The sequence below is a fragment of the Bubalus kerabau genome, chromosome 1, assembly GCF_029407905.1.
Source record: "Bubalus kerabau isolate K-KA32 ecotype Philippines breed swamp buffalo chromosome 1, PCC_UOA_SB_1v2, whole genome shotgun sequence".
NCBI classification, from domain to species: Eukaryota; Metazoa; Chordata; class Mammalia; order Artiodactyla; family Bovidae; genus Bubalus; species Bubalus kerabau.
The window spans coordinates 274,019,594-274,091,682 of record NC_073624.1 but is presented as its reverse complement, the minus strand read 5'-3'; the positions used below and the strand labels follow the sequence as shown (position 1 = coordinate 274,091,682).

The 72,089-nt window shown below is 35.6% G+C and overlaps 1 long non-coding RNA gene across 2 annotated transcripts; it reads left to right on the top strand.

The window, feature by feature from the left end:
• Positions 1-21,712: 21,712 nt before the first annotated feature.
• Positions 21,713-54,898, top strand: LOC129640633 (uncharacterized). 2 transcript variants are annotated; one of them, XR_008708908.1, is made up of 3 exons: positions 21,733-22,442; positions 46,622-46,679; positions 53,898-54,898. It is a non-coding gene; the product is annotated as an uncharacterized LOC129640633 (long non-coding RNA). The 2 variants fall into 2 exon arrangements; XR_008708907.1 differs by lacking the exon at positions 46,622-46,679 and having other exon boundaries at positions 21,713-22,442.
• Positions 54,899-72,089: the final 17,191 nt, after the last annotated feature.

The following is a 72,089-nucleotide window of genomic DNA, read 5'->3' as shown; positions in this document are numbered from 1 at the left end:
TTTAAATTAAAAAAAATATATATATATATACACAAGCAGCTCCTGCAGATCAATTCCAGAAAAATAAATGACCCAATCAAAAAAAGGGCCAGAGAACTAAACAGACATTTCTCCAAAGAAGACATACAGATGGCTAACAAACACATGAAAAGGTGCTCAACATCACTCATTATCAGAGAAATGCAAATCAAAACCACAGTAAGGTACCATTTCATGCCAGTCAGAATGGCTGCTATCCAAAAGTCTACAAGCAATAAATGCTAGAGACGGTGTGGAGAAAAGGCAACCCTCTTACACTGTTGGTGGGAATGCAAACTAGTACAGCCACTATGGAAAACAGTGTGGAGATTCCTTAAAAAACTGGAAATAGAACTGCCATATGACCCAGCAATTTCACTGCTGGGCATATACACCAAGGAAACCAGAATTGAAAGAGACACATATTCCCATCTCTTTAAGAATTTTCCAGTTTGTTGTGATCACAGAGTCAAAGGCTTTGGTACAGTCAATAGGCAGAAGTAGATGTTTTTCTGGAACTCTCTTCCTTTTTCGATGATCTAATGGATGTTTTCCATTTGATCTCAGGTTCCTCTGCCTTTTCTAAATCCAGCTTGAACATTTGGAAGTTCTCAGTTCATGTACAATTGAAGCCTGGTTTGGTGAATTTTGAGCATTACTTTGCTAGCATGTGAGATGAGTGCAATTGTGCAGTAGTTTGAACATTCTTTGGCATTGCCTTTCTTTGGGATTGGAATGAAAAGTGACCTTTTCCAGTCCTGTGGCCACTGATGAGCTTTCCAAATTTGCTGGCATATTGAGTGTAGCACTTTAACAGCATCATCTTACAATGAAGTATACTTAGAGACAAAAATTCTTCTTTCTACTTTCTTGCCTGTTTACCTTCTAAATATAGTGCTCCATCTTTCCTTGGGAGGTAGAAAGTCTACAAGGAATCAGGAAGATTTGTATTGGAATTTCTAGCTTCCCTTACAGCTTAGTTGGTAAAGAATCTGCCTGCAATACAGGAGACCCCTGTTCAATTCCTGGGTAGGGAAGATCTGCTGGAGAAGGAATAGGCTACCCACTCCAGTATTTGGGGGCTTCCCTTGTGGCTCATCTGGTAAAGAATCCACCTGTAATATGGGAGACCTCGGTTCAATCCCTGGGTTTGGAAGATCCTCAAGAAGGGAAACGCTACTGGATCCAATACTCTGGCCTGGAGAATTCCACGGACTGTATAGTCTATGGGTCACAAAGAGTCAGACACAGCTGAGCGACTTTCACTTTCATTTTCACTTTCTAGTTTCAAAGTTATTTACATTTCCATCTTATTATCTTCTTTAATAAGAATTTCAATAGGAAGTGAAAGAATCTATAACCAAAGTCTTTTGCAATATTTGATTTATTTTATTGTGCTAAAAGCATGTGAAAGGGTAACTCTATATCAGAGATTAAATAAGCTAATAAATGACAGAAAACTAAAAACAAATTTTAAAGTGTAGTTTTAACATTCAGTTATTTTGTGATAATTCAGACAGAAGATATATTTTAGAAATTATTATATCTTAATGACTAATAATTTTAATTAAAATATAAATAATTCTATACTTTAGGATTATTATTTTAAATAAAAATGCTATAATAAACATGTGTAGCTGCTATTATTTCTATATAGCCAAAAAATACACAACTCCACAGGTTATATATGTCTCAATGTTGATAATTTTTTAAAACTATCAATTAAATTAAATTAAATTACTGGTTTTAAAATTTTATAATTTAACTTTTAATAATGTAATTAAGATAAATATGAAGTTTTCCCAAATAATATGTATTTGAATTTTCTAAATTATCTACTGCCCACCTAGCAGCTCAAATGATAAAGTCTGCCTGCAATGGAGGAGGCTCGGATTCCATCCCTGGGTTGGGAAGATCTCCTGGAGAAGGAAATGGCTACCCACTCCAATATTCTTGCCTGAAGAATTCCATGGACGGAAGAGCCTGGCCGATTACAGTCCATGGGGTCACAAAGAGTTGGACACGACTGAGTGACTAACTCTTTCACTTTCACTTGCACTACTCTATTCACATTAAAATATGATTCTGTTAGAACATATATCTTTAATTCACATTTGTGAAATCTTGAAATGTTTCCAAATTTCTCCATATATTGCATACAACATTATTAAGAAGCTATGATACATAGTGAAATTTATTCATTTAATAGATGTTTATTGAGTGAGTGGTAAGTTGCTTCAGTTGTGTCTGAAGCTTTGTTACCCTATGGACTGTCACCCACCAGGCTCCTCTGTCCATGGGATTCTCCAGGCAAGAATACTGGAGTGGGTTGCCATTTCCTCCTCCAGGGGATATTCCAGATTCAGGGATCCGTAGCCTTCATTATGCATACTATCTTTTATCAATATTTTAAATTCAAATAGTGCTGGTTCTTTGAATTCAAAAATGTCTAATTTATCATTTATGTATTATTTTACAGTATGTACACATACTAATTTGAGCTATTTTAAAATTAGTCTGCGGCAGTAAGTTTCTATTATCAGTAACTAGAATATATTTAGAAAAATGGAACCGTTATTAACTAAAACTCAGGAGACACTTTCCACTCAATAGCTGTGACTGATTTTTCACTAAGTATTCAGAAATTCTATTTTCATAATCTTGTGGGCCATGTTTTTCTCTTTTAAAGTATGCAAGTTTTAGAGTAAGTAATCTCTGAAGTAACTGAATGTCCTAATACTTTTTGCCTGCATGAATTATTTGGAGTCAAAGCCAGCAGAGATCACTGTGAATATCTTATCCCCCTTTTTAACTGTCTTTTTATTTGATCAGATAAAATGTACATTTTCTAGCTTCAGAAATGTAACCAAATCAATGTCTACCATCTCCACAGATGTTTCTAGACAAAAAAATCACAGAGTGTAGTAAAATACAACTCTTTTTCTGTCATCTTAAGTAGTAGAGAGGAAAAGAAGACAACCAGAGATTCTTGAAGAACAAGATATAAAGGGATGTTACCATTTCAAGCAGGATTATTTCTTCAAGGAGTCAGAGAAATCGACTAGAAGCAGAAAGCCTAGAAAACAGGCCTCCTGACTTTTAGTTAGATATCGATCCACTTTGTAGTATATCAATTTACTGAGTATAAATATTTTGTACAGGTTAAATTTAAACATGATTACTCAAGCTTTCTTCCTGTTATGCTAGTGTGAAGTCTCAATGATAGTTAATTTGTTTTAAATGTTTACAGAGTCTTGTTTCTTCCAGTGAGGCTCAGACAAGTCCCACGGGCTCTATAGTCCATGGGGTCACAAAGAGTCAGACACGATTGAGCGACTTCCACACTTTCAGACAAGTCACCTGAGTACTTTGGGTTGATGCTTTCAAGAATTAAGGAATAGAGACAGAAAAGATGAAGTGATTTTGATAGAGAGAAAATGCTAAGTAAATATTTTTAACTATTAATAATAAATGATTATCAATATCAAAACATTCCAGAATTGACTTAATTGAAAATTTATTTGCGTTGCAGAATAGCATATGTCAGAGCTTTATTCAAACCTAGGTCTTCAAATTCAAGAACCTATATTCCTAACATTGCATTAAGTTGGTTTTATGGGCTTTCCAGGTGGCACAGTGATAAAATAATCCATCTGCCAGTGCAGGAGATACAGGAGATGTGGGTTTAATCCCTGGGTTGAGAAGGTCCACTGGAGAAGGAAATGGCAACCCACTCCAATATTCTTGCCTGGAAAAATTCCATGCACAGAGGAACCTGGTGGGCTCCATGGAGTTGCAAAGAGTCAGACAGTACTGTCTGTTCAGTACTGTTTGTTCAGACAGTGACTGAACAAACAAGCACAAAGTGGTTTCAGTGATAGGTATCCCACATAATATTAGTCATTTTTATTATGATTTTCATGAACATCATGACTGTTAGATATTCCAGAAATAGTTTACAGTAGGCTCTGATTCCTAGCCTCTTTCCTTGCGTATCTCCATGAATATCTACTTTGCATAAAATTTTTCATTGATTGGACTACAGATGGAGGATTCTTTTTGTCCCTGTCTTATTCCTTGGAATTTCTATTTTATTTCCTTTTTATTCTTCACATGATAAATGTACTGCATGTTCAACTAGTGACTTAACAAAAACTGTGGCCTTCAATACCAGTGATCCAGAAAATAAGTCTTACTTAAGAAATAGCTATCAATTTATTTCCTGGCTTTTTATTGAAAAAATAATAAAAAAAAACTTTTCTTCTTGTTAGTTTTTCCCTTTTACTGAATTCTATAACACATGTAGTAGAAATTGGTTTTTCTTTTATATACATCACATTCTACCATTAAAGTATGAATTATTTTGATAATTTCTATTACTGTTTTCTGGCTCACAGACTTGCTGTTGTTCATATCTGACACTTAACTGACTAATAAAAATCAACACAATGGAGTCAGATTGTTGTTCGAATTTTCACTCCACTTACATATTAGAAAGCTAACATTATACACCTTATTGAACTTAAGCCCTGGCTTCCTCATCTATAAAATGATAATAATGATACTTTGCTTACAATGGCTTAAAAACAATTTTTCAGATTAATGAAAAAATGAAATTTTGGTCATTTTTGACAGGGAATGTTTTATAATTTTTTTTAATATTAATAATAAATGATTATCAAAACATAAATTTCAAAATTAATTTAATTGAAAGTTTATTTATATTGCTGGATGTTTTGGCAAATTTATGAAGTATTATCTATCTGTGGGAAAATAAGGAATCTTCTTTAATCTCTACATATGTCATTATTGCAATAGCAGCAGTTTTGGTGAAGCTTTTCTTGACTCTAATTTGCTCTGAAAGATTCATGTGTTGTTGTTTATTTTTTAAGTTCCTGTGAAAAATTATGCAACTGCAATTGAAAATTCAACTGATCATATGTCATTTTATATTTAGTTCCAGAGGAGGACAAAATAATGGGGATGACTAAGGAGTTGGCTATTGAAATGTCTGACCATAAACAAATGTGAAAATATAACAAAAGAAATGACTGCATTAAAGTGCATGAATAAGCATGGCAGCAAACTTGAAACAGTCTCCAATTTCATTACTTCACTTAGCTAACTAGAAGCCATTTTTAGAGATGAAAATTTTAGCTTCCAAGAAAACCTAAACATTTGTTGCAAAAAAAGAACACTGGCTCAAGGCAAGATTGTACCTTCAACCTCAAAAGTGGTATCAGTTCAGTTCAGTTGCTCAGTCGTGTCCAACTCTTTGTGACCCCATGAATTGCAGCACACCAGGCCTCCCTGTCCATTACCAACTCCCGGAGTTCACCCAGACTCACATCTATTGAGTCAGTGATGCCATCCAGCCATCTCATCCTCTGTCGTCCCCTTCTCCTCCTGCCCCCAATCCCTCCCAGCATCAGAGTCTTTGCCAATGAGTCAACTCTTCGCATGAGGTGGCCAAAGTACTGGCATTTCAGCTTTAGCATCATTCCTTCCAAAGAACACCCAGGACTGATCTCCTTTAGAATGGACTGGTTGGATCTCCTTGCAGTCCAAGGGACTCTCAAGAGTCTTCTCCAACACCACAGTTCAAAAGCATCAATTCTTCGGCGCTCAGCCTTCTTCACAGTCCAACCCTCACATCCATACATGACCACAGGAAAAACCATAGCCTTGACTAGACGAACCTTTGTTGGCAAAGTAATGTCTCTGCTTTTGAATATGCTATCTAGGTCGGTCATAACTTTCCTTCTAAGGAGTAAGCGTCTTTTAATTTCATGGCTGCAGTCACCATCTGCAGTGATTTTGGAGACCCCAAAAATAAAGTCTGACACTGTTTCCACTGTTTTCCCATCTATTTTCCATGAAGTGATGGGACCAGATGCCATGATCTTCGTTTTCTGAATGTTGAGCTTTAAGCCAACTTTTTCACTCTCCATTTTCACTTTCATCAAGAGGCTTTTTAGTTCCTCTTCACTTTCTGCCATAAGGGTGGTGTCATCTGCATATCTGAGGTTATTGATATTTCTCCGGGCAATCTTGATTCCAGCTTGTGTTTCTTCCAGTCCAGCTGGTATGCTGGTATAGGATGCCACTAATCTTGGGGCTTCCCTGGTGGCTCAGATGGTAAAGAATCTGCCCCAGTTTCAATCCCTGGTTTGGGAAGATCCTTTGGAGAAGGAAATGGCTACCCACTCCAGTATTCTTACCTGGAAAATCCCATGGACAAAGGAGTGTGGTGGGCTACAGTCCATGGGGTCACAGAGTTGGATATGGCTGAAGTGCCCTACCATACATGAATGCATTGGAGAAGGAAATGACAACCCACTCCAGTATTCTTGCCTGGAGAATTCCAAGGACAGAGGAGCCTGGTGGGCTGCCATCTATGGGGTCGCACAGAGTCGGACACGACTGAAGTGACTTCGCAGCAGGAGTGGTAGCAGCAGAAGTGACTTAGCACACACACCACTAGTCCAAAATTGTATGTAGAAAAATGATTGATATGATCTTTACTGTAGCTAACACATTCTGCTTTGTAATATCATAGTTATTTTTGTACATGTATTATTTTTATAATTACTTAGGATGGTATTTTAAATACATTAATCCTTATTAGAAATAGCTCTATAGAATCAGACATGACTGAACAACTGACTGCCTGACTGATATTCTCCTCATTCTCATAAAAATATGTTAATAGAAAGGAGCAAACTACTGAACAAGACCTACCTTTGGGAGAAAAAGAGTAAGACTTGAAATAAATGTCATTATTATTTGCCAGAATAACTGTAGGTTCAGATATGTATATTGGATGCTGGAATATTTAATTCATTTATATTTGTATTTTCACTGTCTTATAATAAGTTTTTCATTTGACGTAAATGTCTCAATATTATTTTTCCTTGCTTAGAATTAATCGATGGTTTTATTTGTAATGTTTCCCTCTGTGTTTTCAAATTGATTTTAGTGGATAATTTAGAGATTATATGTGCATCTTTTCATTACAGCAGCTACACAGATTTTGAGAGTGATAAATGTGTAATGCAAGTACTTTTTTTCTTTGCTTTGCATGGGTTCTACTCACTTCTTTCGTTCCACTCTTGTCATGCATTGTAACTTGATATTTGAGGCTGTATAAAACACACTATTAATATTTTAAACAGCATTCATTTATATTCACCCATGTTGTATCTAAGCTTTACAATGCTTTTCAATCCTTTATGCACTTCCATAATTTTATCTGGAATTATTCTACCTCTGCTCAAGTTTGTGCTTAAATTTTCTTTCAACACTTTAAAGATGCCAACAGCTGTTTTCTGACTTCTCTCATATTATTCCACCAATGAAAGTATTTTCTGACTGTTTTCAAAGCTTTTCTCTCTGTCTTTGGTTCTTGGCCATTATTCCAAAGTGACACATGCTTGATGTTACAAGATGAATACATAAATATAAGATCCATTCAATGTGTAAATTGGGTCACTGGATATGAATGTAGCAGAATACAAAAAGCTTTGTAATATTTTTTCACATTCCATACTATGACTATTATTATAAACTGCCACTTGTCTATTTTCTGTGTTTATTAAGGGAAAATTCCTTCATTTATCTGGAAAGATTATCCTCATCCAATGCTCCTCCATTTTCTTACAACATAATTTTTCGAGCCCAGGTTTTCTTCATATACTTCTACCAAACTACAAATTGATTTTGGAAGTAGATATGATAATCCAGGTATCTTCTAATAAACAAGATATGAAAGATATTTACAAAAATGTGAAGCAAATAATTATACTATTACTTATATTTTGTTTTGGAAAAAATATTAATGGTTGGTAAATATATCTTCTGTTACTTTAACATAATGAATATATCAGTGTTTTTACATGAATGTATATTTTTTCTACCAAGAATTCTACTGTCATGCTTTCCTTAATTTCTTTGTAAATATGAGTCATATTCTGTGGATGCTTTTACCATTTTAGTCTTTATCATTTCTTTTAAATAATTTGATTATGATGCACTTTGTTTAATTCTTATCCCATTTAATATATCTTTGAGTTTCTTGGTTCTAGGGACTTACAATTTCCTTTTTTCTTTTGTCCAAAAACATGTTTTAAATAAATAAAACAGCTTTTATATTTCAAAATTGTTTTTTCCAGGTTTTTATAACCCTTCTTTCCATAGGGACTTCAATTATGTGTGTATTATATCACTAAAAACTCAATTGGTGCTCTCTCTTTCTCTCTTTTTTTTTTAAATTTCATCTCAGGCTTAAACTGGATAGTTTCTATTGTTTTTTTTTTTTTTTTTCCTCACTATCTCTCTCCAAACTTGTTCTTAATTCTCTTTAAAAATGTCAGATGTAGTTTCCACTTCTAAATGTTTGATTTGGGTCTTTCCTATGCCTTCTGTGTACTTAATATATTCAACCTTTCCTTTAGCTTTCTGAAATTATAGAAGGAGCTTATAATAACTGTTAGATTATTCTTACCTACTAGTTGTATGTGCTGTGTAACATGTGATTTTAATTGAGTTATTTTTCTCATTATGAGTCAGCATTTTTTCTGTTGCCTTAGAGGCTGACAATTTTTGATTAGATATCAGATATTTCAATTTACATTCTTGGGGGCTAAATGCTTTTGTATTCTTATAAATATTCTGATTTTTGTTCTGGGGAGCTGAACGGTTTATAACACTATAATTCTTAAACTTTTTTTGTGTTTTAAGTTTCTTAGGTAGGACCAAATCAACATTTTTTCTAGGAATGTTTTCTCCCACTGTTGAGGCATAATCTTCTCAATACACTCACAGTTCTCTATGAATTATGGAGTCCTCACCCAGGGTTTTTGGGAACAGGAACTATTTATGATTCTGTGTGAGACCTGCAATTGTTCCCTCTAATCCTTCAGGCAATTCTTTACTCAGTGATGTCCAGTTTTCCCAAATATGCTCTCTTACCTGTCTGATGCCATGAGGGAGACTCTTCCTGAGAAGCTGAGAGTTCTCCTTTTGTGCAGGTCTCTTCTCTTTGATACTTTGTCCTGTGGACTGGGGCCACCTCCATCTCCTGGACTCACAGCTACATCTCCTTAAGTCTTGAGAGCATAGAGATTCACTTGAGTTCCCTCACCTTGTACAGGTAGCTGGAAACTTTTTAAACCTAAAGATGACTTTAGGACTCTCCTTGATAGTTTTTGTTTTTTCACCCTGAGATCACTTTACTTTATTTTAATGTTCAATCTGTCAACTAAAAAAGATGTACCAATTTGAGAGTTGCAAGCTAAGTATTATTTGGGGGAAAACGAGGACTGCAGCCTGGAAGGCAGCATCTCATATAGTTCTGAGAGACTGTTCCAAAGCTGCAGTGGGGGAAGGTCAATATACATGGTTTTGCTGAAGGGCGAGTTCGGTACCATGAGGCATGTATTTACAAAAGGTTTTTTGTTAGTTATGAGGATCTGATGGCACCATGAAGGGATTTAGTGCTTCTCTAGATATGAGGCTGTATATTGTCACCCTGCTTATTTAACTTACATGCAGAGTACATCATGAGAAATGCTGGACTGGATGAAGCACAAGCTGGAATCAAGATTGTTGGAAGAAATATCAATAACCTCAGATATGTAGATGACACCACACTTATGGCAGAAAGTGAAAAAGAACTAAAGAGCTTCTTGATGAAAGTGAAAGAGGAGAGTGAAAATGTTGGATTAAAAGTCAACATTCAGAAAACTAAGATCATGGCATCTGGTCCCATCACTTCATGGGAAATAGATGGGGAAACAATGGAAACAGTGACAGATTTTATTTTTGGGGCTCCAAAATCACTGCAGGTGGTGACTGCAGCCATGAAATTAAAAGACGCTTACTCCTTGGAAGGAAAGTTATGACCAACCTAGACAGCATATTAAAAAACAGAGATATTACTTTGCCAACAAAGGTCCGTCTAGTCAAAGATATGGTTTTCCCAGTAGTCATGTATGGATGGGAGAGTTGGACAATAAAGTAAGCTGAGCGCTGAAGAATTGATGCTTTTAAACTGTGTTGTTGGAGAAGACTCTTGAGAATCCCTTGGACTGCAAGGAGATCCAACAAGTCCATCCTAAAGGAAATCAGTCCTGAATATTCATTGGAAGGACTGATGCTGAAGCTGAAACTCCAATACTTTGGCCACCTGATGGGAAGAACTGACTCACTGGAAAAGACCCTGATGCTGGGAAAGATTGAAGGCGGGAGGAGAAGGGGAAGAAGAGGATGCAATGGTTGGACGGCATCACCGACTCACTGGACATGGGTCTGAGTGAGCTCCGGGAGTTGGTGATGGACAGGGAGGCCTGGCCTGCTGCAGTCCATGGGGTCACAAGGAGTAGGACACGACTGAGTCCCTGAACTGAATTGAACTGAACTGAATATATGAGAAGATGCAAGGATTGATATCATAAGACCTGTTCCTAAAAACTTGCATCTACCAGAAGACCTGTCCCACCAGCTTCCCTGGAGCAGAATGCCTCCTCCAGCCTGAGCTCCCTCAGGCGCTGCTGAAGGGCACCAGCTCTAGCACATGCGGCTCGATCTCTGAAGAGGCAGACGGCAAACGCCTTTGTGGTTCAGTCGTTGGCGAGGCTCTTGCTAGGTGCCAATTTGTAGTTGACAAATGTGTTGAAAATCATTATTTCATATACGTATGATTTATTTTTAACATTTGTCAGGCAGGGGGGTAAATCTGGTACCATTACTTTATCTTTACCAAAAAGAGAAATCCAAAAACCTTTTGCTTCTCTGTCTAGAATGTTAGAATATATGTTATAGCTATAAACTCAAAATTTTTGAGCAAAACTGCAATTTAAAATAAAAGTTAAACTATAGGATATTTCCTCAATATATGACTATTTCATTTTGCAATGAATTATTAAAATTTCTTAAATTATATCTCTATTTGTGAGAGGAACATGGGAATAGAATAGATTACCTTTGTTTCAATGAAGTTTCATTGAAGATACATTTACCATCATATTAGTGTAATTTCATGTAAAACAATGAACAAACCTGGTGACAGTCTATGCTCCATTTACTATATATATTGCTTTTTATGAGGCAATTTTAGTTTTTCTCTTGCTACTTATAATAAATGTATGATCATTATGTAAATTTTTTTGTAAAGCAGTTTTCATTTGCTCTCTTGCAGCTATGAGAAGAAAATTAAGAAAAAAGATTTTAAAAAATACCTGATATGTATTTACTCTTAGGCTGTTGGTCTTTATTAATCTCTTGAAATGTGAAAATAGAAGGGTTTCTGGAAGATTAGCATACAATTTCAGTATTTTGAGTTAATAAATAATCTGAAAATCAAGTCACTTTCATCACTCACAGTAGATACAGTAACAATCTCCTTGAACATTAATTACAGTGTATTTACTTCTTTTATATTCTACAAAAATTAAGGCTAAATTCATTAAAAAGAAGGTTTTTATATATAGCTTAAACTTATGTGCTATCACTATTCTAGTTTTATACATTTAAAGCAATTTTTAGTGAGATGACAACAAATGGTCTTGATTATAAACAGCAGTTGTGACTAATTTTATAGCAAAGACTACATCTAATGGGGAAAAAATAATCCTTTTAGAATATTCTTTAAGCAATTAGCTTTATCATTCAAAATGGTTTAAAACAATCTCTGGTGTTTAAAAATGTATGTAAAACATATTCCATGAATATCTGACTTAAAAGCAACAATTTTTGAAAAAATATATGAGAGGGTAAATAAAAGACTAATACATTATTAGTTTAAGAAAGATAATTTACACCCTCTGTATTTTACTTGTCTGTTGCCATGATATGTGGGAATTAGAGTATAAAGTAGTTGAATAAAATAATATAAATAATTGTCTTATTGAAAAGATAATTATATTATTAAGATAATATAATTGACTATCAATATAATAATGTTATTATATCATTATAGCAATAATGATAGTATATTATCCTATCATTGTTTATAATAAGATAATATAAATAATGAATCAAACCCAGGATCAGCCCTAGGATAAACAGGAAGGGCACAGCAAGTGATGATGCAAGGTATCAGTGATTCCCTTTCCTTTTGGAATAACATATTTTAAAGGACAGAGTCCAGCTGATGCAAATAGACAGCAAATATATCACGCTTCCAAATCTTTCCTCCTTCTCTGGCCATTGCCTATTACTTTTTATTGAAAGAGAGTAAAAGTCACTCAGTCATGTCCGACTCTTTGCAACCACATGGACTATACAGTCTATGGAATTGTCCAGGCCAGAATACTGGAGTGGGTAGCCTTTCCCTTCTCCAGGGGATCTTCCCAACTCAGGGATGGAACCCAGGTCTCCCACATTGCAGGCAGCTTCTTTACCAGCTGAGCCACAAAGGAAGCCCAAGAATATTGAGGTGGGTAGCCTATCCCTTCTCCAGGGGATCTTCCTGACCCAGGAATCAAACTAGGATCTCCTGCATTGCAGGTGGATTCTTTACCAACTAAGCTATCAGGGAACATTTTATTGAACAATGTATTATTGTCTTATTGTTTGAAGTACTTCTTAAATACATCTCTGTATTACTTTAATGATCTATTGTATCAATAACACTTGTCTGTATCAATCTATGCAATGATAATTGATTAAAGTAGGTAAGTAAATTTTCAGTAGAATTATATCTCCATAACATTCTCTTTAAAAAATCTACAGTGGTCATTTTCTAGCATCTTGAATATTATCTTCTATATAGGAACTTCAATTTTTTAAAGTTATTGTTAATTTTTAAATCATCTGAGTCTACCTTCATGATTTATCACAACTTAAATTTCCTGGTTTCTGAAACACCCCTGCTCACTTGAAAAAGTGAATGCATTCCTTTATATAGTCTTATTTCTACAGTGTAGATTTAATGCTTCTTCTATTTCAAATTCACCACTTCAAACAAACCCAGTTCACACCTTGTAAAGTCCTGTATATTTGTTAAACTTCAAGAATTTGACAAACTAGGCCATCTAAAGAAAAGTAATGAGAACTATATATGTCATGAGTGTAATATACAGAGGAAATACATAGGACGGGCCTATAGGTCAAAAGAAGATTTTTAAGAAGAATATAATCTCTAATTTGAGACTCAATGTATGAGTGAGAGAGAGAAAAAAAAACAAAAAAGATCTATGCTCTAAGCAGTGGTACAAGCACCTTGATGTGAAAACATGTATGTTCGAGCATCTGTAGTATTTCATTGTAGTTGAAACACAAAACAAAGGCAAGAACAGGGAGAGATGACTGTGGACACAGAAGAGGAAACATGTCAATAAGGACTTTTGTGACTCACTGAGAAGTTTGTTTACAGGCACAGTACTCTACCAGACCCTTAGAATGTTGGTTAATCAAATAACTAAAGGCAGAGTTACGTTTTCCTTTAGCCAAACCCTGGAGAAGGGAATGGCTACCCACTCCAGTATCCCTGCCTGGAGAAGTCTGGAGACTTTCCTGGACAGACAAGTCTTGGTGGGCTATATATAATCCATGGGGTCACAAAGAGTAGGACACAACTGAGAAACTAACACTTTTCACTTTTTAGCCAAAGACAAACGTTCTATGTCCTTTGACTTATTTGGACCCATTTTCCAATGGTTATATTCCATTCACAGGAAAACATGCAATTGTTTCTTTAAGAGTTATTAAAATGAAATTATTTTGTCTTTTTACATATCACAGGAACATTAAACTTAAAGCTTTATTGCTGCCCTGAGTATATATGTGGACATCGGTTGCTTAAGTATGATTATTTAGGCCTTCTGAAATTACTAGGAGAACAGGTTTAAACTAACTATAGAAGGTTCAATTCAGTTCAGTCGCTCAGTCGTGTCCAACTCTTTGCGACCCCATGAATCGCAGAATGCCAGGCCTCCCTGTCATCCCCAACTCCCAGAGTTTACTCAAACTCATGTCCATCGAGTTGGTGATGCCATCCAACTATATCATCTTCTGTCGTCCCCTTCTCCTCCTGCCCCCAATCTCTCCCAGCATCAGGGTCTTTTCCAATGAGTCAACTCTTTGCATGAGGTGGCCAAAGTATTGAAGTTTCAGTGATAGAAGGTTAGGATAACAGTTAATAAAATCAAATTTTGTCACAAATATTGGGTATTAATTAGAATTTGGAAAATGTCTCTACTATTGGTCACCTTGTCCTAACACTATGTATCTGTGATTTTGTCAATGCTAACATTTTAAAGAATCGATTCACTGGATTAAATGTGTTTTTAACCTGTGGACCATGGCAGGGATTAGTCAGACTTAGGTACGGAAGTATGGAAAGTAGTGATATTGGTAAGACTTTGTTATAGTAGATGATGATGGCCTATCAACTAATTTATTGCCCCTGGGGAAAGAAGATCACTAAACTGATATGAGACATAGGAAATATTAAAATCTTCTGGATGATAAACTCATTAATACAATGTGATCTAGTGAATATTGCAGCATTATGTTATGAGAGAAAAATATTGGTAAATCTATCAGGAAAGACAACAAGGTTTTAGTCATGAGCAATGCAGTTGAGTAGAACCTTGTAAATTATTAGGCAGTCTAGAAGGGACAGTAAGGAGTTGAGGAATACCTAGACATTGAAACTGAGTAGCCAATAGGATATCCAAGGGCAGAAGGTCAACAAGCAAGGAAATAACAAATTTGCCAGACATTACTAACTTGAGATATAAATTTGAAAAAAAAAAGGTCATCATTTAAAGTCAAGTCTGTGTTATAAAGAAGGATACCACTCATAATTATGTGCATGGAAAAATTTCCAGGATTTTATATTAAGTGATAAATGAGGTTGGAGAATAGTTCAATATGTTTCTATTGACATAAAGCTAGGGTTACACCTGAATTACCTGTATCTATATTATACTAGATATTAAAGAAGAAAAAATATGGAATTGTTAGCAATTATTTACCCTGGGATTTTTTTTAATAGAACAGCTTTCTTTATATTTAAGAATTTTATATGATTCTTTTTACTTTAAAATTAAAAGGATATAATTTACTTCAGAAAAAAATGTTTATTTGAAAAAGGAAGGCACAAATTTTTAAGTATACTGTAAGTTTGAGAAGTAGGTAAATACATTATGAAAGTAAAGGAGAAAAATATGGATTGTAACTGTTTTATTTCAAAGAAATTTTACAGTAGTCATTAAAGTAGGCTTAAAGACAACACTTTTGTCTTCTGTATTGTCCTTCACTTACCATCCTTTCTTCTTTCCATTTCTATTTGCATCCTCAACAGTATCTCCAAAGCCATGCTCCTAGTGAAGATGATGAACAAAGAGGAACATTCAGATCACACACTATTAGAATCACTGATCATTATTGAATAAGTTGATGCTACTTTTTCCATGTTTCATTTATAATAGTTTTAGAGAATATAGTTACAACTCACCCTCTATCTTGTAAAGAATTTATCTTTCAGTGAATATAAAATTTAGATACAAATCATATCTTTTTTTTCTGAAAATACTGCTTTTAATGCTGAGTTTTCTGAACATGGGTATTAGATGGCATCATAATCTTAACATATTTATAGTCTAAAATTGGTTTGTCAATCTATTTTGGTTGCAACAGGCTAAAAGTGTGTTAACATAAGCTGATGTTTGGCTACTTAATTCTCAATCTATTAGCTTTATCATTGCAAAATAGAGATAAAGAGAATAGTATACAATTAGGAACATAAAGAGAACAAATTTTGTATTACTTTATTCTCTTTTCTAACATTTTTCAGTCTATTGTAAGAAGTTCGTAAGAAGTTTTCCAGGAACTGTATTCCTTGTCTTAAAGTCAGTACTCCAAAGAAAGTCTTTCTCTTTAAAAAATTCCTACCATTAAATGAGCAATTTTATATGATTGGTATCAACTTGATTTTTTTCCACATCTACAAAGTGGCTACTGTCAACCTTTCAACGTTTACTGAAAATAGCCCTTCATCAGAACACCCAGATTCATACACAATACTATTTCACCATTAAGTTTGAAGACTTGATTCATGCGCCTGTGCAACTCTGAAATTTCCTACTATTTCCCAACCTTTTAGTGATTTAGAAGAAAGTGAATAAAGTAGAAAAGCAACTAGAAAGTCATACTCCAAGTGAATACTTTTATTTCTTTTAAGAGATGAGAATTCCACCACATTAAGAGAAACCTTTCTCCTTAGCTTTGTGAAGATAGCAGAGAACACATAAAATTAAAGAATATTACAGGATTGCTAAAAAAAAATTATTGTAGGATGATTTTTAATGATCTTAAGAAAATGAAAATGTATAAGTGTGTAGATCTCCCTTCCAGTAGCTATGTCTAGAATATTTCTCTTTGGAAAACATAAAAATGTCCTTAGAGAAGGGCTCATCTTTATGAATAACACTTTTAAACTTCCCAACAAGCTTGAGATCAAGGTTGGCACAACCTATTATTAAAATATGCAGAAGGTTTGGATACAGATTAAACTATATAGAAAATAATTGAAATAAATCATTTAAAAATAATAGTTGGAATAGGAGAAAAAAATATAATAAATCTTAAAGTATACATGTTTAATGCCAAAGGATCTTTAAATATAAAAGTCTACAACAAGAAAAAAGCAATCTTGATCCAAGTCTTTGATTATTTACTAGAATTTCTAAATAAAGAAAACAAAGATGTTCTAAACTTATTTTTTCTTATTTTGGAATTATTATAGTGTATTTATTCTAGATTTTTTAAAGGATCTATGTAATAATAAAATATTATCAGAACCACTGATTTCAAATTCAACTTATTTGAATTTGGCAATTTAAATATCATATATTTCTTTGTTTCTTAAAATGTAATTTTTTAGATTGAAAATATAGCAGTATAGAATGATTAAGTAATTCCACATCTATATTCTCTGATTTGTGAGATAAAATAACTGTGATAGCTTCTCAGGGGGCTCATGCTTTGTCTGTGATTCCTCCACTGTCTATTTTAAGTTTAAGGAGAATGGTTTCCTCTTTGTGATCTCTTTACACTTTATTGTTTTCTATTCTATGGCTCTAATGCAGTTTTTTGGCATTATAGTATTCAAAGAGTTATAAAGATTTAAAAAGTACTTGTTTAAACAGTGAACAATATATAAACATTAGTAAGTTAAATGCAATTTATGTTGTTAGAACCTAGCTGCTAAGTCACTTCAGTCGTGTCCGACTCTGTGCGACCCCAGAGACGGCAGCCCACCAGGCTCCCCCATCCCTGGGATTCTCCAGGCAAGAACACTGGAACGGGTTGCCATTTCCTTCTCCAGTTAGAACCTAGAGTCCTCCCTTAAGTCAGCCTGCCTCCTACCTGAGAAGTGAGGTTTCTGTACCAAGTTCTGTACATAATCTCTCACATTCTTGATGATGCTAAACATCTGTTTGATTCCCTTGGAAGAATCCATTATGTTGACAGTTAAGCATAATATCAAAGGAACATTTACCACACTAAGTGTCTGTCTTTCTAGCTCTTAGGTGTTTTTCTCATATAAATATTTAAATCTCCTCAGGGCTCCTTAGACATTTTATCCTGCCCTTACTCAACTAAATTTCAAGGGTGAAATTTGTTTAACTATCTTTAATAGCTGCCTCACAGTATTTGTTAGATTCATCACATATGAGTATGTGCAGGATCACTGTTTGTATAAAGGATAACTCTTTGGCAAGAAAAAATATGGAAAATATAATTTCAATTTTGTTGCAAGATGTGATTTCATCACATGCTACTAAGAAACATATAAAATATTATAGTTTTTAATTCTTAAAAGGTATTTCTGACTGATGAAATGATTCAGACCCTTTTTCATATTCAAAAATGGTTAACTCAAAAGATGCAAATTTTATTAATACTTTATATTTTATCATCAAAACTTTACATATTCATGTAAAACACACCCCAGAGTTTTATACTCCAACAAATTTGAACAGGAAAGTAGAAATACTTTATGCTAATTAACTATGTAAAGAGGATTAAACAGTGCTAAGAAATAACCCTTGCTTTAATCAGTAGTAAATTTACTTTAAATGTTAAGAAAATAGAAGAAAAATGATAAAATCATTTTTGCTAAAAGGGGTGTTAAGAAAAATATTTTGATTCTTTAAATTCTAGGGGCAATATGCTTACTGGTGGTCATTTAATTACTGGGAAGGAAGCTGAGAAAATGGCCCTCAGCAGGAATGCAGATTTATCATTATGCAAAAAGAATAGAAAACTTAGCTTAGGCTTTTAAGATATATTTCTGCATGAAAAGAAAAGATCCGGTAAGCCATGTAAGTGTGACTTAGACTGCTCTGATCCATGGTCAAATGCTAAACAAGTACCTTATTGCAAACAGAAGAAACTTGTGTTGTTCATGGAGGAAGGTGAGAGACTGTAGATCCTGCCATGTGAGAGGAAATCTCTTGAGCATTTTGAGTGACAAAAATCACACTGAGTAATTATCCACATTTATTTTTGAAGAATCCAAAAAATTCATTATAAACATTCTTAATTTCTACAGAAATCTTATATTTCCACAAAGCATGCCATAATATATAGCACTTTTGCAGAAGCTAGTAGCATATGTAACTACAGAAACAGCAAGCATTACAGTACAACCTTAGTCCATCTAGACTAATTTTATTTTCATTAATCTTTTGTTAGAATTATGACAACTGTTTCAGTCTATTTTCAGAAGCATGTCTATCCAGTTTTGCTCATGAATTTTATCAGGGTAAATGGGCTGTAGTGTTCAAAATGACCAAAGGCTACTATTGTGTAGAAGACTGTGAACACTGAAAGCGACAACATTTCCCTCTTCTATTGAGCTAAACTTTGCTCAGTCATGTTCCAGTCATTGCGACCCCATGGACTGTAGCCCGCCGGGCTCCTGTGTCTATGGGATCTCCCAGGCAAGAATACTGCAGTGGGCTGCCATTTCCAACTCCAGGGGATCTTCCTGACCCAGGGATAGAATCCACACTTCTTGCATGTCTTCTACAATAATCATTTTGATCATAAACTCGATCAATACCAAAATCCTTAGAACTGATAATATCTCTCTCCTAGTCTAGGCACCAGAGAAATATTTCTCTACCATGAAAAAGAAAGAGTGCCTTTGTTCTGATGACTAAACAACACTTTAGAATGTATTTTTTAACGTAACTCCAAAACTGAGTTTGAGTTTTGAAAAAAATATTGAATATTATTATCTCAGTTTCTTTGCATTTAAAATTGGAACACTTTTTGTTGTGTTCAAACGACTTTGGTGTTGACTTTGTTGAAAAAGTAAGGGAGAATTTTCTGATAAGAAGATAGTAGAAAAATTATTTTCAGAGAAATATTTTCACAGCCATGTGAACTGTTAATTTCTTCATTTTTGACATTAATATTGCTTTACTTAACTTTTAACAGTAAGAATGCTTCTTTGATTTTGACATATTTTGGAATAGTTTAACAAAATTTGCTAAGATTTTATACTTAATCCATAGTTTGTCAATATATAGTACATACAAATCTAACAAAATTTTTAGTTTGAAAACCATGCATAAATTTAAAAAAAAAATTCCAGAATAGGAAAGAGTTTCGCTTTATATGATAAATATAGTATATGATTTGGGACTCAATTTGGATTCTATGAATAGGAAACATAATTAGTAATATTAGTTACTTTCTAAACAGTTAAACAAAAGGAAACACTACACTATTATAACATTCTACCAGCATTATGTAAAATTCTGGTACTAATTTGTGACACTTTAGTAGACATCCTAATATCTGTTATTGAATTGCTTTAATAGCATCACAGTCTGTGTCCTATTACTGACTTCCACGAACAGCATGAGTCAATTGGGTTTTTGTAATGCAGTTGTAGATCAAAGTGGTTTATCATATAAATTGCTATCCATAGGAGTAGATAATTCTGATGAGATTTACTTCATTTATTTTAAAGAAATCAAAAAGTATCCCTAGATTTCACAGAACATAATTAAAATACTAATTGAAATACTGCATTCTATGTATACTGCCTTTCATCTCATTTTTCAGAGGTCTGCCAGTATTTTAAATATATTTTGCAAGTATATAACAATGGTAAGTGATGCTTTTGTTATCTTTTTATCCAGTGTTGTAGAGCAAATGTTTGGAAACATTCCTCTGTATTATGAAAATAATAAAAAATAAGTGAATGTAGAATTAATTTATTATTAAAATTGATAAGACATCAGCAAAAAATTGACAGAGACATTAGAATCCATGATGAAGCTTAGCTATGTGGTTTTATAGGTAGAATAAACTGTAGCTATTAACTATTTCTTTCTGGCAGTCTTCACTGTTTTAATCTTATACACACTAGTTTTTGATTGTGTGAATGAATTCTAATTCACATGAACCAAACATTAGCTTAAACCAGTGAAATAATCAAATTTTTATATTTTGCGCTCCTCCAAGGATCTTCCTGATCTAAGGATCAAACCCATGACTCTAAAGTCTCCTGCATTTGCAGGTGGGAGCTTTACCACTAGCTCTGCCTAGAAAGCCCTATCCTCAGGATATGTTCTGTGCTTAGTTTCTCAGTCGTGTCTGACTCTTTGTGGTCCCATGGACTGCAGTCCACCAGACTCCTCTGGCCATGGGATTCTCCAGGCAAGAATACTGGAGTGTGTTGCCATGCCCTCCTCCAGGGGATCTTCCCAACCCAGGGATCAAACCCAGGTCTCTTACATTGCAGGCAGATTCTTTAACCATCTGAGCCACCAGGGAAGCCCATCCTCAGTCTACTGAAAAGCAAATGTTAAAGCTCCTGTGAGGATAGCTGTTACTTTTAGTCTCTCCTTAATCCATCCTTGCAGCCAATTAAAAACCAGGATGGAGAAAATTAACAGAATTTGATATATTTCAACTGAAGCCAAATTTCCCTTTCACTAGTTTTAAAGTGATCCGTAGCAGAAAATTCTTTTCCCTTAAACCTATAGACTTAAAATTTCTTATTTTAAGTTCAGATGAAAGATACCTCCATGACTCTTGAAGGATTTGTACTTTGGTGAACAATCTTATACTTCCAACTTTACATAGCATTAAAAATAAAATACATTAAATATGTGGGGCACTCATTTTTATTAAAGAAGCAATAAGAATCAAAATATTTCTTTAAAATACAATCAATCTAATTTAAAATAAGATAAATAGAAATTAAATCTATTGTATATGCAGTCCCCAGTGGCTCAGCTGGTAAAGAACCCACCTGCCTACGTTCAATCACTGAATAGGGAAGATCTCCTGGAGGAGGAAATAGCAACCCACTCTTGTATTCTTCCCTGGAAAATTCCATGGACAGAGGAGCCTGGCGTGCTACAGTCCATGGGGTTGCAAAGAGTCAGACACGACTAAGCATGTGCACGCACGTGTGCACACACACACACACACACACACACACACATATATATATATATAAAGTAAGTAGAATAATGTGCCTTGCCTCAAAAATGTCCTATTCTAATCTTCAGAATCTGTGAATATATTCAGTTTTGTGACAAAGGGGAATTAAATTTGGAGGCAGAATTAAGTTTACCACTCAGCTGACTTAAAAACAGGCAGATTACCCAGGATTATCCAGGAGGCTGCAATTTAACTGAGTGATCACTCACTCATTTCCTCTGTCACGTTTGACTCTGCGACCCCATGGACTGCAGTGCACCAGGCTCCTCTGTCCGTGGGATTTTTCAGACAAGAAGCCTGGGGTGGGCTGCCATGTCATACTCCAGGGGATCTTCTCGACCCAGGGATTGAATCCGTGACTCCTACATTGGCAGGCGGATTGTTAACCACTGAGCCACCTGGAAAAGCCCCAATTTAATTGCAAGAGGACTTAAAAGTAGAAAAGAGAGGCAGGAGAGTGAATCAAAGGAAGCTGTGACGGTTGAAGAAAAGCAGAGAGAAATGTAACTGTTACTCAAGATGGAGAAGGGGGTAGTGAGTTAAGAACTGTAGGCAACATCTCAAAGCTGGAAAGGACAAGGAAACAGGTTATTTCCTAGCTGCTAAGTCTCTTCAGTTGTGTCCGACTCTGTGCGACCCCATAGATGGCAGCCCACCAGGCTCCCCCATCCCTGGGATTCTCAAGGCAAGAACACTGGAGTGGGTTGCCATTTCCTTCTCCAGTGAGTGAAAGTGAAAAGTGAAAGTGAAGTCACTCAGTCGTGTCCGACTCCTAGCGACCCCATGGACTGCAGCCTACCAGGCTCCTCCGTCCATGGAATTTTCCAGGCAAGAGTCCTGGAGTGGGGTGCCATTGCCTTCTCCAGGAAAAAAGCCAGCATTTCTGATGCCCCATCTTCTTTCAACCCAGTGAGACCAAGGTTGGACCTCTGACCTACGGAATTGTAAGTTGTTTTTCCTTTGTTTTTAAGCCAATAAGTTTTGAAAATTTGTTAAAGTGTCAATTGAAAACTAATGCAGCACATTATACTTTTTGTATCACGGCCGAAGAAAGGACAAAATACACATATGAGTTTCCAAAGTGTGCCTATCTGAAACTTGCTATAGTTATGCTAATTTTACTGTAATATCCAAAATTTTAAATATGCCTTTTTCTCTATAATTCCACATCTGGGAGTGTATTCTAAAGTTGTATTTACACATACAGAAAATAATTTGTGCACCAATATACTGATTTAGGACAATTTAGGACAATTTGTAACTTAAAAATTTGAAATAATGACATAAAGAAATAAGCACTTCATATTCTGTGTTGCTTTCATAAGCTTGAAAACATCATGGCCTATGGACCCAATTGAGAGTTAAATATGTTCCAGAGTCAATTTTTACAAATTTGAATATTATGTCATGTGTATAAACAACTTATTAGAAATAGGGTTGGTGAATTTAAAATGAATGATAGAAATTTCAGGTGATTTTTTTTTTAAAGGATACAGAAGTGTTGGTGAGAGTTGGAATATCTGGCCTTCTAAACTCTAGTAAACTTTTGTGGGGGCTAAAGAGTTCCTGTTGATGTGTTCATAGATTTTTCTGGAATCAATGATAGATGAAAGTTACTAGTTTCCTTTGTAATAAGGTTAAGTGAAAAACAACAACAACAAAAGTACAAAAAGCAAATAGAAGCCTTTGTTAGAACAGCTGAAGAAAATCTTGTTTGAACTGTAAGTCACAGGCACTCAGGCCCTTCCTATGGCTAAGGCTTCAGGTGTATTAGGTTATACAATTAGGATGGAGAGGCCCTTCTTCGCAAGGGCTTATGCTGAAAATGAAGTGGAGTTTTCCCACTTGTGACTCACATGAGATGACTAGATGCAGAGATCAGTTTGAGGTGTGCTGTAGGTCTGATGAGAAAAACCACCCATTTATAATCGCTACTTTTAAAGGCAGAAAGAGAAATAATGTCTTTACCAACAAATCACTTACACCTTTAGAAGTGCCATGTTGGACTATTTCTATGGCATTTCCTCCCAGTGAAAAAGTTGTAACAAATCACCTCAGATAATGCCTAAAGTCAAAAATGCAAACAACATTTATCAGTTTGAAAAAACTGAAATGGTTCTTTCAGTCTTGCTGCAAAATCTCCTAGAATAAGGTGATGGCCACGCAGGCCCCTTAGGAACATTTACCTTCTATTGCATAAGAATCCTAAGGGTCAGAGGCTTGCTGCCATACACAGGGTGGAGAGGTTTCACTGGATCAAGACAAACTGATGAAATACAGTGGCTGGGCACTTGGTGGGATAGAGCTCAGACAAGCAGTTACATTTTCTCTAAAATGAAAATCAATCTAAGTTTAAGAGACTTGTGAAACCAAAATAATAATAATAATCACAGTACAAACTAGGGTGCATAAGAGTGAACCCTCACATACAGATCGTAGCTGTCACCATTTAAATTCTTGTTTAATTTTACATGAAATTTTGTATAACATTAATCAATGTACCAGTAAGGTAATAGTGAAAGCCCTTTAGTCAAGTCTGACTCTTTGCAACCCCATGGACTATACAGTCCATGGCATTCTCCAGGCCAGAATACTAGACTGGGTAGGCTTTCCCTTCTCCAGGGGATCTTCCCAACCCAGGGATCGAATCCACGTCTCCCACATTGCAGGCGGATTCTTTACCAGCTGAACCACAAAGGAACCTCAAGGTAATAGAATAAAGATATTAAATTAAATGAACTATGAAAATAACAGTTTAAAGATGTACTATCTTAAAATTTTAGAGAGCATAAAATGCTTATATAGTCTGAAGTCCTTAGAATCATTTAGAAATGTTTGGGCAGTGCATAAACATCCTCTATAATTCAAATTAACAAGGCTCGAAATTAATCAGCACAGATATATCTAATAAGTCAAAGTACTTTAATAGCTTTTGAAATTTTTGCCATGATTACAAATGCTATAATTGAATATTGCTCTGAAAGAAAATTGAATATCACAACACCAAAATCCATGTAGAATTTTATATATTTTGAATGAACTTGTATATAAGCTTGATTTTGAAAAAACTTTCCTGTGAAAACTAAAGTGAACCTTTTTTTTTTTTTTTTAAGCTGTAAGCTTTTCACATAAAGAGAGGAGAGCTGAACCCCTTCCTCATCTATGCAGCCTCAGTGCTTTCAAAAAAGCAATTTTAAGTGTGTCACAAGGTCAACTGTGAACTATAAAGTAGTAAATCCACATTTTTCCAGCTTAGTTTCATTGCAGAATTACATGCTTTCATATGTGAAAAAGCGAAGAAAAGGAGAAATAGCATCTGCTCAGCTTTAGGCCTGATTAAGGGAAATTAGTTCCATCAACATATGTAAATGCCGATTACTTACCTAACAGAATCTTAGAGCAGTAAAGAAGCATAAATGTCAGCTTATACAAACTGGTCTCGGTAGTCTGAGTTTGTATGCTATCATCCTAAGTGGTTTACTCAAAAGCAGCCAACTGCAGACAAAACTGAAACTTGAATACGTGTTTTATTATAACTTAATGGACTAAGCATCTCTAATATCTGCCTGCTCAGTGTCAACTTATTTGCGGAACTGCCCCTATTCTACATGTGTTTCTGATTTTCTACCAGAGAGCCTCAGATGCAGACAATGTTCCTAGGATATTAAGTTTTCACTTGAGGCATTTTTCTTTAGGGAAATTTTCTCAATAGTGATTTACTGGGAGAGCAGTCTATTTGAACTTATCATGTTATGGCAGCATCTTGAAAACACTTCTCATGAGTAATGGCTATTGAAAACTGAGTCGACACATTTGCCTTTTCTGTTGGTTTGGAGGTGAAAGTTGAGTTTTTTCATTAAGCCTGATATCAGACATAGATTGCACAGAAATTTTTTTTGTTAAGTTAAGAAAATTGTCTTCATTCCCAAATTACCTAGTGCTCTTCGTCATTATTAGATGTTGACTTTTGATAAAAAATCTTTTTTATTCACCATTTGAGATGATCATGGAGTTTCTCCAGGTTGGTAGGTGCCCAATTGCTACTGGAGATCAGTGGAGAAATAACTTCAGAAAGAATGAAGAGACGGAACCAAAGCAAAAACAACACCCAGCTGCGGATGAGACTGGTGATGGAAGTAAAGTCCGATGCTCTAAAGAGCAATATTGCATAGGAACCTGGAATGTTAGGTCCATGAATCAAGGCAAATTGGAGGTGGTCAAACAGGAGATGGCAAGACTGAATATCGACATCTTAAGAATCAGTAAACTAAAATGGACTGGGATGGGTGAATTTAACTCCGATGACCATTATATCTACTACTGTGGGCAAAAATCCCTTAGAAGAAATGGAGTAGCCATGAGGCAACAAGAGTCCGAAATGCAGTGCTTTGGTGCAAGCTCAAAGAGAACAGAATGATCTGTTTGTTTCCAAGGCAAACCATTCAATATCATGATAATCCAAGTTTATGTCCCAACCAGTAATGCTGAAGAAGTTGAAGTTGAATGGTTCTTTGAAGACCTACAAGACCTTCTAGAACTAATACCAAAAAAAGATGTCCTTTTCATTATAAGGGAGAAGGCGATGGCACCCCACTCCAGTACTCTTGCCTGGAAAATCCCATGGATGGAGGAGCCTGGTTGGCTGCAGTCCATGGGATTGCTAGGAGTCAGACATGACTGAGCGACTTCACTTTCACTTTTCACTTTCATGCATTGGAGAAGGAAATGGCAACTCACTCCAGTGTTCTTGCCTGGAGAATCCCAGGGACTGGAATGCAAAGTAGGAAGCCAAGAAATACCTGGAGTAACAGGCAAATTTGGCCTTGGAGTACAGAATGAAGCAGGGCAAAAGCTAATAGAATTTTGCCAAGATAACGCACTGGTCATAGCAAACACCGTATTCCAACAACACGAGAGGAAACTACACATGGTCATCACCAGATGGTCAATACTGAAATCAGATTGATTATAGTCTTTGCAGTCAAAGATGGAGAAGCTCTAACAGTCAGTGAAAACAAGACTGGGAGCTTATTGTAGCTCAGATCATGAAATTCTTATTGTCAAAATCAGACTTAAATTGAAGAAAGTGGGGCCAACCACTAGACCATTCAGGTATGACCTAAATCAAAACCCCCAGAATTATACAATGGAAGTGACAAATAGATTCAAGGGATTAGATCTGATAGAGTGTCTGTAGAGCTATGCACGGAGGTTCATGAGTTTGTACAGGAGGCAAGGCTCAAGACCATCCCCAAGGAAAAGAAATAAAAAAAGTCAAAATGGCTGGCTGAGGACGCCTTACAAATAGCTGTGAAAAGAATAGACAAAGGCAAAGGAGAAAAGGAAAAATACCCCTTTGAATGTAAAGTTCCAAAGAATAGCAAGGAGAGATAAGAAAGCCTTCCTCCATGATCAATGCAAACGAATAGAGAAAACAAAAGAATGGGAAAGACTAGGGATCTCTTGAAGAAAATCAGGGATACCAAGGGAATATTTCATGCAAAGATGGGCACAATAAAGAACAGAAATGGTATGGTCCTAACAGAAGCAAAAGATACTAAGAAGAGGTGGCAAGAACACTCAGAAGAACTATATAAAAAAGACCTTCACACAATGGTGTGATCACTCACCTATAGCCAGACATCCTGGAATGTGAAGTCAAGTGGGCCTTAGGAAACATCACTACGAACAAAGCTAGTGGAGGTGATGGAATTCCAGTTGGGCTATCTCAAATCCTAAAAGATGATGCTGTGAAAGTGGCATACACTCAGTATGCCAGCAAATATGGAAAACTCGGCAGTGGCCACAGGACTGGTAAAGGTCAGTTTTCATTCCAATCCCAAAGAAAGGCAATACGAAAGAATGCTCAAATACTGCACAATTGCTCTCATCTCACATGCTATCAAAATAATTTTCAAAATTCTCCAAGACAGGCTTCAATAACCCTGTGTACAAGACAGCAAAAGAGATACTGATGTATAGAACAGTCTTATGGACTCTGTGGGAGAGGGAGAGGGTGGGAAGATTTGGGAGAATGGCATTGAAACATGTAAAATATCATGTATGAAACGAGTTGCCAGTCCAGGTTCGATGCATGATACTGGATGCTTGGGGCTGGTGCACTGGAACGACCCAGAGGGATGGTATGGGGAAGGAGGAGGGAGGAGGGTTCAGGATGGGGAACACATGTACACCTGTGGCGGATTCATTTTTATATTTGGCAAAACTAATACAATTATGTAAAGTTTAAAAATAAAATAAAATTAAAAAAAAAATAATGAATGGTGAACTTCCAGATGTTCAAGCTGGATTTAGAAAAGACAAAAGAACCAGAGATCAAATTGCCAACATCCACTGGATCATAGAAAAAGCAAGAGAGTTCCAGACAAATATCTATTTCTGCTTTATTGACTATGCCAAAGCCTTTGACTGTATTGATCACAATAAACTGTGGAAAATTCTGAAAGAGATGGGAATACCAGACTATCTGACCTGTCTCTTGAGAAACCTGTATGCGTCAGGAAGCAACAGTTAGAACTGCACATGGAACAACAGACTGGTTCCAAATTGGCAAAGGAGTATATCAAGGCTGTATATCGCCACCCTGCTTATTTAACTTCTATGCAGAATACATCATGAGAAATGCTGTGCTGGATGAAGCACAAGCTGGAATCAAGATTGCTGGGAGAAATACCGATAACCTCATATATGCAGACGACACCACACTTAGGGCAGAAAGCAAAGAAGAACTAAAGATCTTCTTGCTGAAAGTGATTGAGGAGAGTGAAATAGTTGGCTTAAAGCTCAACATTCAGAAAACTAAGATCATTTCATCTGGTCCCATCTCTTCATGGCAAATAGATGGGGAAACAATGGAAACAGATACTTTATTTTATTCATCTCCAAAATCACTGCAGATGGTAACTCTAGCCATGATATTAAAAGACACTTTCTCCTTGGAAGCAAAGTTATGACCAACCTAGACAACGTATTAAAAAGCAGAGACAGAATACTGTTGGTAGCTTGATAGGGATTGCATTGAATCTATAAATTTCTTTGGGTAGTATACTCATTTTCACTATATTGATTCTACCCAAAGCAATTTATAGATTCAATGCAATCCCTATCAAGCTACCAACAGTATTCTTCACAGAGCTAGAACAAATAATTTCACAATTTGTATGGAAATACAAAAAACCTGGAATAGCCAAAGCGATCTTGAGAAAGAAGAATGGAACCGGAGGAATCAACCTACCTGACTTCAGGCTCTACTACAAAGCCACAGTTATCAAGACAGTATGGTACTGGCACAAAGACAGAAATATAGATCAATGGAACAAAATATAAAGCCCAGAGATAAATCCACGCACATATGGACACCTTATCTTTGACAAAGGAGGCAAGAATATACAATGGATTAAAGAGAATCTCTTTAACAAGTGGTGCTGGGAAATCTGGTCAACCACTTGTAAAAGAATGAAACTAGAACACTTTCTAACACCATACACAAAAATAAACTCAAAATGGATTAAAGATCTCAACGTAAGACCAGAAACTATAAAACTCCTAGAGGAGAACATAGGCAAAACACTCTCCGACATACATCACAGCAGGATCCTCTATGACCCACCTCCCAGAATATTGGAAATAAAAGCAAAAATAAACAAATGGGACCTAATTAACCTTAAAATCTTCTGCACATCAAAGGAAACTATTAGCAAGGTGAAAAGACAGCCTTCAGAATGGGAGAAGATAATAGCAAATGAAGCAACTGACAAACAACTAATCTCGAGAATATACAAGCAACTCCTACAGCTCAACTCCAGAAAAATAAATGACCCAATCAAAAAATGGGCCAAAGAACTAAATAGACATTTCTCCAAAGAAGACATCCAGATGGCTAACAAACACATGAAAAGATGCTCAACATCACTCATTATCAGAGAAATGCAAATCAAAACCACTATGAGGTACCATTTCACACCAGTCAGAATGGCTGCGATCCAAAAGTCTACAAGTAATAAATGCTGGAGAGGGTGTGGAGAAAAGGGAACCCTCATCCACTGTTGGTGGGAATGCAAACTAGTACAGCCACTATGGAGAACAGTGTGGAGATTCCTTAAAAAACTGGAAATAGAACTGCCTTATGATCCAGCAATCCCACTGCTGGGCATACACACTGAGGAAACCAGAAGGGAAAGAGGCACATGTACCCCAGTGTTCATCGCAGCACTGTTTATAATAGCCAGGACATGGAAGCAACCTAGATGTCCATCAGCAGACGAATGGATAAGCAAGCTAGGGTACAGATACACAATGGAGTATTACTCAGCCATTAAAAAGAATACATTTGAATCAGTTCTAATGAGGTGGATGAAACTGGAGCCTATTATACAGAGTGAAGTAAGCCAGAAAGAAAAACACCAATACAGTATACTAACGCATATATATGGAATTTAGAAAGATGGTAACAATAACCCTGTGTACGAGACAGCAAAAGAGACACTGATGTATAGAACAGTCTTATGGACTCTGTGGGAGAGGGAGAGGGTGGGAAGATTTGGGAGAATGACATTGAAACATGTGAAATATCATGTATGAAACAAGTTGCCAGTCCAGGTTCGATACACTATACTGGATGCTTGGGGCTGGTGCACTGTGATGACCCAGAGGGATGGTATAGGGAGGGAGGAGGGAGGAGGGTTCAGGATGGGGAACACATGTATACCTGTGGCGGATTCATTTTTATATTTGGCAAAACTAATACAATTATGTAAAGTTTAAAAATAAAATTAAAAAAAAATAAAAGCAAAAGCCAAAAAAATAAATAAATAAATAAAAAATAAAAAGTAGAGACATTACTTTGCCAACAAATGTCTGTCTAGTCAAAGCTATGGTTTTTCAAGTAGTCACATATGGATGTGAGAGTTGCATTATAAAGAAAGCTGAGTGCCAAAGAATTGATGCTTTTGAACTGTGGTGTTGGGGAAGATTCCTGAGAGTCCTTTGGACTCCAAGGAGATCAAACCAGTCCATCCCAAAGGAGATCAGTCTTGAATATTCATTGGAAGGACTGATGCTGAAGCTGAATCTCCAATACTTTGGCCACCTGATGTGAAGAACTGAGTCATTGGAAAAGACCCTGATGCTGAGAATGATTGAAGGCAGGAGGAGAAGGGGACCACAAAGGCTGAGGTAGTTGGATGGCATCACCAACTCAACAGACATGAGTTTGAATAAACTCCGGAAGCTGGTAATTGACAGGGAGGCATGACAAGCGGCAGTCCATAGGGTTGCAATGAGTCAGACTTGACTGAGCGACTGAACCAAACTGAACCGTGGTTTTTAAGAATTTTTGCATAGGCCTGGAAGATTTTGGTGTATCGCTTATCTGTTTTTGGTATCATGATAATTCTGGTCTTATATTAGAAAATATTTATTTTATTTTATTTTCTTAAAGAGTTTGTTTAAATTTACTTGTGTGAATGACTTATAGAATGCATGATGATTCTTCACTGTATTGTTCACTTTTTTATTTCTTTAAATATCAGCTCCCTAGAGTTTCTAATTGTCTTCAGTGGAAAAAGTGGTTTGCATTACTTGCTCATCTGTTACAAAAGCATAAGTAACTTGTTAGTGGCTCTTCTTTCTTATTTGGAAATGCTTATGAAAGAAGTGGGAGAGGGCAGTGGCACCCCACTCCAGTACTCTTGCCTGGAAAATCCCATGGATGGAGGAGCCTGGTGGGCTGCAGTCCATGGGATCACTAAGAGTCGGACACGACTGAGCGACTTCGCTTTCACTTTTCACTTTCATGCATTGGAGAAGGAAATGGCAACCCACTCCAGTGTTCTTGCCTGGAGAATCCCAGGGACCGGGCAGCCTGGTGGGCTGCCGTCTATGGGGTCACACAGAGTCGGAGACGACTGAAGTGACTTAGCAGTAGCAGTAGCAGTATGAAAGAAGTCAAATTGAAATTGTTTCATTTCAGTATCTATAAAGGGGCATAGAAATGCACAATATTCTCTTAGCTTACACCTAAAATGTGTCTAGTCGCTTATGTAACTCTACACTGCAGGAGAAATATTCAAAATATTAGAGGACTGATTAATAATTACTAAAAATGCATGCTATCACAGACATTTTAATCTTATCAGTCTTTGTAAAGACCTGTAAGGCAGGCAGTTCTATAAACCCTGTCTTCTATTTGCTCTTGGTTTTCCCAGTGTAACCCTGAATTTGTCTCATGCTTTTTCCCTCATGCTTGCAACGTTTTTGTTCCATATACTGTTACTACACAGCAAATTACACTGCTGTAAACATTTTATTGTACTCAGAGTCATTATACTCATAGTAATCTATTTGCATATAGCATGTAGGAATGGCTTTTCTTAGTTCTATAATGTTTGGAGCTTCAACTGGGAATTAACAGGAGGCAGCTCATTTTGCTCATATCAAGATACTGAAAACCTACCTTATGCAAATTTGGCTCTTATTTGTCCCAGAGGATTTGGGGAAAGTATGTATTGAAGAATTAAAGCCAGTTCAAGGTCATGAAGCGTCATGACTTTGTGATTAGACAATGATTTTCAATAGGCTAATCCAAGGGTGCATTTAATTAAACCCTTCAGTTTAAATGGTACTTTAATTTTTAGATTTTCAAGTTTTTTTGTCATGGATCCACTGCCTTCCCCTTTAGTGGAGAGAAATGTATTATCCTATAAGCTCTTTTACATAGTTTTGTAAATAAGGAGTATCACTGATGGACCACACTGGTTTTCTCATATTACCAGTGCTAGGAAGAGAAGGCAATGGCACTCCACTCCAGTCCTCTTGCCTGGAAAATGCCATGGACGGAGGAGCCTGGTAGGCTGCAGTCCATGGGTTCGCTAAGGGTCGGACACGACTGAGCAACTTAACTTTTACTTTTCACTTTCACGCATTGGAGAAGGAAATAGCAACCCACTCAGTATTCTTGCCTGGAGAATCATAGGGACGGGGGAGCCTGGTGGGCTGCCATCTATGGGGTCGCATAGAGTCGGACACGACTGAAGCTACTTTGCAGCAGCAGGAAGATGTTGAACCAACAATTCCAAAAGTAATCTGAATATATTTAATGTAGTCATGAAAACTGAATACTAAAAATCTTTAACTAAAAAGTCTTAAAGCAACTCAGTTGCCTATGCAAGGAGAAATTTTGTGACCACAGAACCTTTGATAGTTTATCAGCTTATATTATTTAAAGCTGCTGCTAAGTCACTTCAGTTGTGGCCGACTCTGTGCGACCCCATGGACTGCAGCCTACCAGGCTTCTCCGTCCATGGGGTTCTCCAGGCAAGAACACTGAAGTGGGTTGCCATTTCCTTCTCCAATGCATGAAAGTGGAAAGCGAAAGTGAAGTTGCTCAGTCATGTCCGACTCTTAGCAACCCCATGGACTGCAGCCCACCAGGCTCCTCCATCCATGGGATTTTCCAGACAACAGTACTGGAGTGGGGTGCCATTGCCTTCTCCTATTTAAAGCTGTATTTTATCTAAATGCATTATTAAGGTTTCTTAGTGTGGTGTTCCTCTTTAGTAAGTGTATGCATTAGTTGGTCAAATTTTCACCAAGCAAATGTACAAACATCTGTTTGTCTTTTCTGCATTTTGAAATAGAGTAATTTATGATAAATACCTTCAGTTATGGATACTTCATTGTTCTCCAATTTGTGCAAGCAAGTCTTGATAGGTTTCTACATTTTGACAGGCAAATTGTATTCCTTGACATAGCTCAAATTACTATTAAAATATAAATCTATAATATACATATGTAGATACTTTTCAGGGACTATGACTTGAAATTTTCTATTCTTTTCAAAATGTCAAGATGCAGAAGTCTACATATCCCTTCCTTAGAGATTTTGTTGGAACCATGTAATTTCCATTTGGAGATGATTCACAATGCAGCTGAGAAAAAACATATCCTTTATTAAGACTCTGTGACTAAACAAGAAATTTGATAAGAGACTTATAAAGTTGATTATTTAAAAGTATTTCAGTTTGCATCTTTAAAATTGTGGAGAGGTTTACTATTGCTCAAAATTTCAGTTTTTTACATTATATTTGTTTTATAGCCTTGTAGGTTAGACAGTTTAGTTGGCTATAGCTTGAGAGACAGTAAAATAGAGTAAAATCCTTTACATTAGTAAAGTTAAAGTCATATTAACATATTGAAATATTATATGTTTCTATTAATAGAAGTAACACCTGCACCACCCAAATCTTTGCTCAAGATTTCTAAAACTGTAGTAACAACTACTTATTAGTTTTGGACAGGCCTTCCCTACTGTGCAATTTATCTCATTTTTCACAAGAGACTTCTTTGGATCATTCATAGATTTAACCATTAAGCCTGAGGAGGCCTACTAAGGGCCAGGTTCCTTAGCTGGTCATTGGGCCTCATAGCAACAGCTCATTCATGTAGCCAGAATGAAATATGATTTTTAAGTATGTGTTAGATGTGAGGGAGAAAGGAGCATGAACATCTTGCCATGGAGTTTACCCTCATGAACTTTAGTAAAAATGGAGGCTTCACATATCTGCTTTTGCTCAGTAGGGATGTCAGTTGTTGCCTGTGTGGTTACAACATATTTCCAAAAGTACTATTGTGATTGTTACTCTGAGAATATTGATAGTCCTTAAGCACCTAGAGTCAGGGAGTGGGGGGATGTCATTAGCAGCAAGACTCAGGTATTCATAACTCCCTAAAAATGTCAATGATCTAAAACTTTTTATATTTATTTTTTATATGAGTTTTTAGATTAGTGCCTTCTTTCCACTTTGTAAGAGATATAGTAAAGTGAACACTCTTATAAATAGATACTCTCAAATTCAAATTTTTCAGATCAGATGAACTGGGGTTTATAACTAACTAGTACTATTATCCAGGGGAAAAAAAAAAGAATCCAGAAACATAAAGTATGAAAAGAGAGGTAAAAGATGAGAAGTCATGTATCACCTAAATCCAGAACATGCTGAATCCTTAACATGTTGAATAGAAAAAATTATGAAGAATATATCCTGACTGTTACCATTATCTGGATTCGTGATTAAGGGTTTCTGGCAATATTTGGTTTTGATTTTCATCTTTCCTGTTAGAATACTTTTACAGTGAAAATTTATGTGTTCCTCCTGAGTTTAAGAAAGTTAAATATTAAATATAAATGTCTAGGAAAATAATAGCAATCATAACTATGAAGAGGACAGTGATCAGGGCACTTAACATACTTTAATTTTATATGCTTTTGTGTTTAATTTCTTTATACAGCTAGACTATGTTCATTTTTGCAGCACTTAATTTTTAATTCTTTCCACTTGACAATAACAACTCAAGTTTCTTTTCTTCCCTTTCTTCCTGGCTTTTTCTATTTCCTTTCTGTTCACCTCTGTCAGCCTAGTCCTCCACTGTTACCTATCTCATGGATTAATAATGTCAGCTGATGCTCAAGTGTAAGTTATATCTTTAGAGTGTGGTAGAGAACAGTGGAGTAAGCTATTATCCTGTACAATTGTATTTGACACATCAGCCTTATGGAAAATATCCACGTCATTCATGAATTGACTCATATTCGTGTTCCCAGGAAACTGCCAATGAAAGCTCTATATTCACTAGGCCACCTTATATCTTAATGAGGAAATATTGATAGGTGTTAACATAGTTTAGAGTACACAATATAAAAGAGTTTGCTTGTACATATTACATAGGTTTCAGCTTTTCCACAGTTTTTGCTAAGAGAAGATGTTTCTAGCATTTAGAACATGCTTTTAACAGAGATACACATAGCTGCTTAACATGTATTTATTCATTGGGAGCTGACAACTCAACTGTGCAACTTCCCACTTATCTTGGGTATAATCAGGAATGCTCACATCTAAGAAACGTATCTGAGGAACTAGCATAAATGGAAGGAGAGAAAGTTTATCTTTCTTAATAATTAACAATTTAACAAGAATGTATTTTTGTATTTATCCTATGAAAATATATTCTGAATGCAAATAGAATCATAATTTTTGTTAGCAATTCTACTTGCTGCTTCTGTTTGAAAATAACTGTACAAATGAGCTCATCAAGAGACCATTCTTCATATTCAGACCTCGTTTAAACTGACACTTGAGAGAATTCTTCAAAAAGCTATATAAAACCTCCCTTTCTTCTTCCTCCCCAACCCAAAATACTATGCCTTACTAAAATTATGCTCGTCCAGCTCCCTGCCTGGTCCCTAATTGTTGTTCATGAAGGAACAGGACCTTTCCACATCCAGTTTCCCCATGCTGGTGAAGCATAGACAACAGGTTAAAAAAAAAAAAAAAATGAAATCAGTATCTCAAGTAGCCACTGTGTAAGCAACTAAATTTTAAGCTTCTAAACTTTAGATTACAAGCAGATTTTCTATTCTGATAATTACTAACCACAACACACATTTCTTTATACTCCACACTGAGAAAGAATGTTGGGTCATGACATTTTCTAAATATTTTCTCATTGAGATATTTCTCATGAAGATCAAATAGTAAATCAATAATATGAGGGACATAAGTATGCATGAAAATATAGGAACAGAGGTAGCCGAATACTAATTTTTAAGAATAAACTAAAAAAGTAGGGCTCAGAGACAATATTCATACAGAAAAGAACAGAAACTGAAGCAATGGAAAAAACGTGGGCTTGCTGTGCTGTAGCTATGAAACAGGCAGTTGCAGCTGCAAGTTCAGTTCCTGATAACAGAACCAGAGATGCTGCAACTCATACGGGAAACTAACTCTAATCTTAACTGCTTGAACCCTGTGTCCAATCAGAGTGTATATCAATGAGTGAAAAACTACAGTTGATTTGACTTCAGTTAAATTCTTAACATTTTTATATAATTATAGATTCACCTGCAGTTGCAAGAAACAATGCCAAGAACACATGTATTATTTCCCTCAATGAGAATGTTTTTCAAAATTGGACTGTGATATCCCAACCAGGATATTGGAATTCATATAATTAGAATACAAGATACTTTCATCACTCCAAGGACTCCTCATGTTCTTCTTGTCTAGCCACACCAGGCAAGGGCTGAGCTGTTCTCTCTCTACAATTTTGTCAATTCAACAGATATTGCCAGTCCAGGTTCGATGCACGATACTGGATGCTTGGGGCTAGTGCACTGGGATGACCTAGAGGGATGGCATGGGGAGGGAGGAGGGAGGAGGGTTCAGGATGGGGAACACATGTATACCTGTGGCGGATTCATTTTGATATTTGGCAAAACTAATACAATTATGTAAAGTTTAAAAATAAAATAAAATTAAAAAAATAAATAGTATGATATCTAATATTTTACTTTTTCACACATTATAATTCTCTGAAGACTCATCTTATTTGTTGTGCATATCAATAATTTATTCCTTTTTGATTGCTGCAAAGTGTATCAGGGCATGGATGTTAACCAGTTTGGTTAACCATTCAATCATTCATTGAAAGGAATCTGTATGATTTCTAGTTTTTGGACACTATAAATGCAGCTGCTAAAAACATCTGGGTACAGGTTTAGTTACTAAACTTCCCTGGAGACTCAGCTGGTAAAGAATCTGCCTGCAGTGCAGAAGACACCAGTTCGATTCCTGGGTCAGGAAGATCCCCTAGAGAAGGGAACAGCGTACCCTCCAATACCCTCTCCAGTATTCTGGCTTGAAGAATTCCATGGACAGAGGCTCCTGGCAGGCTGTATCCATGGGTTCACAAACAGTCAGACACAACTCAGTGATTTTCACTTCACTGGAGTTATGAATGTAATTCTTCGTTTCTTAGGGCTGTCACGGAATGCATTGCTGCCTTTGGGGTCAGTTAGTGTTTACATTCTAGAAACAGTCAGACTTCTCCAGAGAGGACCTTCCATTTTACTTTCCCACCAGCAGTACACTATGATGTTTTTTTGTTTTTGTTTCTGTTTTTTTTTTTTTTTTCATACCCTTGGTAACACTTGGTGTTTGCGCTTTTTATTTTATTTTATTTTTTTTTAAACTTGAGCCTTTCAGGTATATACTGCCATCTCACTGTGGTATTTTATGTTGCATTTCCCAAATAACTGATGTTGAAGATCTTTTCGTGTGCTTATTTGTTATCTATATATCATCTTCTGTCAAAAATCTCGTGTATTTTTCTCATTTTGTAATTGGAACTTTTTTCTTATTAAATTTTAATACATTATTCACACAGTCTAGATACTAGTCTTTGTCAAAAATGTAGTTTGAAATGTTTTCTCCTGTTTTGTAGTTGCTTTTTAAAAATTTCAATTTATCAGTTTTTCCTTTTATATATTACACTTTGTTGCCAAATCTAAGACTTTTTTGCTAGCCCTAAATTTCAAATAGTCCCCATTTTTGCATGAAAATGAAACAGTCTTTTATTTTGCATCTTGGTCTAGGAACAACTTTGAGCAGTTTTTGTAAGGTGATAATTAAGATTTATTTTTCTTTTAACCTCTGAGAGTACAACTCCTCCAGCTTTATTTTTTTTTAAAGAGTATCTTTCCTCTGTTGAATTGCTTTCATAGAGTGGGCATATTTATTTCAGTGTATCTCCAACTTTTTATTTAATTCCATTGGTCTATATGTCTACCTCTCCATTAATTTCAAACAATCTCAATTTTTATGGGCATACAATTTAGCCTAAAGGAAATCAGTCCCGAATATTCATTGGAAGGACTGATGCTGAAGCTCAAACTCCAATACGTTGGCCACTGGATGAGAAAAACTGACTCATTTGAAAAGACCCTGATGCTGGGAAAGATTGAAGCGGGGAGAAGGGGATGACAGAGGATGAGATAGTTGGATGGCACCATTGACTCAATGGACCTGAGTTTGAGTAAATTCTGGGAGTTGGTGATGGACAGGGAGGCGTGGCATACTGCAGATCATGGGGTCATAGAGAATCAGACAAAACTGAGCAACTGAACTAAACTGAACTGATAATTTGTCATGAATTTGCATATACTTGTATGAGCGATTGTATGAGCTATTCTAGTGCTGTTTGTTGTTCCATATAATTTTGAAATAATCTTGTCTATATCTATAAATTAAACTTGTGATTTTGAGAGCAATTTTTAAAATTTTATTACTTTGGAGAAAATTGGCAATTTTAGGATTCAGTCTTCCCATTCATGCAAACAGTGTGCTTTTTATTTCAGCACTGGACTTACCAATGTCATTCACAGCATCAAATTCCTATACATGTCTGTTATATTCACATCAAAGAATTTCATTAGCACATGCAATGATAATGTATTTAATTTTGGTGTTCATTTGGTCATTGCTAGTATTTCAAAATACATTTTTTGTATATTGGGTATTCTGCTATCTGAATGAACTTACCAATTAGTTATGCACATATATTACACTTTTTGATTTTCTGTGTAGACAATCACATCATCTGAAAATAGGGCCAGGTTTATTTTTTTTTTTCTTTTCAAAATTATGTGCCATTTATCTCCCTATAATGCTTTATTAAACTCTCTAGAATTTCCAGCACTATGTTGAATAAGTGAGCTGACAGTGGGTATCTTTGTTAATATGTCAGATTATACTGATTTTCAGATATTTTACCAGTCTTGGACTTCTAGAATAAATCCACTTGATCATGATGAGTAATTCTTTTTTATATGTTACTGAATTTTGTTAGATAATATCTTGCCTAGGACTTTTGAGCTTATTTGATTATAGGTATCAGTCTGTATTATACCTTTTTGTATTATCTTTATTTGGTTTGAAACTGAGAACATAATATGGTCCTAAAATAAGTTGGAAGTGTTTTCTCCTTTCATTTTCCGCAAGATAATATATGGAATTGATTCTAACTCATTGAACATTTGGTAGAATTCTTCAGTGGAATTATATGGGCCTGGGAATTTGTTTGGGGGAGCTTTTTAATTATAAATTCAAATTCCTTAGTTAAAGGAAGTGCTGCATTTCATCTATGTTATCAAATTTAGATGTGTAAAGTTGTTGATGATGTTTCGTGTTATATTTTTGCTGCTTATAATTTACACCTGATATTGGTAATTTGTGCTTTTGTCAGTCTTGGCAGCAGTTTATCAGTTTCACTGTTCTTTCTGAGAACCAATGTTTTGCTTTGCTGAGTTTTCTAAATCTGTGTTCTCTTTTAAATTCCATTTATTTTTGCTACTTTATTTTCCTTTCTTTTGTTCTATTTTTATCTGGTCTTTTTAATCTAGATTGTTGATGTGGAACCTGAGAATAATGGTGTAAGACCTTTCTGCTAGTCTAATATGTATTTTTACATATGACCAATCCCAAAAGAATCTGGAATAAAATAGCAGAAAGAAAAGGAAATCTATATGAGAAAAATAGTTTCATGGTAGATATAACAAACTCTTATAGAAGGCCAAGTGAAGGGAGGAGGGTTCAGGATGGGGAACACGTGTATACCTGTGGCGGATTCATGTTGATATACGGCAAAACCAATACAATATTGTAAAGTTAAAATATAAAATAATTTTAAAAAAAGTTAAGTGAACAAAGCAAATGTAAAGTAATGTAAATGAGTAAGATTATCTTAAAAGATCTTTAAAATATTCTATTTAAAAAGCATACCGTTATATATAAGAATATAAAACATTGAAAATGAAAAAATGTAAAATGAATCGAGATAAAATATATTCTTTTAAAAATATGGAATATGGACATTATTTGGCCTTGATATGATGTTATTAGCATGACAAATTACCTCAATGGTTTACTTACTAAAAAATACTAATAACTTCATTCTAATCATGAGGGAAATATCATACAATTTCAAATAGAGGAAATCCTACCAAATCATTACACGGTAGACCCCCAGATTGTCAAGGTCATGTAAAACAATGGAAGTCTGAGAAACTGTCAGTCAAGAGAGAATACAGGAAATAAGATGGTAAATGTAATTTAGTTCCTGGATGGGATCATGGGGAAAGGAAAAAGATTAGTTAAAAGTAAGGAAACCTAAAAAAATATGGAAATTAGCTGATATGTCAATATGGCTCTTTAATTGTAATAAAATTACCATACCTGTTAGTGTACAATGCTAAATATAGAGTGAGCGTAGTATGAATTTATGGGCACTCTTAAGATGCATGCAACATGCTTAACAAGTATACCCTTATTGGTAGGTTAAAACATGATTTTAATATTGAAAAGTTACTTTTTACAGAGGACATCTCATTGTAGTGTCTTAAATTTCAAAAAAAAGAAAAAAATTATGAATATAGCTTGAGATGACAAGGAAATATAACTAGAAATGTTCAAATTCCTAAAATTTTGGAAACTGAATATATAAATAAAAAGATAACAATGTAAATTAGAAAATATTTTGACTGAATGTATATTAATCTGTCATAAACTTTTTTTAAGATGTCATAAACTATAGAAATCAACTTAAGATATGTTTATAGTATAATTTACTCTCTGAAATGTGTGTATTTGAAGGGAAAAAGACTCATTATCAATGATCTAATTAAATAAGCACATGAAGGAAATAATGAAAATAATGATGACATTAATAAAATGGAAAACAAATGAACAACTAAGAAATTAGCAAGCCAAATTTTGATTTTTAGGAATACATTGAATAATGGAGTGGCAGAAAGAAAATAGATTACCAGCATCAGATTTTGTCTGCTGCTGCTGCTGCTAAGTCACTTCAGTCGTGCCCGACTCTGTGGGATCCCATAGACGGCAGCCCACCAGGCTCCCCCGTCCCTGGGATTCTCCAGGCAAGAACACTGGAGTGGGTTGCCATTTCCTTCTCCAATGCATGAAAGTGAAAAGGGAAAGTGAAGTCGCTCAGTCCTGTCCGACTCTTCGCGACCCCATGGACTGCAGCCTACCAGGCTCCTCCGTCCATGGGATTTTCCAGGCGAGAGTACTGGAGTGGGGTGCCATTGCCTTCTCCACAGATTTTGTCCGGTGTCTTAATTTTAAACCAAAAATTTCCTTTAACTGCCTTATTTTAGCCTTCATTTTGAAGGACCTGCCAACAGAAATCTTCATTGGCATTTTTTTTTCATTCCTAGTGCTTTCAGCAGTTTGATAACTTCATTCTTTGTTGTGGATCTCCTTGATTTTTTATCCTACATGAAGTTTTTTAAAGCCTGTTTGCATCAGTTCATGTGTAACATCCGATTTTGGATCCTTTGGCCTTTTCTACAAGGAATCTTTCTGTTTCTTTCTCTCAGTCTCATCCCTCTGGGATTCACATCATGTTCGTTGGTTCTCTTGGTCGTTTCCCAGGGATCCCTTAGGCTCTGTTCTCTGTTCAGTTGTTTTTTTTTTTTTTTTTTTTCCCTTTCTGTACTACAAACTAAACAGTCTCAATTATCCTATATTCAAGTTACTGATTATTTCATAAGTCTATTTAAATGTGTCAACTCTTAGTGAAGTCTTCATTTCAACTATTGTACTTTTTAACCCCAGAATTTCCATATGGTTCCTTTCTATAATTTTTATCTCTTGATGGATGTCCTCATTTTATACAAAAAAAATATTTTCCTGGTTTCCTTTAGTTATTTATTGACCGTTTCCTTTAGCTCTTTGAGAATTTTGAAGACAGTTGATGTGAAGTTTTTGCCTGGTAAGTCCAATGTCTAAATCACCCTCAGGGACAGTTTTTATAAGATGTGTTCACTTTCTTTTAAGAGGATATATTGCCATTATTCTTTGATTTTGTTTTTTGTTACTGTTGAAAATTGAACAGTTTCATATTATAGTATTTCTAAGTCAGATTTTTGCCATTTTAACTAAAATATAAAACTATCCCAAAAGATAAAACAGTATTGGAATTTTTAAAAATAAATACATAGATGGATGCACCATTTTCTTAGATTCACATTAATCCCAATCACAACCAAATATTTGGTTTGACTAAAACAAACACCACCTTAAAACAGACTGAAAAAGAAAAAGAAGACCTGAATAGTCATATTTCTTCTGTATAATAAAACTAAGTAATTCTTGAAGTTTCCATAAAGAAATCTGGGAATCAGTTTTCCTAGGTTTGACCATTTGATTTTATCCTTATTCATCCTATTAAAGAAGTGTTAATTATAAAGCTTAATTATAAAATAATTAAAACCTAATTATAAAATGAGTCAGTGTGATATGAACACAATAACACATCAGTGAAAAACAAAAGAGTGTTCAATAACAAACCAATAAACACATACAAACTCACTTTGATTATGATCAAGGTGACATTACAGTACAGAACTATAGCATTATGTTAACTTTCTCTTTCCTACACTGAGTTCCTAAAGAATGTATATAGAAATGTGTGAACACTCCATTGGTGTCTTATATATGAATCGGATTTACCAACTTACTTAACTTTTGAGACTGTTAAGATTAACTTTGCTTTTACAGCTATACAGAGAGTACTATTACAAAGAGCCTAAAGAAGTACCAATCATTCTCTGCCCAATATCATTTAATTTTAGCTGTGCATATTCAGAATTAACCAGTGAAGCCTAGAAGAAGGGGACATTCTTGACTCCTAAATTTTTATAGTTCCTTTTCCCTTTTATATTCCATTTGCAGTACATTCCACTGTCTTCCTTATGTGGTTCTATATGATAGAAAAAGAAAGCTATTTTTTCAGGAAAAATCTAGAGGAGGGATATTTTTTCCATGTTTTCTGATTGTGTTATTTTGTCAGCTTATGTGTCCACAGGCATCTTAACTTAAGTTGATTTTGAAATGTGTGAAAAAACATTAAAGAAAATAATCTCTCTCTTCCTCATGACCTTGCTTGATTTCCAACTATCACTTCTTCAAAATAGAACATATGAAAATATCCTACTAATATCTCTTCTATTTAATTCCAGGAAATTTTATTAAGCAATGGAATGTATGATTTAGTTCTCTCTGTCTTAATTAAAATGTATCAAATATCGAATTGATCTTGCAGAAATTCGTTGGCACTTGTTAGGTATTGGTAACATTCTCTCCTGCCTCTTCAAGCTGAAACACATTTTAAAATGCTTTTCCTGTTTAGTCATTGACTGAGGAATTTATAATTTGGTGGGAAAGAAGGAGAATAAACTCTATAAATCTGTATTCACTTGGATGAACAGTTATGATAATGAAACAGGTAATATATTTTAATGCAGTCATTTTAGCTTCAGTTCAATTCAATTGCTCAGTTGTGTCCGACTCTGCGACTGAAGCACGCCAGGACTCCCTGTCCATCACCAGCTCCTGGAGTTTACCCAAACCCATGTCCATTGAGTTGGTGATGCCATCCAACCATCTCATCCTCTGTCATCCCCTTCTCCTCCTGCTTTCAGTCTTCCCCAGCATCAGGGTCTTTTCCAATGAGTCTGTTCTTCGCATCAGGTGGCCAAAGGATTGGAGTTTCAGCATCAGTCCTTCCAATGAATATTCAAGACTGATTTCCTTTAGGATTGACTGGGTAGATCTCCTTACAGTCCAAGGGACTCACAAGACTCTTCTCGAATACCACAGTTCAAAAGCATCAATTCTTCAGAGCTCAGCTTTCTTTGTAGTCCACCTCTCACATCCATACATGACCACTGGAAAAACCATAGCTTTGACTAGATGGACCTTTGCTGGCAAAGTAATCTCTGCTTTTTAACATGCTGTCTAGGTTGGTCATAGTTTTTTCTTCCAAGGAGCAAGCATCTTTTAATTTCATGGCTGCAGTCCTCATCTGCAGTGATTTTGGAGCCCCAGAAAATAATTTAAGCATAGGTTGTAATATTGATTACTGCTTTGGTTTTAACAATGTCACAAATGCACATACAATATATTGGCCAAAATTCAGGAAAGTTAATTTCTTATAAATAAAAGCTCTAAAGTTTTGATGGACAAAATATTTAAATTTGAAGATGAGTTTTGTTTTTATATCATTAATATAATTTTAAACACTATTGTCATAGAAATTTAGAACTGTCATCCTTGACCATTTCAGTCATAGAAAATCATATTTGTTCCAATTTTAAAAATAAATGTTAAAATAATTTGCCATTTTAATTTGGTCATGCTATTCAGCAATAACAGAGCAGCACTTAATTCAGGACTATAGAGTTCATAACTGTCACGAATTGCTTATATTTCATTCAGCAGTCCAAGATTCTGTGTGGCAATCTGTGGAACCTGTTAGCATATCATCTGGATTTAATGTTGAAGGGACTTTATTTCCTTTCTTTTGAAATACCCGCTGTTTGGCAAGCTTTAAAGAATGTAAATACATTATGCACATATGTATTTCCATTGCCATAGGTGTGATATAAAAAATCAGATAACTGAATAAAATTTTCAATGCCACACTAAAGTTAAGATATTGCTAGTAGAGGAGGGAGAGGGTCCTTGAAGTACCCTCAAGTGATACCAAAGGGATGCCTGATCTACCAATAAGTGCAAGTTTCCCCCAAACACAATTTCTTATGAATAAAACATATGTAAACTGATACTTAGGAAAGGTAAGTGAGCTAATATCCTGTCGCTAGAGAGAATGATCACCTCAATCCAGGAGAGGTAACTTAAACTGCGGTCCAAATAAAGTTCAAGCAAAGGTTTATGGAATGTTTCCTTTAATGTACCCAGGGAAAATTCTGCTTGTTAAGCATCCAATATCCCTTTTTAAAACTGTTTTTAAATATGAAAAACGGATGATATGTATCTTAATCCTTGCTTTGATGACAAAAAAAAATGTGTACACATTTCATCTTTCTAGAATTAAGGTAACGTTGAGGTTAGCTACTCATGTTTTTCTTGATTACACTCCTTTATGAGCAGTAGCGTGCATTATTGCTTATGGAGCTAATGATCACGAAGTCATTTTGAGGAATTTTAAAACACAGAATGAAGCCCATTAGAGCTCAGTAGCTGTTCATTTTACACAACAATATAAGTACTGATGTTCCTAAGTGTGCAGACTATATAACATAGCATAGAAGCATATCATCAAGCCAGAGGAATAAATGCATAATTATGCTACCTAATTGTATTTTTTCTCTCTTCTTGAGTTTGGAGTTTGTGCAGTCCCTTTATATAATGAGTAGTTATCGAGTTATTAGAAAGATGCAATAAAATAATATCTTGATAAGACTTACTATTTTTCACTTTGTTTTTATAGTCATTAAACAGATTAGAAATCCTTTCAAGAATAGTCTATTAAGTGAATGATTGATTTTCATGTTAGGGGCTTTGTGATGGGTAATGACACTTTTCCTTTTTAAATACTGCCACAATAAAGGAGTCTTCAGTTTAGGCATGTTTGATAACCAATGAAGTGGTGCAGTTCATAGTTCATATTTTTTCTCCAGTGCCAGTTGACCTGTTACACAATAAATCAATAACTTACATCAACATGTTTCACTTGCGACTTAAAAGTAGATTTTAAATGACTTATTTTTCTTTGTTATATTCCTTGAGATGAATAAATTAGTGGCTGAATTATTTTGGTTTTCTTACATTTATTTTTATGTTAAAATCCTGTTCTTGAATTTAGCATATTAGAAAACTGTGTGCCTTGGGTATATTACGCCTCAAAATAACAAGTATTACCAATCCTATTCTAATTTAAAGTGTTCATGTTTAATTTAGTATATATTAGATTCTTTCAGACCTCGTGTACCAGCCATCTGAGCTATGCTTTCTGGAATTTATTTAATATCTCTTATTTGAAATGTTAAATTTAGCACCTGTTAAAATACAATAAAAGACATTTGAGTAAGCAACAGATATCATTAGTATTTATTTAACCTTCTCTTCTAAATAATAAACCTCAAGCACTTGGTGAAATATGTCTTTTAGATGACCTGGGGTTCATACCCCTTTGTTCGGTGTCACTGAAAGTATTTATATCCAGGTTTTGCAGAACAGTTTATGGTGTCAGCGATACTACATATACTGAACAATTAAATCATTTTCTGGTGCTTGATGGGAATGTAGTATCTGTTGACTTCTGAATTGTAAGAAACAAATTAGAAAGAGAATTATCTAATGACTATTGATGCTTAACCCATATGCTAATTAAATGAAGGAAGCAAGAACCGATACCTATAACAGTTTTTCTATATTTTTAGAATTATGGAAGATGAGTGAAGCACACAGATAATGGAATTTGTATGTGAACTTTTCATGGTATGATATCATTGGTTTATGATTTTTGTAGAATTTTTTATATTTACATCAAATATAAAATTTTTTATTTTTATATTTATATCAAATCAAAGTCTTTAAATTTTAAAATGTAATGCATTTTAAGATAAAATATTTTATAACATTTATTAGTTATAGGTAATTTTCTAATCGGAAACTGATAGATATATTTTTATAACATTTATTAGTTCTAGGTAATTTTCTAATTGGAAACTGATAGAAATATTTTCTCATGGGAATTTAGGATTTAAATTGATAAATGTAAGTAATACATATATATTATTACTAACTTGGCATATTTGATCAGAATCAAGAATAATTAACTATAAAGATCAGTAGTCAGATAACTTTGTCTTTATTTCATTAAATGTAAAATTATATCTGTTCTAAAAATGCATCATCATCTTAGGTGCTACCAAATTAGAAAAACAAATCTAATGATCAAAGTAGGGTATGATGATTTATCACTTCAATGGTAAGGTCAATCTACATTTCAGAGGAAAGCAAATGTATAAAAATGGACATCTTTGAATCAAAGAAATTAACTGAAAGCATTTTAAGATATATTCTAAATTTAACAAAGAAGTTGTGGGCTCATTTTTACCAGGGGTTGGGGAGTCATGTTTTTATCATGTCTCTGACATAAAATGAAAAGTAAAGGTCCCTAGAATGATGGGAGATAACCCTATTTTTTTTTCTTTCCCCTTTGAATCTTTTATTGTTTGTGTGTATTCAGTCTCTATTCATTTTACCTGTATCTGATTTTCATTTGTCTATACAGTATTTCTAGATATCTTTAGAACTCTCTTCTAAAATATAAAGACCAGTTTAAAGGTTGTTCTTATTTCCTTCCCAGAAATTAAGTGTGTTTTCCACTTCATCATTCATTCCTTCTGAGATTCTTTTCCCCTTTGAATTTTTTGACAGCCCGTTTCTTTACCTCCCCGACTCCCCTTTATGGTCATGTTGTCTGTTTTTGTTTTTTTCCTCTTAATTGTTTGATTTGCTCTCATCACTTCAACAATAGTTTGCACTGAACATGGATAAACCTCCATTTCATTCCCAGAGCCTTATTTCCTTATTTTTCAAAATCTCTATTCAGATACTCAACTATCTTATATTTAATACAAAGGAAAATAAATACTTCCATCCTTTGCAGCTTGGCCAGTTTTCTAAGCTGGAGTACATGGAGTAATGATCAATTCATTCTTCTCCATCACCACTTAAATATATTTATAGTGGATTCTATTTCATGATGCTTTAAAAACCTGTCCCTTCATCCAATCCCTAATACAATGTATTAGTATTAACATCCTGACATTCCTCCACCTAGACCAGTATAAACAAAGCAACAAGAATGTTACTATTTCTTCATCAGAATTCATTTTCCCTATGCCAGATTTCAGGTATCTTATATATTTTCCATCTTTCACTCTCTTCCTCCAATTTATTTTCAAGAATTTGCTGTGATAGCCTCCACATCACTCTGCCTTTTCGGCTTTTAAACCCATTCATTTAAATCTTACTTCAATATACATATTCATTTTCTAGAATTAATCGAAATTGAGGGTGTCTGGTGGTTTGACTGGCTCAGTAAGTTTTAGAGTCTAAGTTTCTTCCATGAGCTTGTTGGTTTTGACCATTTACTGAACATAATATTTGAAATGTAATATATTTATATGGATACTTTGAGGAAAACAGTAAAGTTCTTTCCATTCAAAGAGGATTTCTGTTGGCTTCTATGAGGCTTCTGGTGCCTTTTTCAGTTAAAGATCACATTAAGCCATTTTCAAGATCTGAATTTTGGGGTATCATCTAGGGAATCTGGGCTTCCCTGGGGGTTCAGTGGTAAAGAATGTGCCTGCCAATGCAGGAGACCTGGGTTTGATCCCTGGGTCAGAAAGATCCCCTGGAGAAGGAAATGGCAACCCACTCCAGTATTCTTACCTGGGAAACCCCATGGACAGAGGAGCCTGGCGAGTTACAGACCATGGGGTCACAAAGAGTCGGACATGACTGAGTGACTGAACAATAACAGAATTCAAACTGGGGTATGATTTTGCAGGAGCTACTTTACCCTGAAGTTGCTGCCATCTCATCTTGTGTGTTTGAGGGAAAGGGTCTATTCTTTAATTCATCCTTTTGGCTGTAAGCTGAGTTTTGATATTTTTTTTTTTGTCCTAGAACTCCTAGTAAAGAAGTTTTTAATATGTAGAGAAGAGAAATGCCCTCATGACAAGAATGGCTCTCATGCTTATCTGCATCTGCATTTTTGTTTCACTAAATATTTAGACTTGAGTTTTGATGCTTCTATGATTTAAGAAAAGATAAACACACTTTATCATTTTGTAGTATGTTCAGCAGGAAGATTCAAAACAAATAATTTAACTCACAGGAAACAGCAAACTGCTCATACTGCTATAGTACTCTGTTTCTCTTTATACAACATAAATTATTTAAGAGCAAAGGTTTTGTCCTTTTTCATACCTGCTTATGCCACTGAACCCAGATGAATCCTAATTGGGCAATATATTATCATCTCTATAGCTCATTAAATGAACTTTGGAATCAAATACCACAAGATCATTAGATTTGCTGTGACAGATACTTCATGCTCTATTGGGTATAATACTTAACCTAAAAGTCTCATCTTACTCATCTGTACAATGGTATAACGGTGACAATCTATACTAAAATGAGACTCTACAAGTAGTTATTATTACTAAGAATGAAATCCAGAGATAACATTCACTGAAGATTTATAATACTCCAAAGATCACGTTAAATGCTTTGCTTGCATTATCAAATTTAATTAGGTACAGCTCTTAGGGTAGGTGTAATTTTGTTCCCATTTTAGGTGTCAGGAATTTAAGTCTAAACATAATTCCTTTGCCCAAGTTGCCATGGCTAATGGGAAGCAAAACATGGAACAATAACCCAGATAGGCCTCATTCTATAATCAGCACTTTGAACCAGACTCAGTATGTAATAGAAGGCATTATTTATATTTGTATATATGTATAATTTTATAGTTATTTTTATTATTGATTTTTTTTATAGCAGCAGCAATGCTTTGGAAATAATTAACAATACGCATTTAAAACTGACCAAGTATTTTTAGTCCAAAATATTTTACCTTTTTAATGAAGAAAATGTGGTAACAAGAACATTCCTGAATATATTTTCCACTTTCATGTCTTCATTTCTATATATATATATATCTTCATTCTTTGAATTTAGCAGTGTTTCATGGTATCTCCTATGCTTTTTTCTTTGCAGTCATTCCCTGGTGATCTCATTTACTAAATGTGCTCCTTAGCACTTTTCATATTCCTAAAATTAAAAAAGGAATTGCAGTGCATATTTTAGATGTATTTGTATATAAATCATAGAAATTGTCAGTTTATTTTTTAAGCTTTCTACCCTAAATCAACTTTCACTGCTATGGAATAACCACCAGATAATGAACATCATTAAAACAAATAGGGATAATTCATATGTGTGGATGACTAATATGAGAAATTGTCTAAAAGAACATATAATTTTATCTGCTCTAGGGAGGAAGAAAAAGTCAATAACATCATTTAAGACCATCATTGAAGCAAAGAAGAATCTGAATCTGGTTTGCCATATAATGTAACAAATTTTTGTTTATAGAACTATTTAAAAGTAACATTTTCTAACTGAAAATTTCATATTTTCAAAATAGCTTCTACATAGATGAAGAAGCTAATCAATAACTGACTGTAGCTGGGGTTTGCATACATGATTATTTTACCCAAATCTAGTAAAATCACATTTACTATATTTAATAATATATTCAGCAAAGCATTGATGGAAAAGTGAGATATAGCAGCCTAGTAATGAAAATATTAAAAGGGGGATTTAAATTTCCCATTGCAAGAAAGATGTACAGTAGGAGGAATTATTGCAGAAACCCTGGATATCCTCAGTTGACATAAGGAGGAGTGGCAAAAGGGACCAAAATTGCAAAGGCGTCTTAGAGTACTGTCAAGCAAGACTGTCTCAGGTTGCTTATCTTCCATATCACACTCACAGATCATGTACTGACCACCAATCTGAAGCTGGAAAATTAGTCCTGAAAGAAGACTGTGCTTTGTTAGGTGGGTCTGAGGCTTCCAAATTAGAGGCAGTTGCAACAGAGTTGAACATGGCACTGCTAATGGTAGCTGAGAGTAGAGTTAGCATAACATCATGATTGTTCTGCTTAAGCACACAGAGAAAGTTGCTAGTAGATACATCCATCCCTCAAAAGAAGTAAACTTTTTAGTATCATTATACATTAAAAGGGAAATTAAGTTACTGCTTTAATCAAAACATCAAGCAAATGATCAAAAATCTCAAGGTAAATGAGGAAAAAAAAATCAACACTAAAAGCAGATGCATGTAATACTTAATAAAACAGCTTGCATACAGTTCAGTTCAGTTCAGTTCAGTCACTCAGTCATGTCCGACTCTTTGTGACCCCATGAATTGCAGCACACCAGGCCTCCCTGTACATCACCAGCTCCCGGAGTTCACTGAGACTCACGTCCATCCAGTCAGTGATGCCATCCAGCCATCTCATCCTCTGTCGTCCCCTTCTCCTCCTGTCCCCAGTCCCTCCCAGCATCAGTCTTTTCCAATGAGTCAACTCTTCGCATGAGGTGGCCAAAGTACTGGAGTTTCAGCTTTAGCATCATTCCTTCCAAAGAAATTCCAGGGCTGATCTCCTTCACAATGGACTGGTTGGATCTCCTTGCAGTCCAAGGGACTCTCAAGAGTCTTATTTAACACCACAGGCACCTGGTACAAAATATGAAAAGCAATTATACTATAAATTTAAGTTTTGGGACAAGGAAGCATGAACTCTTCAGCTTTGTTGTTCTTTCTCAATATCATTTTGTGTATACAATTTCTCTTGGAATTCCACATGAACTTTAGATGGGTTTTTCTATGTCTCAATAAGCATCATTCATTTTGATATATGGCAGAACCAATACAATATTGTAAAGTTTAAAAATAAAATAAAATTAAAACAAAAACAAAGCAAAAAAAAGCATCATGGGATTTTGAAAGAAATTTCTTTTATTTTGAAGATTTGAGTAGTATTGAGATCTTAACAATATTAATTTTTCCAATTCATGAACATGGGATTTTATAGTTTTCATGGTACAACTCTTTGCCTCCCTTGCTCAATTTTTACGTATTGCATACCCTTTGATATTGCTATAAAAGGAATTATTTCATTAATTTATTTTTAAGGTTGTTAATAGTATATAAAAATGCAGCATAACTTTAAGTGCTAACCTTGTATTCCACTACTTTTGTAGATGTATGGTTTCTCACATGTTTAGTGGACTTCTTAGGATTTTCTCCTCATGAGGTCATGCTATCTATGAACAGAGATAATTTTACTACTACCTTTCAATCTGAATGAATTTTCTTCTTCTTCTTCTTTTCTGCCTAATAGTTCTGGCTAGAAGATCCAGCACCATGTTCAGTAGAAATGATAAAAGCAGTCACTCTTGCCTTGCTCTTAAGCTTAGAGTGACAATTTTCCATCTTTCACAATTGAGTGTGACAGAATCAAAACACTGTGGACCTGGCAAAAGACAGCTATTAGGTTGGTGCAAAAGTAATTGCAGTTTTTACATTGTGGAAATTTTCCATTTGATATTGGAATACATTCTAAATAAATGCGGTCATGTTACACATTTTAATGTACATTTCTCACTTTATGTTTTATTGCTAATGACATTACTTGCTGTTTATATTTATCATCTTAGAACATGGAAATGCTGTTAGACAAGCAAGTTTCAGTAATTTTCTTATTTGAGTGCAAAATGGGTTGTAAAGCACAAGAGACAACTCACAACATCAACACATTTGGCCCAAAACATCATTTTGAAGTATCATCTTCTCTTATTCTATGCAACAATAAGGAACTTCTTCTTGAATGGATTGTGACATGTGATGAAAAGGGGATTAATAAGCTCCAACGCACTTCCCACAGCCAAACTTGCACCGTGAAAAGGTCATGTTCCCTGTTTGAGGGTATGCTGGGAGGCTGATCCACCACAGCTCTCTGAATCCTGTGAAACCATTGCATTTGAGAAGTAGGTTCAGCACATTGATCAGATTCGCTGGAAACTGCAGCACCCGCAGTCAGCTTTGGTCAACAGAAAGGGCCCCGTTCCCTGTGACAACACCCAGCCGCACACTGCCCAACCAGTGCTTCAGACGTTGAATGAATTGAGCTACAAAGTTGGGTCTCATCTCCATAATCAGCTGACCTCTCACCAGCCGACTGGCACTTCTTCAAACATCTCAACCAATTCTTTGCAGGGAAATGTTTCCACAACCAGCAGGATGCAGAAAATGCTTTCCAAGAGTTTGTTGAACCCCAAAGCACAGATGTTTAGGCTACAGGAATAAATTGGCAAAGTGTGTTGATTGTAATTATTCCTATTTTGGTTAACAAAGATGTGTTTAAGCCTTGTCATAATGATTTAGAAATCAGGGTCCGAAACTGTAATTACTTTTGCACCAACCTAGACCAGTAGAATAAAATGCAGAGCCCAGAAATAAATGATTACATATATTATTAAATGATTTTAGACAAAGTTGCCAAAATGGATAAAGGACAATCTTTTCCAAAAATATTATTGTGAAAACTGGACATCCTCATGCCAAAAAAACATACACACAAAAAACAAAAAACCTTATTAGCACTAAAATTAAAAAACTAACTCAAAACGGACAAAAGACATGAATGTATAGCCAATATTGTATGACTCCTAAAATGCTGGTAAATCCTCATGATGGAAATTCAGAAGAGTTTTAGTTCTTTAATCATGAAACATCCATAATTTAATTAAAATTTCACACATCGGCATCAATCACATTAATCAAAGTTAAGTGATTTGCAAGAGGAAAGTAAAGACTGTAAGACTGATAGAAATTGGTAAATATTTTCCCCGGTTCATTTGGTCAAGATGCTTGCACTTAACGGTATACCAAAAGATATGTTTCAAACATTTTAGTATATATTTTGAAGAACAGCTGTTGTTTATAAATGAAACTTTGCAAAAGGTCTTTGATATTAGAATACTAACATCATGAAGCAGTTGTGTACTGATTTATTTTAATAAGGAATTAAAATCTATTTTTTAATTCTTTTTAATTTTTTTTTAACAGTGCCTGTATTTACCAATCCACCAAAGACGTTGCTATTTAGTCTGGTCGACCACACTCCTCTGCCCTTTATTTTCCACTCCACTGTCCTTAGGCAGACTTTCTTGTTCCACTGTGCTGAACATGTCTCATATACACTTTCCCTCACAATGCATAATCTGGACTGTATCATGTCAGGGATGGAAAAGTGCTTTAACCATATTTAACAACTGATTCCCTGCTGACATTTAGTGAAACTTATTTTGATGAATTTGTGATTTTAAACACTTTGATAGATTTATTAATGTTTTATAATTTAATAGAATAAAGTGTTTAGATATAAAAAGATTTTAGAAGTTATATATTATAAATATTGTTGATAGAATGTGAACTTTTCAAAATTGTTGCTTCACTTAATGATTTCTATAGTCAATGTTATAATACAATTATATTTCAGATACAACATAAATCCACAATTGAAATGTAGGCTTAGGAATCTCTAAAAATCTATGACTGCTCATTTTATAGAAGTAAAGTTCACATATACCCAAAGCCTTAAATCAAGCAAATTAACATGGGCAGGTCTAGAATAAGATCTTTCCTCTAACTCTTATCAGTACCCCTCCACCAATTTGTACTCTTGCCTGGAAAATTCCATGGACAGAGAAGCCTGGCAGGCTATAGTCCATGGGGTTGCAAAGAGCTGGACACCACTGTGAGACTGAGCACGGTCACACACTCACACGCTCACACTCTCACACACACACGCTCACACGCTCACACACTCACACGCTCACATACACACACTCACATGCTCACACGCTCACACACTCACACACTCACACACTCACAGTGAGAAAGAGGAAGTCCTTTACAGTGTAAATCCTAAAAACAGTTTACCTTGGTAGAAAATAATTCTCTACGGACCTGCTATTCATTTAAATATTTTGAGTGTATCTCTGAATAAAAACAAATATGCATTGACTAATTACAGAAGTATACAGTAGGTCTATCTTTACATAGCTGTTCAAATGTTCAAAATGTGTGCTAAATTTCTACTTTAGTAAGATACCTTATAGTAAATGTTAAAATTGCTTTTGAAATTTGAAAGATTTTCTATAACATGGAGAATACTTGAATTACAGTAGTATTTATTTGGTTCCTCTCTCCCACCTCGCTCCCCATAGATACACACTCAAAATATATATATGTATATACTAAAGTGTGGGAAGGAAATTGAGAGATGGAGGAGAAAAACAACAACAAAAAACTTCTGGTACCAAAATTTTGAGCTTGTAGCTAATTGTAATGACTACAAGGAAGTAACACATATATATCCAAAATATTTTTTATTTCCAAATTCAATTTGTATTTTCTTTAAAAAAAAATTATATATATAGTATGGAAATGGATTCTATGCCTGCTATCAAGCTCAACAACTCAGTATCAATTAGTGATGTCTGCTTGACTGTTAGAAGCAATTAGATACACATAATGTTTTGTTAATTCAAACTAGATAGATATAATGTTTATCTTAATTCTTATTTATTTTAAAAGATAAATCATTCATTTAAATGCAAAACTATTTACTAGATTTTAAATGTATCTGCAGAGCCTGTATTCACTCCTGGATTAAATTCTCTTATTGTTTACTCATTCAATAACTATTGTGTTTGAAATTCTAAGGCTTGTTATTTCCATTCCTGTTATAACTTTTCTAGATATATCACAGTTCTCCTAATTTCAAATATATAAAACAATTAAGATCTTAATCATATTTTCAAATCATAAATTCATTGACCCTTCTAACAGACATGAAGCAAAATTTGTTTTTGCTGGCTTAGTTGTCATAGTTAGCAAGAAATAAGTACTCAAAGACAGAATAAGTAATAGGAAACTCTTACATCATTTTGTGCCCAAATATTTTAAGTATAATTTAAAAGAAATTGTGCTCCTTATTACTGTTGTTTACTCCTTATTACTGGCTCTGAGTTTGATAACATTACTTTCATCTTTTTGTCTCCTTCCAAATTGTTTACTTCAATTTAAAATACTTAGAAATTACCTTGTCTTGCAAACTAGATTGTGCTCTTGAAAGGTTTCAAAAAGCTTAGTGGTTTCTTATTGTTCTTAATTGCTTGAAATGCAGGGAAATGTGTAAAAGACATCTTATTTCCCTTTGAGATGACTCCCTTTCCATTTAGAGATATTTGCAGAAATTGTGCCATTTTTCTGCCTATTTATATAGTTGTATTTATTATCATCTAACCCTCAAGTGACCACTTAGACAATGATAAACTAACAGACTTTTGTTGTTCAATAGACTATAATACAAGAATAAAAATACCTGGTTTGCTTCAGAACAAAATGAATATGCATATGCACATATTTATTAAAGTACACAGATACATACATGCATCATATAAACAACATGTGTAAACACATATATATAAATTTTAAAATCAGGATTATTAGTATATTTTTCAAAAACTCTTTTCATAATGCAGTAGCCTTTGAATTATTCTTTCATATAGACAACATGATCAGCGCTCCTAGAACAGACTCGCAACCCTAGAGACCTTTGCAAAAATTTCTCTATTGACTTGGAAAAAAAATGGACAGCTATTGGATTACAATTAAATTTAGGCAGAAATTGAAAGATGATATTTCAAGCTCTCAATATCAAACTCTAGAGCCTAAGTATGATAATCGAATCGTGAATTAGATTTTGTGTTAGATTGGTATATATATTAGAGAGTAGAAAATCAGGTTGACATTTTATCAGTAGCTGCTCTTCTCATCAGAACTCCTTTACTCTACATTGCTTACATTCATCTTGCTCTCCTACCAAGGGAGAGGGCACTATAGAAAATTCATATTTATGTTAGAATTGCCAACATAGTTAAGGTAAAGAAAATGCATCCTGAAGGTTAGCAAGTGCTTTTGGATAAAAGAATATTCTAAGTAATACCTTTAGTTATCAGATGTCATATGACTGTATATTAAATTATTTAGGACATATTTATACTAATATTCCCCTTTACAAATATTTCTTATTTAATTTTTGCTCTTTAATATTTTTTCCCATTACTCTGTAAACCCCTTTAGTCCTTATTTGATTTTGAGATATATTTCATATACCAAAATATCTATGATAATATCTAAATTATGAATTTACTCTCAGAGTAAATGCATAAGAATCAGTATTCTGCAAGCATAACTCACTAAATTTTTTTCTCATTAACTTGAATTCAGTCAGTAACACATATCAGCAGATAAATCTATAATTATTTTTCAAGTATTAGATTTACTCTATTCCCTTGCTTCTATGCACCCCATCACATCATATGTCTTTTTCTTGAGTTCATCATAAGTATTTTCTTCTTTCAGATTTTAGAAGAAATAGCCACATATTCATTCACATTCCTAGGATATTTTTTTCAAAAGAAATGGCTTCTATACATCTGTTTCTCTTTTGCTGTCTTGTATACAGGGTTATCGTTTTATCGTTTTCTCTGTGGGAAAGGGAGAGGGTGGGATGATTTGGGAGAATGGCATTGAAACATGTATAATATCATATATGAAATGAATCACCAGTCCAGGTTCAATGCATGATACAGGATGCTTGGGGCTTGTGCACTGGGATGACCCAGAGGGATGGTACGGGGAGGGAGGTGGGAGGGGGGTTCAGGGGAACACGTGTATACCCATGGTGGATTCATGTTGATGTATGTAAAACCAATACATTATTGAAAGTAATTAGCCTTCAATTAAAATAAATAAATTTATTTTTTAAAAAAAGAAATGGCTTACTGGATGCTATATTATTGAATAAATTCTACTGCTGAATATTTTAATTTATTCAGACATTTAAAAATGGAAATAGCCATTACAACCTTCAACTTGACATGTTCATCAGGACCAATCATAGTTGGTGCCTTCCATCGAAACCTTTTTTCATATCGTTGGTGACAATCAGTTGCTTCGGTCTATACTGCTTGTTGCTGAATTTGTGGGCCCTGTTTATTCTCCAGTTCTTTGCTGAGATCAAATTTTCTGCTTCTGCTTCTCTTCACTTTCCTCTTTCCTTCTCTTTTTTTCCTTGTTCTCCTCTCTCTCCTTCTCACCCACCTTTTTTTCTAATTCTTTACTAAACTCAGATGGATGTAACTGACCTGGGCAGTTCAACTTTCCAGCCTTTTTATCTAGGGATGCATGATCATTAGGTTTATGCCATAAATGATATCCCATGTAACATTTCACTGAAAATCCTTTTTCAAAGTTCCATCTTATTTCTCTAGATCTTGTTACACATCCCCAAGCCGATGTCCTATATTTTGAGTTTGGGTTATGGAAACTCTCCAGTTTGACCAATGTCAGTCGGGAATGACTAAGGTCTGCAGCAATAACAAATGATTTCAACTTCTCAGTGGGATCAACTTGGGATCAACAGCATTTTCTTTCTTACTCATGTAGCTTCATCATTATGGGATACCAGGGGACCTCTGCTCAAGGTGGTCACGAGACACCCAGGCTGAAGAAAACTCTTAGCACATGTTGCCACAGGCCACCACAGCAGGGTGAACTTGCTGCTGCTGCTGCTAAGTCGCTTCAGTCGTGTCCGACTCTGTGCGACCCCATAGACGGCAGCCCGCCAGGCACCTCCATCCCTGGGATTCTCCAGGCAAGAACACTGGAGTGGGTTGCCATTTCCTTCTCCAAGGGTGAAGTTAGTGGGGCTCTATTTCACACTGACTGGAAACTTTATGCAAGAAAGTGAGACTCCCTACTTCCAACATTTCACTGACCAGATTAAGTAAGAGCCTAACTTTGTTAAGTGTTAGGTTAAGTGCAGGGGAGCATAATTCTCTTTGCATGGTTCTAATAACCATGTTCATTTTTATACTACCAACATTTCTCATTTATTTCTCTTTTTATGTTACTAAACTAATATCATTGAACAATATATCATAGTGATTTAAAACCAATATTTCATTGTTGCCACAAAAAATATTTTTTTAATGAATCTTATATACAGTTGGTATGTAGCTACAAATAAATGTGCACCATATTTGCAAAGTTGACCAATATGTATTGATCACTTGTATAGTGAGAGCCCTGTAGTAGTACTTAGAACAACTCTGTAATAGAGGCATATCACAATTAATATGAGCTAAATATTTTTAAACATTTGCATCACTTCCATTAGTTAATAGCCACATCCATGTCCATGTAATTTTACTGTGATTTATAAAGAGTTGCCTACTAATTAGATTATTTCAGTAATCAAAGGTGGAGCCAGCCAATGGTCTTACTTCTTTTACATAATCTTTGGAATTCATAATTATAACTATGAAACAAAAGCATGGAAGAACTCTATATTTAGAAAAATACAATCTCATAGGACATTAAACTAAAATCTGGTAGTCTATACTCTCTTTAAATAAGATAGCTCAATGTAGAGTAAATAACAGGTGATAAAAATACTGATAATATTGTTTTCCAATATACTAAAAAGCATTATTTTGTTGCCCAGTCTTTACAGAGCACCAGCTGCCTGCAATTCTGTACTTCAGTTGCCTGTGAATCACATATTCTGAATATATGGTGGTTTATGAATATGTTCATGAGTAGTTTAACATATATATATATATGAAATGTAATATGTATTGTATATGAGAGAGAAAATGAATAGATTTTAGAGTCATAGTGTGAACTGACTATATTTGGAATCTAGAAATTGAAACAAAACTACTAGATTTTGTAGTTTTGTCCATAATAACTGAAGAATTCTTAACTTTGTTTTCTCAATTCTGAGCCTTACACAGAAAGTCAAACTGTTCATGGAGGTGAAAAAAATATATACCCATAAAGAGCTATAAAAGCAATCTGTGCTATTTCTTCTTAAAGCTGCTGCTGCCGCTAAGTCTCTTCAGTCGTGTCCAACTCCCTGCGACCCCATAGACGGCAGCCCACCAGGCTCCCCCGTCCCTGGGATTCTCCAGGCAAGAACACTGGAGTGGGTTGCCATTTCCTTCTCCGATGCATGAAAGTGAAAAGTGAAAGTGAAGTCGCTCAGTTGTGTCCAACTCCTAGCGACCCCATGGACTGCAGCCTACCAGGCCCCTCTGTCCAAGGGGTTTTCCAGGCAAGAGTACTGGAGGGGGTGCCATTGCCTTCTCCCTTCTTAAAGCTAGTTTCATTTAATATAAATGGCCATGCATATACTGGGTTGGGATCAACTATTACAGCATTGTATCACAGGTAACTAAAAATCTTTGTTAAGAATATTGCCCATCTAGAGATAAGTCTTACTAAGTTACCAGGTTCTAGTTATGTAATGGAACCAAGAAATGATAATTTATTAATCCTTTCTTCTTCCCACCATTCTGTGATTTTGATTTGCTGTCACAGTCTTAGTAGTAATGTGTACAATTACACAGTCAGTGAACCATACTTTGAATCCAGCCCAATCTCACAAATATATATGGAACAGTAAACACATATAAGGCATAGTTCCTATCTGGTTTCTGAAGACTTTCAGAAAAGTTTCTGGTTTCTGAGACTTATAGTCAGGGTAAAACCAGGAAGAACATGCACATTTTGTTAGTTTAGTTTCTACTTTAGAAATGAATTACAGAAGGAAAATTGCCTTTCACTATGCTGCTTAATAACAACAGACTGGTTCCAAATAAGAAAAGGAGTACGTCAAGGCTATATATTGTCACCCTGCTTATTTAACTTATATGCAGAGTATATCATGAGAAATGCTGGGCTGGAAGCAGCACAAGCTGGAATCAAGATTGCAAGGAGAAATAGCAATCACCTCAGATATGCAGATGACACCACCCTTATGGCAGAAAGTGAAGATGAACTGAAAAGCCTCTTGATGAAAGTGAAAGAGGAGAGTGAAAGAGTTGGCTTAAAACTCAACATTCAGAAAATGAAGATCATGGCATCTGGTCCCATCACTTCATGGGAAATAGATGGGGAAACAGTGGAAACAGTGGCTGACTTTATTTTTGGGGGCTCCAAAATCACTGCAGATGGTGACTGCAGCCATGAAATTAAAAGACGCTTACTCCTTGGAAGAAAAGTTATGACCAACCTAGATAGCATATTCAAAAGCAGAGACATTACTTTGCCAACAAAGGTCCATCTAGTCAAGGCTATGGTTTTTCCTGTGGTCACGTATGGATGTGAGAGTTGGACTGTGAAGAAGGCTGAGTGCCGAAGAATTGATGCTTTTGAACTGTGGTGTTGGAGAAGGCTCTTGAGAGTCCCTTGAACTGCAAGGAGATCCAACCAATCCATCCTAAAGGAGATCAGTCCTGGGTGTTCATTGGAAGGACTGATGCTAAAGCTGAAACTCCAGTACTTTGGCCACCTCCTACGAAGTGTTGACTCATTGGAAAAGATTCTGATGCTGGGAGGGGTTGGGGGCAGGAGGAGAAGGGGACGACAGAGGATGAGATGGCTGGATGGCATCACTGACTCGATGGACGTGAGTCTCAGTGAACTCTGGGAGCTGGTGATGGACAGGGAGGCCTAACGTGCTGCGATTCATGGGGTCACAAAGAGTCAGACACCGCCGAGCAACTGAACTGAACTGGAAGGACTGATGCTGAAGCTGAAACTCCAATACTTTGGCCCCTGATACGAAGAGTTGACTCATTGGAAAAGTCCCTGATGCTGGAAAAGATTGAGGGCAGAAGGAGATGGGGATGACAGAGGATGAGATGGCTGGATGGCATCACTGACTCGATGGACATGAGTTTGAGTAAACTCCGGGAGTTGGTGATGTACGGGGAGGCCTGTCATGCTGCGATTCAGGGGGTCGCAAAGAGTCGGACATGGCCCAGTGACTGAACTGAACTGATACTATTTAATGGAGTTCATCTCATACAGAGAATCTGGAAGATCACACAATGAAATAACTAACAAAACCACTTTCTGGTCTTCACATAAGTGCATATAAAAGAGCATAGAAAAATACTGGCTGGAAATTTTCCTAAATCCTTCTTCATTATTATAATGTACAATAAAATTAACAAAAGAAATAATGATAATTTAAATTATGTATTGATTCCCAAATATGAAGTTTATATATATTGTTATCATATATATGTTAAGATTAGGAAAGTACTGTTATAGACGTTTTTATAACACTGTGAATTATGTCATTGTAGGGAAATTTTAGTAACTTTAAGAACATTGGTAAATAAAATTTAATTTATATTTGTAGTAATAAATCTTATTCACAGTGATTCCCTGGTAGCTCAGATGGTAAAGAATCTGCCTGCAATGCAAGAGACTCCAGTTCCATTCCTGGGTCAGGGAGATCCACTGGAGAAGGGATAGGCCACCCACTCCAGTACTCTCGGGCTTCCCTGATGGGTCAGCTGGTAAAGAATCTGCCTGCCATGTGGGAGACCCGGGTTTAATTTCAGGTTGGGAAGATCCCCTGGAGAAGGGAACAGCTACCCACTCCAGGATTCTGACCTGGAGAATTCCATGGACTCCATCGTCCATGGGTTGCAAAGAGTCAGACATGACTGAGCAACTTTCACTTCACTTCATCTTATTCACTAACTTATATGTAAAAAGTCTGTTTTTACTTCATTTTGAGATAGTCATTCTTGACTGTAGCCCACAAAGAAGTTGTTTTTTTTATAGTATTATATTTGTGAATATACTGCCTTGTTTCTTAATAAGTTAGATGCAGTAAACAACAGTAACATTTTATTTGTGTTAATAGTGTAACAAATTATTAAAGATAGTATTTTAGGTGATATAGAACAACGAACACAATAAAATAATTTGGTTTCTTTACATTTAGGGAAATGCAAATCAGAGTTTATTTATTGATACATTTGCTTTTTAGTTCCTATTATTTTAACTCTGGGACCCATTTTCTATTACTGAATGTCGTTGAATTTTATAAAAATAAAAATGCAGTGAGGAATAGATGAATTTTTGATCAGTGACATTGATGGTGGGTGTTTTAGGATCATTCTCTATGATTAAGCTGCCATTATTGCCTGAGATAATATGTACAACTGTTATCAGAACTGGCTTGATGCAGACCAGACTACAGTTGATTAATACAGTTAAAACACGATATAAAAATGCAGAAGCGTGCATAATTAAACGTCTTTGTAGTAAGAGTAATGAAAATAACCTTAACCTTATTGCATCAGAATGCAAGTATTCCAAGTATGAGATATTAATAAATTCCATTGGAAAATGTCCATGGTATTCATAAGTATAGATTGTGAAGCTGAAGAACTTTTGTGTTATCAAAGACAAGAAAAGTTTATTAAAGCTAACCTATATTTCACATTTAGAAATTCAACATGGCATTAATAGAATATCAAATTCTACATCTACATCATTACCCCTTACCTGTATATAGTTTTAGATTTAAACATATGATGAGTGGAAGGTTTTCAACCCGTCCATCAGGATACCCTTATTTAACATTAAATCGATACATGTGATCGTTAGGTGTGAGTAAAAGGAGACTGACATTCAGTTTTCATATCCATCCGAGGGCTATCCTTAGCTTATCTTGTCATTAAGATGTGTAATGAAAAGTTGTTCAATTGCTAAAACATGAGTTAAATTAGGAAAGTGAATTGTGAGTAAATACCAATGACAGATGGTGGAGTTGAACTGAATTCAGTGGAGCTGGGTTCAGATCCCAACTCCGTTACATAGCTGTGTGACCTTGAGGTAGGCAGCTAACCTTTCTATGCCTGATCTGTAAATGGAAATAACAGCCACACCTAGTTCATAAAGTGGCTAAGTGAACTGAGTTCATATTCGTAAAGCACATAAAACAGTTTTTGCTACCATGTAAGTGCTGCTGCTGCTGCTAAGTCACTTCGGTCGTGTCTGACTCTGTACGACCCCATAGACGGCAGCTCACCAGGCCCCGCCGTCCCTGGGATTCTCAAGGCAAGAACACTGGAGTGGGTTGCCATTTCCTTCTCCAATGCATGAAAGTGAAAAGTGAAAGTGAAGTTGCTCAGTCGTGTCCGACTCTTAGCGACCCCATGGACTGCAGCCTACCAGGCTCCTCCATCCATGGGATTTTCCAGGCAAGAGTACTGGAGTGGGGTGCCATTGCCTTCTCCATGTAAGTGCTACATAACCATTAAAACAAAACCAGGTCTAAGACATAAAGGAATGCACAAAAAGAATATGTAACAGAAGTGTGATCAAGTTTTGATTAGAAAGAAATCCAAACTTTGTTTTACACAGCATAGAAAAGTAGATTTGGAGTTGTAGAGTTCCTAGGTATCGTCCCTTGACCTGCCAGTGACAGGCTGAAACACTTTTTAATGGGTTAATACGTCATTTTATGATGAGTGAAAATGCTCTCTTGACTTTCTTTTGCATAAACATGGTCAAAAAGGTTTGTAGGTTTTGCTTGATAATTTGCTTAGGGCACCTTCTTTGGAAAAATTAAGAACCAACTGACATCCATCACCAGAGGGAACTAAGACTTTGAGACCACCTGCTACTTACTTTGACACATCAATGCCAACCTTTTGGAAAGTGTCTAAGCCACAGGGGGCAATGACCAGGTGTTCTGGCATATTTTGCCACTTCATTTCACTGTTCAATCTGATTAAAGTGCAGGCAGACTATTTTAGGAGTTTTTAGTTTTTGCTAAATGAATTTATAATATTATGTTATACTGGTTGTTCCTAAAGTTAAGTTTTTAAAAATGGCTTGATTGGAGAAATATGTTCAGATATTTTTGCTTTTTATTTTAATTTTAGAGATTTGGCTTTAACTAGTAACTGATATCTCTCATGGCATTCCCTTTACACTTACCTATAATACTTACCACTTATTAATTTATCTCTATGATTTTTAATTCTTTAAAGGCAAGGGAGAGGGGGCTGCATGGTGCTGGAGTGACTTTGAGGAGATAGCCCACTTTGAGGAGATGCCCTTTGTCCAAGGGCAAAGTAGAAGCCTCAGCAACATGGTAGGAGGGGCAAAATCACATTTAGAATCAAACCCCCTTACCCTCCAGAGATTCTCAGAAGGCTCAAACATACCTTGTGTGCACCAGAACCCAGAGAACCCACACTCAGCCAGAACTGTGTTTGAGTGTCTCCTGAGGAGGTACAGGTCAGCAGTGGACTGCTGCATGGGCAGGGGCTCTGGGTGCAGCAGACCTGGGTCTGGCATAAGCTCTCTTGGAGGAGGTGGCCATTAACCCCACCATAGAGCCATTAGAAATTACATAGGACTGTGAAACAGACACTTGGAGGACACAAACAAAACCTTGGGCACACCAGGACCCAGGAGAATGGAGCAGTGACCCCACAAGAGACTGACCCAGACTTGCCCACGAGTGTCCAGGAGTCTCCAGCGGAGGCGTGGGTCAGCAGTGGCCTGCTGCAGGGCTGGGGGCACTCAGTGCAGCAGTGTGTGCAGGAGATCTTTTGAAGGAGGTGGCCATTATCTTTATTACCTCCACCATAGTTTGGCCTCAGGTCAAATAACAGAGAGGGAAGACAGCCCCGCCCTTCAACAGAAAATTGGATTAAAGATATACTGAGCATGGCCCCACCCATCAGAACAAACCCAATTTCCCCCTCAGTCAGTCTCTCCCATCAGGAAGCTTCCATAGGCCTCTTCTCCATCAGAGGGCAGACAGAATGAAAATCACAATCCCAGAAAACTAACCAATATGATCACATGGGACACAGCCTTGTTTAACCCACCAAAACTATGAGCCAGGCTGTGTAGGGCCACCCAAGAGGGATTGGTCATGGTGGAGTGTTCTGACAAAATGTGGTCCACTGAAAAAGGGTATGGCAAACCACTTCAGTATTCCTATCTTGAGAACCCCATGAACAGTGTGAAAAGGCAAAAAGATAGGACATTGAAAGATGAACTCCCTAGGTCGGTAAATGCCCAATATGCTACTGGAGATCATTGGAGAAATAACTTCAGAAAGAAGAAAGAGACGGAGCCAAAGCAAAAACAATAGCCAGTTGTGCATGTGACTGGTGATGGAAGCAAAGTCTGATCCTGTAAAGAGCAATATTGCATAGGAACCTGGAATGCTAGGTCCATGAATCAAGGCAAATTGAAAGTGGTCAAACAGGATATGGCAAGAGTGAACATCGACATTTTAGGAATCAGCAAACTAAAACGAACTGAAATGGGTGAATTTAACTCAGATGACCAATATATTTACTACTGTGGGCAGGAATCCCTTAGAAGAAATGGAGTAGCCATCATAGTCAACTAGAGAATCTGGAATGCAGGAGTTGGATGCAATCTCAAAAATGACAGAATTATCTCTGTTCATTTCCAAGCCAAATTATTCAATATCACGGTAATTCAGGTCTATGCCCCGACCAGTAATGCTGAAGAAGCTGAAGATGAATGATTCTTTGAAGACCTGGAGAAGGAAATGGCAACCCACTCCAGTATTCTCGCCTGGAGAATCTTGTGGACAGAGGACCCTGGTGGGCTGTCGTCTATGGGGTTGCACAGAGTCGGACACGACTGAACCAGTAACTTAGCATACCTGCATGCATGAAGACCTACAAGACCTTCTAGAACTAACACCCCCAAAAGATGTCCTTTTTATTATAGGGGACTGGAATGTAAGAGTAGGAAGTCAAGAAACACCTGGAGTAACAGGCAAATTTGGCTGTGGAGTACAGAAAGAAACAGGGCAAAAGTGAATAGAGTTTTACCAAGAGAACGCACTGGTCATAGCAAATACTCTCTTCCAACAGCACAAGAGAAGACTTGACACACGGACATCACCAGATGGTCAATACCAAAATCAGATTGATTATTCTTTGCAGCCAAATATGGAGAAGCTCTATACAGTCAGCTAAAACAAGATCAGGAGCTGACTGTGACTCGGATAATGAATTCTTTATTGCCAAATTCAGATTTAATTGAAGAAAGTAGGGAAAACCACTAGACCATTCAGGTATGACCTAAATCAAATCCCTAAAGATTATACAGTGGAAGTGACAAATAGATTCAAGGTATTAGATCTGGTAGATAGAGTGCCTGATGAACTATGGACAGAGGTTCAAGACATTGTACAAGAGACAGGGATCAGCACCATCCCCATGAAAGAGAAATGCAAAAAGGCAAAACTGTATTCTGAGGAAGCCTTACAAATAGCTATGAAAAGAAGAAAAGCAAAAGGCAAAGGAGAAAAGGAAAGATATACCTATTTGAATGCAGAGTTCCAAAGAAAGAATAGCAAGGAGAGATAAGAAAGCTTTCCTTAGCAATCAATGAAAAGAAATAGAGGAAAACAATAGAATGGGAAAGGCTAGAGATCTCTTCAAGAAAATTGGAGATATCCAGGGAACATTTCATGCAAAGATGGGCAAAATAAAGGAAAGAAATGGTATGGACCTAACAGAAGCAGAAGATATTAAGAAGAGGTGGCAAGAATACACAGAAGAACTGTACAAAAGAGATGTTCATGACCCACATAATCAAAATGGTGTGATCACTCACCTAGAGCCAGACAACCTGGAATGTGAAGTCAAGTGGGCCTTAGGAAGCATCACTATGAACAAAGATAGTGGAGGTGATGGAATTCCAGCTGAGCTATTTCAAATCCTAGAAGATGATGCTGTGAAAGTGCTGCACTCAATATGCGAGCACATTTGGAAAACTCAGCAGTGGCCACAGGACTGGAAAAGGTTAGTTTTCATTCCAATCCCAAAGAAAGGCAATGCCAAAGAGTGCTCAAACTACTGCACAATTGCACTCATCTCACAGACTAGCAAAGTAATGCTCACAATTCTTCAAGACAGGCTTCAATGGTACATGAACCATGAACTCCCATATGTTCAAGCTGTATTTAGAAAAGGCAGGGGAACCAGAATTCAAATTGCGAACATCCATTGGATCATTAAAAAGCAAGAGAGTTCCAGAAAAAACTTCTATTTCTGATTTATTGACTATGCCAAAGCCTTTAACTGTGTGGATCACAACAAACTGAAAACCTCTTAAAGAAATGGGAATACCTAACTACCTCACCTGCCTCCTGAGATATCTGTATCCATGTCAAGAAGCATCAATAGGAACTGGACATGTAAGAACAGACTGGTTGCAAATGAGGAAAGATGTACATCAAGGCTGTATATTGTCACCCTGCTTATTTAACTTATATGCAGAGTACATCATGAGAAATGCTGGACTGGATGAAGCACAAGCTGGAATCAGGATTGCCAGCAGAAACATCAATAACCTCAGATATGCAGGTGACACCACCCTTATGGCAGAAAGTGAAGAGGAACTAAAGAGTCTCTTGATAAAAGTGAAAGAGGAGAGTTAAAAAAGTTGGCTTAAAACTCAGCATTCACAAAACTAAGATCATGGCATCTGGTCCCATCACTTCATGGCAAATATATGGGGAAACAGGGGAAACAGTGACAGACTTTATTTTTGGGGGCTCCAAAATCATTGCAGATGGTGACTGCAGTCATTAAATTAAAAGATGCTTATTCCTTGGAAGAAAAGCTATGACCAACCTAGACAGCGAATTAAAAAGCAGAGACATTACTTGCCAACAATGGTCTGTCTAGTCAAAGCTATTTTTTTTTTTCCAGTAGTCATGTATGAATGTGAAAGTTGGACCATAAAATAAGCTGAGCACCAAAGAATTGATGCTTTTGAACTGTGGTGTTGGAGAAGACTCTTGAGGGTCCCTTGGACTGCAAGGAGATCCAACCAGTCCATCCTAAAGGAAATCAGTCCTGAATTATTCATTGGAAGGACTGATGCTGAGCTGAAACTCCAGTGTTTTGGCCACCTGATGTGAAGAACTGACTCATTGGAAAAAACCCTGATACTGGGAAAGATTGAAGGCAAGAAGAGAAGGAGATGATAAAGGATGAGATATTTGGATGGCATCTCCTACTCAATGGACATGAGTTTGAGTGAACCCCGGGAGTTGGTAGTGGACAGGGAGGCCTGGTGTGCTGCAGTCCTTGGGGTCGCAATGTGTGGGACACAATTGAGTGACTGAACTGAAAGGGAAGGGCCTTATTATTTCTGTTTTGAGTAGTCCCATAAACCTGGATAGGTGTATCATACTCCTATCTATGTGATAGATGACAGGAAAATTAACTAAATCCATCATCAAAAATCGTGTTTAAGGATTGTTTCTATTAACAGAAATCTAGTCCTACAATGAACTATTGATAATAATGAGACCTCATATCCACAAGTAGCCTCTATACTGCTGCTGCTAAGTCGCTTCAGTCATGTCCGACTCTGTGCGACCCCATAGACAGCCGCCCACTAGGCACCCCTGTCCCTGGGATTGTCTAGGCAATAACACTGGAGTGGGTTGCCATTTCCTTCTCCAGTGCATGAAAGTGAAAAGTGAAAGTGAAGTCACTCAGTCATACCCGACTCTTAGCAACCCTATGGTCTGCAGCCCACCAGGCTCCTCCGTCCATGGGATTTTCCAGGCAAGAGTATTGGAGTGGGGTGCCATTGCCTTCTCCAAGACTCTATACGGTTTTCCCTATATCCAAAGTAAAAGTGAAGTGTTAGGTTTTCAAAGAGAAGACTAGAAAAACAAAAAACACTGTGATTTGGAGATAAATATCTTTTGAAGGTTTCCTCTTCAAATAAGGCTTTAATGAGATTTTTCTTATCATTCATGGGTATTTGAGGCCATAGGCAAAGCTACTCAGTTGAATATTGGCTCTAGCAACAAGGTCTGTTAAAACTCTTTATTGCCTATATTTTATTTCCTCCTTTTGAACTTTTTGACCATTTCCATTGTCTTTTTTCATACAGTTTTTAAAGATTACCTTCTATTTATAGTTATTACAAAATGTCTCCTCTCTCCAAACCCCCCACCCACTGAAAATCACTAGTTACGATAGTTGTCTACATCTACGAGTCTGCTTTGTTTTACTGTTGTTATATTTTCTAGTTTGTATTTTTTAGCTTCCACATATAACTGATATCATACAATCTTTTTGAACATTTTGATTCTACCCTTTGATTTGTTTTGTTTTGTTTTTTCTCTTGGTTACCATATCCTCTGACATTTTTTATTTTATTTTTATTTTTTATAAATGGTATCATTTTAATTGGAGGCTAATTACTTTACAATATTATAGTGGTTTTGCCACACATTGCCATGAATTCTGACCGACTCACTTTCTACATACTCCAGTTAAAAATATTGGCACTAATAATAGTCTACGTGTCCATGTGTGTGAAGTCGCTTCAGTCGTGTCTGACTCTTTGTGACCCTATGGACTGTAGTCTGCCAGGCTCCTCTGTTCATGGGATTCTCCAGGCAAGAATACTGGAGTAGGTTGCCATGCCCTCCTCCAGAGGATCTTCCTGACCCAGGGATCCAATCTACATCTCATACATCTCCTGATTGGCAAGTGTGTTCTTTATCACTAGCGCTGCCTGGGAAGCCCAATAACAGTCTATAAGTGAAGATGATTTTCTGTATTTGAGATGTGAATAATCCTACAGTATTCCTACTTCATCATTAAATCTTTACCAATTCAAAGATAAGTCTCTTAATTATTCAGTTACTAAAAGACATTAATTGTTGGATTCATTTAGAAGATTGATGCCTGAATTTCTACATTAGTCCCAAGTTTTCCTGTAAAGAAAGACTAGAATGTATTTTTAACATATTTTATGAAATTATATCTAATTTAAAATAGCATCATTTAACACATATTTGTCAGTATTTGATAGAAAACTGAACTCCGTTAGTCTATTTACTTGGGAAGTTTTGCTGATATACATCATTTAACCTACTTATTCCAGCTAATTCTTTCTTCACTCTTCCTGAGATTTAATCTTACGCACTTATGCCTATTTATATGACTTCATACTTTCTTCTTGTCAATTTTCTGGCGTTTGTGTTATTTATTTTGCCTCTAAGATCTGTTCAAAATCTTAACAGTTTGATTTTAATTTTTTTAATTTAAATTTATTTATTTTAATTGGAGGCTAATTACTTTACAATATTGTGTTGGTTTTACCATACATCAACATGAATCTCGTTTTTTTTCAATAATGAAAATAATAACCCTAATTTTATAGTTAAGACACTATACATAGCAATAAGAAGCAATCTTTGAAAAAATTTCAAGTACCAAAAGCTTGCTGAAACCTAAGATATATATTTAATAAAATATATCATTGATAATCAGATATAACATTTTATTAATGATTTCATTTATTTTTCATTTGTAGATTTAAATAATATTGCTACCAAGATTAGAGTTCAGAGATCATTTAGAATTTAGTGGGAACAGCAAGCATTTCACACTGCGACATAATGCCAAATATTCATGCACCGTCCATGAAGGAAGAATATTTAAAAATATAAAAGTTTCTTTTACATGATTAATCTCATCTGTTTCATTCTCCTTTCTCTCAAGTATAATTCTCAGAGGGAAACATTATTCTCCTTCACATGATAACTTTAAAATATAGCAAATATATTTTTACATGATAAGCAGAAGAAAATGCAAACCAGATCACATTTCTCTCACTTGAAGTCTGAAGTGGAAGATATAGGTTTTTATTCTCAAGATGTATGTATCCTGGTGCCTGGAACAATTGAAATCCTTAAGAAATATGTGTAAAATGGTTTAAAAAATATTTTAAGGAGTTATTTAATGAATCAGTTAGGTATTCAAGTCCTTAATTCAATAATAAACATAAAAGTCAGTCTTTTTTGGTGGAGTACCTACTTCTCTTCCTCTAATGCTTTATTTTAAAGACTTCAATATATATCAGTACAACTTTCCAGAGGCCAGCTAAAATGTATTAATTTTTTTTAATAGACCAGCTAAATTTGTGGCTTTCAATTAAATATAACAATTTTTTTTTCTAGAAACCAATGTGTGTAATTACTGTAACTAAATATTCCAAAGCATGTTTTTAGGTCTTACATACTATTACAAATTGTCAATACACATTTTTCTGAAGTTTTAAGCTTTTTAATTAGCATTTTTATCTGAAGAAATTGCATTTAAAGTAGTAGAAAATTATTTTATGGGTCTCAAATTTTTTAACAAATGCTTTGTGATTAAAGAATCCATCAAATAGCTCAGTTAAAATAATTAGTGGATTTAAACAATGGATTCACAAACTAACCATAGTTCTTAGCAATACCATCATCCAGTGAAACACATTTATTTAAAT